Source organism: Silene latifolia, chromosome X (genome assembly GCF_048544455.1).
Source record: "Silene latifolia isolate original U9 population chromosome X, ASM4854445v1, whole genome shotgun sequence".
Lineage (NCBI taxonomy): Eukaryota > Viridiplantae > Streptophyta > Magnoliopsida > Caryophyllales > Caryophyllaceae > Silene > Silene latifolia.
In genome coordinates this window covers 326,050,381-326,122,469 of record NC_133537.1, presented here as the reverse complement: position 1 = coordinate 326,122,469, position 72,089 = coordinate 326,050,381, and the positions used below count along the sequence as shown (strand labels likewise).

Genomic DNA, 72,089 nt, shown 5'->3' with positions numbered 1-72,089 from the left:
TAGGAATAAGTGTTACGTTATATTCCTATATAACGTAACCTGATTTTTTCATAAGAATCATCCAGTTTTAATTCAGTTTTAGTTTATCATCAGTAATTAGGGTTCTCAAGATTGTTTCGTTTTCAATACAATTTACTTTTGCATTCGGTTTCTGAATCTTTGTTCTGCAATTCTTCTCTCCTGTTTTCATACGGTATTTCCGCTATCCCACTATTCAGTTTTATTGATTTCGTTTGTAGCATAGAATTGCTAGGTTAGATCTCCCGAAGCCAAATTATTGTTTTATGTTAATTGTTCATTTAATTAATTTAAGTATGAATTCGAATGTTTTAATTGTTAAGTTTATTGTTGTTATTATCTCCAGTATGAGTAGCTAAACCCCTTGTGCTAGGATGTAGGGAATTTGTAGAAGTAGGCGGCATTAGAATAGTAGACCAGAAATCGCGCCATGGTCGATCGACTGGGTTCCCTGGTCAATCGACTGGCCACGTGAGTTTTACCTTCGTTTTAATTAATTTAATTGCTATATTTGACGAATCGAGTGCACGCGACTAGTTGAATGTTTAGGAATTGACCGACCCAATAAATATCGAAAGATAGGGAAGGGAGATAGCCTACCTAATTAAGACGACTAAACTAATAAGATCGAGAGATGAGTTAATTTAGCCTTTTTAGTCACTTTTCAGGACGAAAGTTAGTATTAGTGATATTAGGGACCTTAGCGAGATCGAAAGATGCTACCTGTTAAGAATGGACCGAGAGGACTTCTTATTTTCCCGTCTCACGTGTTTGTTTTAAGACCTACCCAGTATACTGCCGCCGAAACTATAGTGAACCAACCATCTTAGCACCCTTTTAATATTTGTTTTCATCCGTTTATTTAGTTTACTTTTCTTTTACTGCCTTTAGCTATAGAACAAATTAAATCAAACCCTCACACTTGTTACTTTAAAGACTAAAATCAGACAACTATTGATTGCATTGCCTCCCTGTGGTTCGACCCTAACTGCCACTAGCTATAGTAGTAGTTTGGACTATAAATATTATTTTTGGTGCACACAACGACAGGCATCAAAGTTTGGCGCCGTTGCCGGGGAGGCAATTGTTTAAAATTTTTAGTTGTTTCTATTTTTAGTCTTTCTTCTAGTTTAAGGGACATCTGTTCCTTAAACTATTCTCATATTCTACTTGTAGTTTCTTCTTATGCGCAGGTCACAGGGTGGTGAATTACTACCGTTCAATCATGAGATTGAGAAGACTTTGCGTGAGTTGAGACGATCATCTAGAGTAATGCCGACAGAGGAAGAGCTGAGTACTATGTCTAGTTACTACGAGAACGAGCTTTTTGAGGACGATCCACCTTCGTCACCTATTTCTACTTCTTCAGCTGAGACCGTCACATCTCCAGACATGCTGAAGAAGCAAGTATAGCCAGTCACTCTGAGTCGACAGCTGAGAATCTCTATAAGGGATTCGCATTGCCAGGACGGACAGAAAATTCGAGCCGAAACCGTCCTATATCAACTTGGTTGAGAGAAACCAATTTGGGGGAGCTGCAAATGAAGATGCAGCTAAGCATATGGAAGTCGCTGGCCCTGGCATTCTACAAGAAATATTTCTCTGCCTCGAAGACAAATGCCATTAGAGCTCAGATCACGAGCTTTAAACAGGGTCCGGATGAGAAATTTCATGAAGCATGGGTCCGTTTCAAGAAGCTGGTGCGAACTATTCCGCACCATGGGTTTGAGAAGTGGAGCCTATGCAATCAATTTTATAATGGGCTATATGACGATCAGAGGGCTATCCTGGATGCGGCAGCTAATGGTAGATTCCAGGAGAATGTTGGAGAGACCAAGGGGTGGAAAATTATTGATGATTTGGCCACCCATAAAGCTGAGTATGGAAATTTCAGAGGAAATCAAAGGAGAAGTGCTGAATCCCCTTCTGTAGCTTCATTAGAGGCTCTTACGGCGAGATTTGATAAGTACGAGTTGGGAGGAGCTTCAAAAGGAGGGATCTATCATGTGAATGCTGTTTCAGACGGTCCTTTCGTCTGCAAGAGATGTGGAGGAGAAGGACATGTTTGGATAACCGCAAAGCATTCCCTATGAGTCTTGTGCTGCTTTTCAACATTATAGGCAGACAAACACTTACTTTGAGCCGAATGTCTATCCGAACTTGAGGTGGAGTAGCCAAAATGTCCTAAATCCGACTCCACCTCCTAAGCAGCAGCAGAATTATGTGCCCCCTCATAAAAAGCAGCAGCCATATCAAAAGCCTCCCTATGTTCCACAACAACAACAGCAGTCCCAAGGCTCCGAATTTGCCGAATTGAAAAATTTGTTGCTGAAGGAGTCTCAAGCTAGAGAGGCTGGGATGAAGATGTTGGAGAGCCAAATCGCTCAATTGGCTAGCAAGAGTGCAACTCGAGCTCCAGGACATTTACCATCGCAGACGGATCAAAAGGAGACCCTTAATGCTATTACTTTGAGGAGTGGGTCTACCCTTGATGGGCCCGCTATGGTCAAGGAAGCTACTGGAAAAGATGAGGCGGAACCAAGCAAGAAGAAGGCTGTAATGAACAATGGCAAGAAAAAGATGTCTACCAGGTATGTCAGTCGATCGACTGACATACCCAGTCGATCGACCAGTCCGCGAAGTGAAACAGCTTCTGTTCCTGTAGAAGTCAGTCGATCGACTGACATGCATGGTTGATCGACTGACAACACTGCCGATGGTGAGTCTTTTCGTCCTCCAATGCCAAATAACTTGAGGGACCACTTGTTTCGGGGTACGACTACTCCGAAAATTCGAGGCAAGACCCAAATGCTGATGGGTCAGTTCCGGTTCCGAAATATGACCCGATGACGATTAATGGTTCATTTTTGAGACGGTCTGAAGAGGTTTCGAGCTTCAACAAGGAGAAGGTAGTGGATTTTCAGCCTAAATCCACCGATGCCGGCATGAGAGACTTAGAGGAGAGGGCTAAGTTGCTTCTTTCAGCCCCCTATCCGGAGAGATTGGTGCCGACGAAGGAACAGGTATCGTTTAACAAATTTGAAAATGTTATTCGTAGCTTAAACATACAAGTTCCTTTTCTTGAGTTACTTAATCAAGTGCCTGCTTACAAGCAACTTTTGTCTAAAAAGAAGTCACTTGAAACTGTGCAATCTGTCGCACTAACTGAGGAGTCATGTTCTTATTTGACCCACACTGCACCTCATAAACTAGAAGACCCAGGTAGCTTTTCAGTCCCATGTAGTATTGGCACCTATTCTATTGAGAAGGCCTTGTGTGACCTAGGAGCCAGTATTAGTGTCATGCCCTTGAGTCTTGCTAGAAAGTTGAAATTGACTAGGTTTGCAGTTACCACCATGATAGTACAGATGGCTGACGGATCTGCGGTCCAGCCTATAGGAGTCTTAGAGGACATTCCTGTACAAATAGGAAAGTTCTTTTTCCCTGTTGACTTCGTTGTACTAGATATGCCCGAGGATGCCCACATTCCTATTATATTGGGTAGATCATTTCTGCACACTGCTGGTGCAGTTATAGATGTTGGTTCAGGGACTCTGACCTTCAAAGTGGGGAAGCACTCCATTGTCTTTGCCCAGACAGCTAAGAAGAAAGACCCCATGTGGCCAGTCACTTGTAATACGGTTTCTTAAAAGAAATCTTATTTTATGCTATCTGACATGCCTGTCTCTATGCCTGTTTCTGCTATAACACCTCCGCCCCATATTGGGAGCAAATTGGAGGAAGATTCTTCTGTTTTGGATATTGCAGGAGCTGGTTTGGGGAAGGAAGAGCCGCATGTTGCTCCAGCTGTGAAGGAGCCAATCGTTCAAAGAGGCGGTTTAGGATGTCTTAGCTATGACACTGACGAGGAGCCTGATGAGGAGCCAGTCAAAGCGAGGGAGTCCAATCTGGATTCTGATGAGCCAGACGAGGTCATTGATTGGGGAGATGCTGAAGCTGTTGATCCGTTGAGTTCTGCGGATGTTGGAGTTGAGAAGAGTGCAGCTGAGGAGATGAGCACTGTAGAGGCTACTTCTTGTAGCCAGAAGCCGAGCAAGTGGGACAGATGAGCACTGTAGAGGCTACTTCTTGTAGCCAGAAGCCAAGCAAGTGGGCCATTCCGTGGCCGTTCTTGATCAACTATTAGTTGATCGAATGCTTTACAAACATTTTATCTGCTTTTGTTAAACTTTCCTTTTATTGCTTTTGTGTGCGCGGGACTTCGCATTTTTAATAAGTTTGCTTAGGATTGTATACACTTTAGACTGTTACTTTGGGTTTTGCGCAATTTTGGGCGCGTTATTATGTGTATTTGCAGGTTCATAGACCTTGATAGCTCAATTTATTGAGCTAATTCGAAGAAATCAGAAAGTTACAGCAAGTTTTTCAGGCGATCGACTGGCCAGTATGGTCGATCGACTGAGCTGCGATTTCCAGGAGCCTCTGTTCCTGTTCACTCTGGTCGATCGACTGGGTGATGTGGTCGATCGACCATGCTCGCTGCTGCACCTGTTTTCGATCATTCCCCTGCTGTGTTTGGTCGATTTGCGGAGTACTTATTGGTAGCACTGCTGGCTACTGAAACCTCCTAGCTCACGCTGGTTTGGGGAGGTTTCCATTTGTTGCGCTTAAAGTCTTGTGAGTTTCAAAGTTCTTACTTCATGTCTTGTTTAGTTAATTTATCGCAAATTCCCGTTTTCCTTTTATTTCATTACATGATTTTGCACAATGGAGACATTGTGTGATTTGGTTTGGGGAAGGGTTTTGCGTCGCATTTCATCTGCTTGCATTCATGTTTACATTTTTGCCTTGCATTGTTTATTTCATTTCCTATATATAGGTCGAGTCGGAACGGTAGTATTTCAATGATGACATTGCATTTTCATCTGTTTATGCTTAAGCCGTGCTTAATTGACATGTTATTAGTAGAATCATTATGCATAGTCTACGAGTTTTCGTTAATATCTTGCTGAACTTGAAACTTGACTTTGATTTTTGGCAAACTACTTATATTTTCTGAGGTTTAGAGCCTACAACCGGTGTCATTCGTGACCGGTTTATTTAAGATTGTGAGTAGTACTCCTTATGAGACAAGTTACATAAATTTGCATAAATATGAACTTAATCTGCTTAATACCTGTATGCATTTGGTTTGTGGTTAGTTGACACATGTGGAAGAGGTCATCCCTTTATTCATTTTTGTAACACCCCCGCACACCAGGATGCCTTACCAAGGATCATTCCAGTGTATGACGGTGTCACCATCTCGGTTTCCCGAGGGAGTAGATCAAATTAGACAACAAAAGAACAATCTTATATTATTAAATGATTCGTACCATACAACTCAATACAAAGTCTTTATAACTGAGATACAACTACAACACTTATGACCCGCATCTCTAAACTGGTAGCGTGATGACTCGATCCCTCCAATCCTAGCAACCACAATCAGCAATACCTGCTAAGCCAACTGCTCACCATCCCCGAATGGATCACCGCAGGTTTTACAAAACAACAACGGGGTCAGTACTGACTAATCAAATGTAAGACAGAATAACAAAGTAAACAGCTGATCACCCTATATCCCAGTCTCACGACCTCGCACAGTAACTGACTACACCCCGAAGGGTGTAGCCCTGCCAGATTACCCATCGCAACAGGTAATCCTCGCCGCCAGTGGGTGACCGCAATCCATCCCACCTAGTCCAGCTCATCAACGAGCGACCAATCCCTGTCCCTTAATGTGCACATCCCCTCCCGTGGCGGGTTCCACGGAGGGCGAACTAGGGTGTGAAGCCACTCCCGCAAGTGACTCCACCACAATCACACACACAGCACCACAACCGTCACAACACAACCACATCAACACCGTCTCCACAACACCCATCCTCCGATGAGCAGCAGATAACAACAATTATGAACATATGCAATCTCAATCAATTAACAGTACTGAGTAGGAGAAACCCTACCTCGTCGCTAGGCATGTAAGACCTCCATACACAGCCACACACGACTACAATAAGCATCCTAACCACGATAACCATCTCCTATTACACAGATATACTCAAAGAATCACTCAAATGAACACAAGGCAGAAACTTACCTAACATTACGCATCGACGATGACATAGACGACCACCACCCACGTCATCCTTCCTCAGCGAATCCCATCATTCCTATGGTGGAGGTTTAGGCTAATTACATTAAAGTGTGAAGCTATGGAGTGATAGGGGGGGAGATAGGCTAGGGTTAGAGAAAGAGAAACTGTCGAGGAAATGAGAAAATGAAATGAATCTCGCGAACTTGCGTTTATATTAACGTGTCGACAGCAGCCATACTCGGTCGAGTACAGGAGTACTCGGCCGAGTAGGCTCTACTCGGTCGAGTATAGGTGATACTCGGCCGAGTAGCCTCAGCTAGGACGAATAAGTAATCCTATAAACCTCATGTTATAAGCCTGATCCCTCACCCATTCATCCGTAAGGTCTGTTTGGTCAACAAGATCGGTCAACAACGTTCTTATATATCCCTGGTATTACAGTCTTCCCCCCTTAAAAAGAACTTCGTCCCCGAAGTTCAGCCCGCACGACACTCCCCTCAGGTTTACGTACCGTGACATTAACCACCTACACCAAGGTGCACAAATTCAAACCATCCTGACATTACCATCATACCACCTTACTCAAACCACAATCACCTATCACAGCTACTCCTCCAAACAATACTAATCACCAACTTTCACATATACATACGGAAATTAACGAATTCATGTGCATTCTTTTGCCAAAAGCGACACAACTACTATCAACCATACACAAGTGTGAAGCAATACTCAGAACAACACTCAACCATACAAATATACCAATATACAAATGCAAAACCATACACAAATGCGAACCACCACATTCCGTACGCTTATATCAATTATCATAAATTGAATTGAGACACCCGTGCACAGTATAATCTTCATATTACTTGAATACAACATGGATACAGCTTAAAGGAAACATGAATGTAATTCCGAATGCTAACATGCCTAACATACATGTGATTCCAAATATCATAGATATCATTAAATACATATTTCTCATAAATAAATACTTAGTTCCGCGACATTACTCTTCCCCTCTTAAAGGAACTTCGTCCCCGAAGTTCACCACTAGCCATTTCCCGTGCCCAAAGCCAATACGTACCTCATGACGGTGACATTACTCATAGACTCTTGTAGTACAACTTACTTTATGACATTACACACTTGTGACTTATAAAGACAAAATATTTCAGCAACCAAGTAGTGTATAAAAATTAAAATATGGGATTAATGAGAAATAGCAGTTTTATGCGTAACCCGTTGAGGCAATTATTACTGTAACCAAACATATATACATATAAAACTTGTTACAGTTACCACGCTGTATGAGTATGGTGTTACCTTTCATATAATTTAGTGATTCGGGTATTCCTCCCCTAAACAATTTAAGTTTTTGGTAACCAACCAATGTTATACAACGCAACATTCACAATTTCATAGCTTATTCCAACAATCACGTATCCGTGATACAATCATAATCCATCCGTGGAACATCTTATAGTATAAAATAGCAAAATAAGGCATTAAAAAATCTTTCATACAATTATCACATAACTTATGTAATTCACATAGCTATTTCCCATCAGTTCTCTGTATCAGCAATAATCGGCCGAGTGTAAAAGGCTACTCGGTCGAGTAAGCTATACTCGGTCGAGTATATTTGTATACTCGGCCGAGTGAGCTCTACTCGGTCGAGTAGTAACTATGCTCGGTCGAGTTATGACAGCCAGAGAGAGTTTTGACGACATTACCTAGAGCATTCACAATCAACCTGCATCAAATTCTTCCCAGTAATATTAAACACAACTAATTCCTAACATAAACGACACTCAACACGTCTCCATACGATAAATTAAGTAAGTAACGGCCTTATGGCCGAGTACAGTCATCCAACAATAGATAATAAATCCTGAAAGCAACAACCAAAATAGAAGTACTAAATCCGACACAAACGAAATAAATCTAACATCAAAGAAGTCAAACCAAATAACCCAACAACATAAGATCAATAACGAGGACCCTCCTCCATGTCATCATCACTACCTGCGCCAGAAGTACCTGCACCTGAACTCCCCGCTCCTAGAAAGCCTGCTGCTGCTGAGTAATCCCCTCCTAGCTGACTGCCAGCGTTGGCTCCCCACGGTCTCGCGAGGTAGCCGAACTCAGTCTCCTCCGGAGGTCTCCAGTAACTCGGGTCGACCCCATAGCTGTGGAATACTCTAGTATCCACTCCCAGTACCCTCCACCAGAGAGGCTGTGCTAACTGTGTCCCTATGCCCTGGTTAAGGGTCATCTCATGCAGGTTGCAGAGCACCAAAGTAGAAGAGATCCGCTCGGCCAGGTCATGCGGCTGCATCCTGGGATCATGCACTGTGGGGTAGGGCGAATACTGGTAAGGGTGGTAAGGATAGGAGTCAGGAGCAGAGTAAGAGGGCTCAGGTACAACCGGGTCTGCCCTAGACTGCCTCACTCCACGGCGCTCCCTAGGTGGGGGAGGTGCTTGCTGCTGTCCCTCGGTGCACGGTGATGCCTCGGGTAAGTCCAAGAGAATCGGTGGGTCAATCAGGTAGGACTGGGGCTCAGGTCTAGGAATGGCACAAGTCTCCCACTCAGCCAAATAATCAACAACAGGGAGATGAGCTGGGTCCGGAAGCACCATCCACGTAGTTCCCCTCACCCTCCAGGCATAAGACCCATCATCCATCTTCCTCAACCATCGGTTCTGACGCCAGTACTGAGCGTCCATGGTAGGCACAATCTCTACATACTCATTCCCCTCAGGAGGTGGGGCCTCAAAATTTGTCAGGCGCTGAGCTAGGCGGGTCACTATGGCCCCGCAGGCAATATGTCGAGTCTCGGACTGTGCCATGCGCTCAAGACTAGAGCACACTACACCAGGGGCACTGTAGTAGAACGGTTTCTGACGGTGTAGGTTAAGGTAAGACATAAGAAGCATAACCTCATGAGAATTAAGCTTGCTCACATCATCTCTCGAGTACAACAAACAGGTCATCATCCTTAGAAACATACGAAGGGAAATGTGCTGAACATCATTAATAAGCATGGCACTGGCACTAGGGGCCGGTCTGCCAGTCAAATATGGAAGGTAAAGAGGTGCACCACTGTTCTTGGCCACATCACTAAGGTACCCCTCCCCCTCGGCCTCAAGACCCAAATGATCAGCAAACTCATCTAGGGTAAGCTCATGATCTTCATTCATGAGACGAAAAGAGACAGTCTTTCCCTTCTTATCATAAACAAAAGAGCTCAAAAACTCTAAGGTCAAGTGGGGGTAGGATTTCTTTCTCAAATGGTACAACCCCTCCATACCCAAAATCTGAAAGATGTGAAATATGTCCTCCTTGATCCCTAAAGTCTCAAGGATACCAGGATTAACACAGCGGGTGGGACGAAAAGGGTGACGCATAAGAACCACAAAAGCCTTACGATGATGAAGTCAGAGAATATTACCGATGGATGTGCCTCCACCGGTGGAACTACCGGTTCAGTGCTTGACTGACCAGTCTCAAGCTGGACATTAGCACGAGTTCTTTTGTTGGGTAAGCCTCTGGTTTTCACCATACTGCAAGGAAACAATCTTTAACAGGGGATTGACACAAAATTCTTAGTGCAAAAGACGGACTGTTTTCAATTGTATAACGATTTTTGAACAATCTTTTTAAGACAAATTATCAGAAAATTACCAACTACCCTACAATTTATATGGTTGCAAGCTTTAAATTGTTTCAAATTAAGGAATAATCATCAACAACCAAGAGAGTTTCGTTTTTTTTTTTTTGGTAACCCTAGAATTCAGAAATTGAATTTTAAACCATGAAATTAATCAATCAAGGCATACCCAAGATCTATATACAGCTGAATCCAAGAACCAATAAGTTACAGACTAAATTTCAACTGTTTTAGCAAGAAAATCGAAATATAGCATGCTAGTATACCATAACTTTGGAAACAAATGAGGAAATTGAGTTTAAATCTTACCTTAAATTGATTTGGGGCAAACAAGAATAAGTGGAACACCAAGGTTTTACCCAAAAGCTTGAGAAAGGAAGGATATGGAGTTTTTAGAGAGAAGGAAAGGTGAAGATGGGTGGCGGAAATAAGAAAGAAAGGCACGAAAATAAGGTTTTTGTATAACCCGTATAAGACCTGCTACAGTACCACTCGGTCGAGTATTGGGAATACTCGGCCGAGTGTCGACTACTCGGTCGAGTGTTTAGGAATACTCAGCCGAGTGTGGTCTACTCGGTCGAGTACCCTTCTTACTCGGTCGAATTTTGAAGAACAAAAGCGATTTTTATTTCCACAAAACGTATACTCGGTTGTATAGCTTGATACTCGGCCGAGTATGGTCTACTCGGTCGAGTATAGTTACCTACTCGGCCGAGTTTTCCGAAAGTGAAGAAAAAGTCGTAACTTTTCATTGTTTCTGCAAAATTAGATAATATCGTTCGGAGTTCCGTGCAACCGGCTCGTCACTATTAAAGCTGATTTCTACCACATAAACACATAACAACACGTATATTTGTACATACATCATCAGACAATCATCACTCCTACCTTCATTCCTCACTATGACAAGAAACTATTATCCCATACCCTTATAGCATACGTCAACAATCTACTTACGGTACCTGTAAGGTTTAGCTCTTATGTCACATCATCTCTAATTCTACTAGTCACCAGCCATACACCTTAACCACATTTGCAAAGCAGCAATTCAACACACAACACATTCATCGTGAAACAAATTGGTTAACTTACCACTGGTCGCACATTGCAACAATTCCATCACTCACTCCAACTTTTCCACACATACATCAAAACACATATCACCCTAATAATAGATACACATAACAATCATCACCAAGCAATCAACGACTCTCACTAGCTACCATTTTTCCCGTGTCTGGCTTAAGTCCGATGGGGCCATGATTTTGAAATGAGGGTGCCTACTCACCCAAAATCTAGCATCGGCTGGGGCTCCCAACGTACATACACCAGGTTCATTTTAATTGACACCCTATATTCATTAGATTCATTGGTTCGAGTTCCAAAACCTGGCTCTGATACCACTTTGTAACACCCCCGCACACCAGGATGCCTTACCAAGGACCATTCCAGTATATGACGGTGTCACCATCTCGGTTTCCCGAGGGAGTAGATCAAATTAGACAACAAAAGAACAATCTTATATTATTAAATGATTCGTACCATACAACTCAATACAAAGTCTTTATAACTGAGATAAAACTACAACACTTATGACCCGCATCTCTAAACTGGTAGCGTGATGACTCGATCCCTCCAATCCTAGCAACCACAATCAGCAATACCTGCTAAGCCAACTGCTCACCATCCCCGAATGGATCACCGCAGGTTTTACAAAACAACAACGGGGTCAGTACTGACTAATCAAATGTAAGACAGAATAACAAAGTAAACAGCTGATCACCCTCTATCCCAGTCTCACGACCTCGCACAGTAACTGACTACACCCCGAAGGGTGTAGCCCTGCCAGATTACCCATCGCAATAGGTAATCCTCGCCGCCAGTGGGTGACCGCAGTCCATCCCACCTAGTCCAGCTCATCAACGAGCGACTAACAATCCCTGTCCCTTAATGTGCACATCCTCTCTCGTGGCGGGTTCCACGGAGGGCGAACTAGGGTGTGAAGCCACTCCCGCAAGTGACTCCACCACAATCACACACACACAGCACCACAACCGTCACAACACAACCACACCAACACCGTCTCCACAACACCCATCCTCCGATGATCAGCAGATAACAACAATTATGAACATATGCAATCTCAATCAATTAACAGTACTGAGTAGGAGAAACCCTACCTCGTCGCTAGGCATGTATGACCTCCATACACAGCCACGCACGACTCCAATAAGCATCCTAACCACGATAACCATCTCCTATTACACAGCTATACTCAAAGAATCACTCAAATGAACACAAGGCAGAAACTTACCTAACATTACGCATCGACGATGACATAGACGACAACCACCCACGTCATCCTTCCTCAGCGAATCCCGTCATTCCCATGGTGGAGGTTTAGGCTAATTATATTAAAGTGTGAAGCTATGAAGTGATAGGGGAGGGAGATAGGCTAGGGTTAGAGAAAGAGAAACTGTCGAGGAAATGAGAAAATGAAATGAATCTCGCGAACTTGCGTTTATATTAACGTGTCGACAGCAGCCATACTCGGTCGAGTACAGGAGTACTCGGCCGAGTAGGCTCTACTCGGTCGAGTATGGGTGATACTCGGCCGAGTAGCCTCAGCTAGGTCGAGTAAGTAATCCTATAAACCTCATGTTACAAGCCTGATCCCTCACCCATTCATCCCTAAGGTCTGTTTGGTCAACAAGATCGGTCAACAACGTTCTTAAATATCCTGGGTATTAGAATTTTGCCCATAAGCTCCACACTGCCAAAAAAATAGCCTTTTTGTCTCGTTAACTACATCCTACATTTAGCCTGCCCTTGTCAAGCTAGTAGTTTATGTTCTTGGGATTGTTACTTCATTTTTTTGGTTGAATATGCTCTTTTGAGATGTTGAAGGAAGGAAAGAAAAAAAAAATTGAAAAAAAAAGAGAAGAAAAATGATTCGGAAAAGAGAAAAAAAACGCATGCTGTACTGTAGAGGGCGGTCGATCGACTGCCCATCTTGGTCGATCGATCGAAGCCCGAAAAAAAAACGAAAATCAAATCGCATAATTCAAAGTCTTTATTAAATGGCGATTTCTGCTCCCATGTTGTATTTGTATCTTATAGGGAGTTGATTAATTATGGAGATTGTGAGTTTTGTGCTTGCTATTAGCACCGTTTTTGATTGGAAGTTTGAGCAAGAAGTTAGATGTTGTTATAATTTTGTTCCCTTAGTTACTAGCTTGGCTTTTAACTATGTTTTTATCCAAATTTATCTTAGCCTCTTCTTAACCATTACCTCACATATCCAAATTTACCTCGACATGTGTCATGGTCATTTGTTTGGTTGGAATGCATATGTACGGTTGTAGAGATTTCTTTCATATTAGATTGCAGGCATGTTCTTATAGGTCGTAGTTGGGTGAGAGTCACTACAAAATGAATTCTTTCTATCTTTACATTATTCACCTGTGCTTATGTGTGATATGAGCGACCCGTGAGAGTCCGATTTGATAAGTCTCTACAGTTGACGGTTCAGCAGTTTCTAACGACTTCATAACTCGTTTGCATGATTCATATTGCTAATTGATTGTTAGTTGTTGCATTAAATTGGTTTAGGCTATTCGGTTGCATTTCGCTCTGAGATTGAACTCGTTCCATTAGGTTTTAGGATCGAGTCTTGTTCTTGCTTGGGGACAAGCAAGGGTTTGGTTTGGGGAAGTTTGATGCGTGTCATTTATATGATGTTTTACACCCTATTTTACAAGAATTTCAGAGCTCATTTATGTAGTTTATGCTACTATTCTCCCCATTTCCGTCTACTTTCGTGTTTTTGTACATTATTGCAGAAATGTGAAGAATCCAGCGGAAATCAAGCTAAATCCGTCCTCGAGTACTTTGCATTGCATTTGACGTGAAGTATTTACTCAAGAAATGAACTTGGTGCGCATATCGAGGCCCGAAAGACTAATTCACGAAGTTTTTGAAGCCAATACCAGCTACTCCAGTCGATCGACTGACCTCTATGGCCAATCGACCAGAGCACGAAGATCAGAGGCCACTGTTCAGCACAGACCAGTCGATCGACTGCCTTGCATGGTCGATCGACCATCATACGGGCTGATGCGCAAATTAAAGAAATAGAACGAGAATTCCAAAGCCCATTGTATATTAGGTTTAGAAATAAGTGTTACGTTATATTCCTATATAAAGTAACCTGATTTTTTCATAAGAATCATCCAGTTTTAATTCAGTTTTAGTTTATCATCAGTAATTAGGGTTCTCAAGATTGTTTCGTTTTCAATACAATTTACTTTTGCATTCGGTTTCTGGATCTTTGTTCTGCAATTCTTCTCTCCTGTTTTCATACGTTATTTCCGCTGTCCCACTATTCAGTTTTATTGCTTTCGTTCGTAGCATAGAATTGCTAGGTTAGATCTCCCGAAGCCAAATTATTGTTTTATGTTAATTGTTCATTTAATTAATTTAAGTATGAATTCGAATGTTTTAATTGTTAAGTTTATTGTTGTTATTATCTCCAGTATGAGTAGCTAAACCCCTTGTGCTAGGATGTAGGGAATTTGTAGAAGTAGGCGGCATTAGAATAGTAGACCAGAAATCGCGCCATGGTCGATCGACTGGGTTCCCTGGTCAATCGACTGGCCACGTGAGTTTTACCTTCGTTTTAATTAATTTAATTGCTATATTTGACGAATCGAGTGCACGCGACTAGTTGAATGTTTAGGAATTGACCGACCCAATAAATATCGAAAGATAGGGAAGGGAGATAGCCTACCTAATTAAGACGACTAAACTAATAAGATCGAGAGATGAGTTAATTTAGCCTTTTTAGTCACTTTTCAGGACGAAAGTTAGTATTAGTGATATTAGGGACCTTAGCGAGATCGAAAGATGCTACCTGTTAAGAATGGACCGAGAGGACTTCTTATTTTCCCATCTCACGTGTTTGTTTTAAGACCTACCCAGTATACTGCCGCCGAAACTATAGTGAACCGACCATCTTAGCACCCTTTTAATATTTGTTTTCATCCATTTATTTAGTTTACTTTTCTTTTACTGCCTTTAGCTATAGAACAAATCAAATCAAACCCCCACACTTGTTACTTTAAAGACTAAAATCAGACAACTATTGATTGCATCGCCTCCCTGTGGTTCGACCCTGACTGCCACTAGCTATAGTAGTAGTTTGGACTATAAATATTATTTTTGGTGCACACAACGACAGGCATCACACGGCACTAACCACTCATTACTCTCAAGGAAGAACAACAACATCATCACCAAAATGGACACTACAAAACGATCACGATGTATACCATAGACGATCTACCGGACCATTGGGAGGCAACTATTGTAATACTCCGTATTTTATAATTATATAAATAATATTATATTGCATTTATACGAGTTATGTTATAAGACAGATAATAAAATAATAAGGATAGTAATACACTCCCACATACCACTATATATATACCCCTCATCTTATCCACCCATCACCCATCTTATCCATTTAATATCTCACAAAATCCACACAAATAAAGAGAGGAAAAGGGAGAAGAGAGAAGAGAGAAAGAGGAGATTTGGAGATTTCATCCCTCCGCCTCGAGATCGTAAGTTAATACCACCTTACACTATCTTATATATTAATTAATTTATGCCGTTGACCCGCCTTAACCTTGGCTCACCATGGACCATCTTTGTGTTGGAATATGTGTCCTCCGACAATAATGCGATCACAACTGTCGATCATGATGATCACATGTTTAAATCTCATTTTAAGAATACACGTGGGAAGTAATATTTTAGTGTCAACTGGTCCACACATATCGATAATGATTGGCTGACTAGAGTTTCACATTACTGTCGTGCGACGGTGGTGACTAGTTGATCCCCTTAGGTCATACCTAAAGGGTGACACTCTTAATTGTTTATTTAATTGATCGTATGTCGATACGAGTTAATTAAATTGCTTAAAATTGACGGATGATTTTGGAAGTAATATTTACGTGTCTTATTGTAATTTGATTATAATAAGATACGGTCTAAGTAATCGAATTGTTTTATTACTTAGATGAAATTATTGTTTACGGAAACAATCGAAACAGAATGAATAAATAGTTATAAATACATAATGTTGTAGTTTATAATTCGGAAACACTTTTTCGGTACAAGTAATTATGAATTACTAGGTTATTTTAATAAGTGACATATTTTATTTTTAATTGTTAAAAATACATTTTATATTTATAAGATGTCATGCAATATGTCACATGTGACATATTGACAAAATCACAAATAAAAATGGACTCATCCATTTTATGTGTGTACCGAAATGGAGGGGGTTCTTTAGAGTTTTTATTGTGTTGTATAATAAGTGGAAAATACAATAATAACCTAGACTTAGCCTTGCATGCATAGCTTTATCTTGGGAAGAAAAGGAGAGCATGCATTGGGCTTTCCCCCTCCCCCATGTCCGGTTTTTCCCATAAGAAAGAGCAAAAGGTTTTTGCTTAATTTGTACTCTTACACTACAATATATGCTAGTGTAACATTCATTCAAAAAACATCATCAAAACTTATAGAAATATAAGAGAGAAAATACTCCAATTCTCCCCTTTTCTTGGCAGAATAAACAAGAGAACAACAACAAGTTTTGGGTCAATTTTTAGTGAAGATTATTATTATTCTAGATCAAGTAATATTAATCTATTAAGAGGTTATCTTGAGTATAAGTCTTTGGGAGGGATTCTAAGCTTGAATCCTTGTTCATCCAATATTAGGAAGCTCAAGAACAAGTGAGTAGGAGAACTCACTTGTGCCCAAAATCCGAAACTATCATAGTAAGGATTGATGATTTCTTCTTTACATCTATTTATGTTTGCATGCATAAGATTTGTAATTATTTTATGACTAAATTATTTCTCACATATATGAATATGTAAATTAATGAGATTAATGAATTTCCAGCACTTTGACCACCCGTTGACCACCGTTGACCGCTCTAAAATAGAGTTTGACCGAGTAGATCTAAGGTTATAGCTGTTTTGTGCGACCGTCCTAAGACGGATTTTTTACCCATATTTCGTGGTTGTTATGGGCTGACCTTGGGTGGGTTGTGTCGAAGGGAGTGAGGAGGTCATAATGGTGGTCTTAGGTGGTGGGTTAGGTGGCTATAGGTGGCGGGAATCGTGGGTAAAAGAGGGGGTGTCGGGTTGAGTGTGCCGGGTTGTTGTCATGTTTACTGCTGTTGCTGGTAGTGCCTGTCGGCATGGTGGCCGGGGTTGGACCCACCGTGATCAGGGGATGCCACGGTGGTGGTGGTGGCCATAGTGGTGGCGGCTTTAGGTAATTTGTGTGGGTAGTGTGGGTTTGCGGTTTGTGTGTGGTGTTGAGGTTGGTGGTCGTGTGGCGTGGGTGGGCCTGCCGTGGTTGTGGGCCTGCCGTGGACGACCATGGCTGGTGGTGTTGGTCTGCGGTGGAGCGGAGGTGATGGTTCTAAGAGGGAGTCGGGTGTGAGTAAGAGTCGAGATTTAAATAGTTTTAAGACGGGTTTTATTTAATTAATTAATTCATATTTAATTAGATTAGATTAGTTAGTAAATAATTATATTTAATTAATTATATTTAGGTGATGGTTTTTGTGGAAGATTATTTTATTCGGATTGCTTATGGATATTTGGTAAAAGGTAGGTTTATCCTACTCAGTTTTAATAATTTGTCTATTTGTTAAATGAGTCATATGTCATTCATTTGAATTGAATGAGTCGGTAAATGACATGTTATGCGGTATCTTGCATTTATTGTATTATCTTGTATGTCGGAGTACTTGGTGATTTACTTGTTATTATGGAGACGTGAGGCGGTTGGGAGACCGTCTCACGCTCGGGTCGCCTCTTGGAGCTTCCCACTCCAAGAGGGATGTGCACATTAATGGCTTGAGTTACGGTGGGACTCGTGTGGTTGAGACACGACGTCTGGCAGGGGATCCGGTTGGCTTCCAGACCCGGTACGTCTGGGCGTGTGCCGGTACCTGTTTGTGGTTATTGGTATGTCTGGGCGTGTCCCGGTACCAGTGTGGTTGTCGGTATGTCTGGGCGTGTCCCGGTACCGTGGTGGTGGTTGTTTGATAGCGGTGCATTCATGTTATAGTCAGATTGCATACTCACACACTTTGAGTTGAGTCACACTTTATTTATTTATTGAAGCTGACGTTTGTCTGTCTGTGTAATTGTCACCCATTTTCGGGGTGGCCTGTGTCGATCCATATGATATTTCCGATCATATGGAGAGCAGGTTAAGTACAAGTTTGCTTGTTGATGTGATCGAGACTCGGGCCGCGCTACAGACTTTTGATTCAAGTACATAGTCACTAGGTAGATGACATAGTCATAGACGAGTTGTATTTCGTTTATTTTTTTGTTTATATTTGTAATAACTAAACTTGTTATTTATTTATTAAAGTTTCTCGATTGTAATTCCGATTTCACTGCGTCGGGAAACCTAGACGGTAACATTTCCTAATTACCTTGGCCGAGTAAGAAGGGGGTGTTACAAAGTGGTATCAGAGCGACGATTTTAGGAACCTAAACCAAAGAACCAAAATGAATTTAGGAGTGTCTAATAAAATGAACCCGATATGAGTACAATAGGAGGTCGGTTTTGGGTGAAAAGGATCCCACATTTCAAAACTAGATCTTATTGTTTCGGTTGGTCACTACGTGGGTGGCTATGAGTTGGGAAACGTGAAGTGACATGTCGTGTGATTACATGTGTGTTATGTTAAATTGGCAAGTCCTCGCATGACGTAGTTTGTATGTGTTGATACGAGTTAATAGACTTCTTGCATGATATAATGTTTCATATGGTATGTGATAACATGTATAATTGGATGAAAGTAATGATACGTATGTCATGTTTTGAGAATAGTTGTTACATGTTAGAGTGTGAGTGGCGTTAGCCCTGTCCTTTAGCATTTTAATGCCGTATATATGTATGAATTTCATTAATGGTATAGTTAGAGTGTGATTAGTAATGGTTGTTAGTAAAATAGTTGCTAGTATAATAAAATTAATCCTTAGTCAAAAATTGCAAACCATAGAGAAGCACACAGCCGAGTGCGAGCTAGTACTCGACCGAGTACCAGTCACTCGACCGAGTGAACCCTACCACTCGACCGAGTAGACCAATTTCCAGAAACTTGAAAATTTCTGGAAGTGAGTCACTCGACCGAGTGGAGAAGGCACTCGACCGAGTAGACTCAGCACTCGATCGAGTGCCATTTTCTGGGTTGTGAAATTCGCAAGATTTGTATTATTACCTTGTTTCTTGCATTTCTTCATCATTTCTCATAGCAAAAATACTAAAATCTCTTTAAATCTTTTTAAAACTCCATTGTGGATGATTGTTGCTTGGACTTAGGTTTTCTACTCCATTTTATCCTCTTAATTCTTGCTAATTAAACAATATAAATGGTTTTCCAATCATTCTTAATTTGTTCCAATTTGATTTCGTTTAAATCCACGCGATTCCTCTAAATTTCGCCAATTAAGTGCATGCCTTGCTTGATTCATTATATTAATCACCTTTTTATACCATTTATGATGTCAAGTGCAAAATTTTCATGTTGAATTTTGCCCAATTTTTTTTTATGACCTCGAAAATATATGTTCTTGTGTCAATGATTTTAGTTTGTATTTGTTGCTTGGTTAATGGTTTAACAAGGACCAAAATTTGGTTGTTATTGCTAATTATTATTGTACATTTGAACTGTGTCTTGAAAATTTTATCCCAAAATTTCAAAGCCTTGATGTCGATGTTTGAGTTTCAATTTATATTTCGTGTTTAAAAAAAATTAGTCTAATTGACTAATGAGGTCACTATCCTTATTAGTAACGGCATGAATCACTTTGAATCGAAATTTCATCGTAAAATGTTGTCCAAATATTTTGAAGTTTCATTTTAAAACGAATGATTCTGATCTTTGCACTCGATACTTGACCCAATTGTTTCTTGGTATTTAGTGCTTGTGGGTGTTGCGTTGTGTTGTAATAAACTAGCAATATTGCCTTACAAATGGTTCAAGATTTAGCCTTTATGTTTTTTATACCGATGAATTCGATTTTATACTCCATTTATTTTTTTGTCTAATTATGTCGTGAAAATTCAAATGTTGTTTAATGGTGTTAGGCATTGTCTCAAGATTTGAAAATGTTGTTTTAAAGTTTTCTTGAATTAATATAAGATTTCAATTTTGTTAATGGTGCTATATATGGGCTTAAGTCAAGAATCTCACTTAAAATTTTGCCCAACATTTTTTTTATACCATGGTGTATAAGATTAAGTTTTAAATTTTGTATTTGAAACGTAGTTTCATTGTTTCGTAGTGTTGCAATGTTTGTTGATAATGTGTGGTTTTACTTACATATGGATCAATACTTTGCTTACCTTTTTTGGGTCGTATAGTTTTGTTGGGTAAAGATGTGTAGATAATCGTTGAGTGGTAGTTTTGATGAGGGTAGTAGGTAATGCTAATAATTTGTGATGAGTGGTGTTACATTTTGCGAGTTATGAATGTGAAATATGTGTTTTGTTGGGATTGATGTGAGTTAGTTCATTTAATGCGGATTTGAGCCGTGTAAGTAGATAGGTGTATGATTTTGTGAAACAGAGGGAGCTGTTTGATGGATAAGGATGTTATTAGTCTAAATTGTGGAAATGGTTGTTAATGATTAAATTAGATTCGATAAAATGGTGATGTAGGTATTGTAAATGAGGAAATTGACTTCTGAGAAAGGAATCTTTTATGCTAAGTAGTGATCCAAAGTTTAGAGAAGTATTATTTTGGGATCCAAAGTTATGGGTGTGTTTAGTAGATCAAAATGAGGAGATGAGTTGTGATTTTGTGTATGATTCATGTTTTAAATTAGGAATAAAAGAAAGTGACTTGAACTTGCGTAAGGTGTCTTGAATTGAGTAAAATGATTGTGTGAAGTAATTTGTGGATAGTGAGTGAAGTGTAATCTAGGTTGGATATTCGTTAAGTGTTTGGACTTATGGATAGTGACCGAAGTTTGAATCGCATGTTAGAGGATATTGATATTGAGCATGACTTGGAAACTTTGGTTGGTAGATAATTGAGATATATGATGGTAGATTTATTATTGCCAAGTTTGATTTTCTCGGTCATGAGAGTAAGAGTGTGGTGTGTACTACTTGAGGATTTAATCATATTGTTGAGGTATTTGATCATTCGTGTTATAGAGTGTAACCGTTTAATTTAAGTGTATACGCATGAAATGTGAAAGTGGTTGTGTGGGAATCCGACCTCATGAGTGGTAGTATAGATATTGTGGTAAAGTTGCCTCCCAATCGTCAAGTAAAGCGTTCGTGGTATACATCGTGATCTGGTTGTAGTGTCCATTTGAGGGGTGATATTGTTATTATTCCTTGAGAATAATGAGTGGTTATACCGTATCCATGAAATAGTGTGTTGTGTTGGTAGTATGGCTCGGATATTTCATCCTAATAGTGTAATAATGATGGTTATAAGACCAAGAGTTTTTGTTTAAATTTAGTTATTTGATGGTGTACTAGTCACCATCGGAGTCTATTAGCATTTATGTGATAAAATAGGAAGTTTGGAACCAAGTTAAGAATGAAAACATTGTGCCCCAGGTGACACTTGACCGAGTGCACCATGCACTCGACCGAGTGGTCACCTACTCGGCCGAGTGGCCTCCTACACTCAACCGAGTGGACTGCTTTGACCCTTGTTTTGTTTATATTTGACCAAATATTGAGCATGTACCCTTATTTCGCGGTTTATATTAGTTGACTTGTGTTAGATGACCATGATTGACCTTACATGGATGATATGTGTGAATTGTTTACGTTTGATTATATTGTGTGGCATTTTGCAAGTAAATGGGAATCGTTGATTCGACATGATTGGATTGATGACGGAAATAATATGATAACCTTGTTTGATGTATGTTAATCGACGTGACTTCATTTGGTTATGTAGAAGTAAGAGGAAATATACAAATTATGTGTTGCAAAGTGTTCGTTTGCGTGATTGTGACTGTGGTCTTCCATTTGAGCGGAAGTGTTTATGATGGATGGGAACGGATATGGAATAACATGTGTGATAATGTGATAGATTTGACGCGGTATATGCGTGGTGTGATGTCCGGAAATGGAAATATTGATCATTTTTGAGTCACATTACGAGTAATTTTTGTATTAATTGATTGTTTCACGGAGTCATCGTATTCGTGATTGATGTGCATACATGTTAGTGTAGGAGATTTGATGTGATATAGATACGTATACATTTACCCAACATTAATGACGAGTCATAATTATATGCATGGAGGAATACACGAAGCATGGCACGGGATTCCATAAGAATAAAGAAAGAGAAGTAAAGAAGAAAACACGAAAAAAAGAGCTGAAAACAGTGGTGCCTTGATCGAATAGCACAAGGCTCGATCGAGGAAGTGGTGACTCGATCGAGGAACCAAGTGTTTCCATAGTTTCCGCAATTTTCCTTAAGTCGGTTATGTTTTATTATAAATACCCAAAATCGTACCCTAATTTATTTACGCTTTTATTTCCGTAGTTTCGTATAGCTACCTTAGAAAACTCTCTCAAATACTTAGTTTTAGTTTAATTATTGTTCTTATTTCCAGATCTTAGCTATTTACGGTATTGTTCTTAATCTTTCCTCGTTAATTATTAATTCAATTCATGCTATTATTTCTTTGTTCTTATTTATTGTCTTCAATTATGTCTTTCATTAAGATTATTGTTAGTAGTATGAGTAGCTAAATTCTTAATCTAGGGTGAACGGGGATCTAGGTTGTTCGAAAAGGGGTTTATTATGAATTGATTGTTAAATCGCTTTCTACTGTTGTTTAATTATCGTTTTACATTTAGTTAATTGATTACTGATCAGAATTGATTAATTTAGTCTTGCATAAACTAGGATTTTCACCGACCGGGTTAAGACTAGTATAGGCCACGATAATTGAATAGAGATAATTTAATTATAGCAATCGCATGTTAAATTAGATCTAAAACAAATATTGAATCGACTGATCATATGACTTTCAACAATATAAATTGCTCAATCAATGAATTAAATCTTACCCTTGGATGACGACCTAGTGAACCCGATCCCTAGACTCTTTAATATTATTGTTATTCATCTGTTATTTACTTGCAATTAGTTGTTAGATATCAAACCAACAAACCCCCAAAATTGTTACTTTAAGACAAATTTAGATATAAACAAACTAGATAAATTAACTAGCCTCCCTGTGGATTCGACCCTGACTTACCGCTAGTTATTTTGTTAGTAGTAGTATAGGATTTATTTTGACTAAGGCAAACGACTGAAAATAACCTTATCAATTAATTGGGAGTCGTTTGTAGGATAATAGATTGGAACCGTGGGTTTGACCTGACACTTGATCTTTGGGAGGCTTGTAGATGGGGGATTAGATCATTGAAATTATAACTATATGAGATTTGATTACGGATTTGCAATGAGTGAGAGAGAGTATTGAACCTGGATCATAGTCAATTGTGGAATTTAATAATGATAGTATGAGAGCACATTATGAGGTTTGACAATGGAACTTCGGGACAAAGTTCTCTTTTAGGGGGAGTGAATGTAACAATTCGGAAATTAAGGAAAGAGAAAGTATGGAATGTGAGGAAGTAGTGAGAGTTGAACACCGAACTTTGGGAAGAGAGTACACATGAGATTTGAGGAAATAGTCGGAAAAGGAAGAGTGAGATGAAACTACGAGGACGAAGTTTATTTTAAGGGGGGAAGATTGTAATACTCCGTATTTTATAATTATATAAATAATATTATATTGCATTTATACGAGTTATGTTATAAGATGGATAATAAAATAATAAGAATAATAATACACTCCCACCTACCACTATATATATACCCCTCACCTTATCACCCATCACCCATCTTATCCATTCAATATCTCACAAAATCCACACAAATTAAGAGAGGAAAAGGGAGAAGAGAGAAAGAGGAGATTTGGAGATTTCGTCCCTCCGCCTCGAGATCGTAAGGTAATACTATCTTACACTATCTTATATATTAATTAATTTATACCGTTGACCCGCCTTGACCTTGGCTCACCATGGACCGTCTTTGACCACCCGTTGACCACTGTTGACCGCCATAAAATAGGCTTTGACCGAGTAGATCTAAGGTTATAGCTGTTTTGTGCGACCGTCTTAAGACGGATTTTGACCCACATCTCGTGGTTGTTATGGCCTGAACTTGGGTGGGTTGTGTCGAAGGGAGTGAAGAGGTCATAATGGTGTTCTTGGGTGGTGGTTTAGGTGGCTATAGGTAGCGGGAATCGTGGGTAAAAAGGGGGTGTCGGGTTGAGTGTGTCGGGTTGTTGTTGTTTGTTGTTGTTGTTGTCATGTTTGCTGTTGTTGCTGGTGGTGGCTGCCAGCATGGTGGTCGGGGTTGGACCCACAATGGTTAGAAGATGCCACGGTGGTGGTGGCTTTGGGTGATTTGTGTGGTAGTGCGGGTTTGCGGTTTGTGTGTGGTGTTGAGGTTGGTGGTCGTGTGTTGTGGGTGGGGCTATCGTGGTTGTGGGCTGGTCGTGGACCACCATGGCTGGTGGCGGTGGTCCACGGTGGAGCGTAGGTGGTGGTTCTAGGAGGGAGTCAGGTGTGAGTAAGAGTCTAGATTTAAATAGCTTTAAGACGGGCTTTATTTAATTAATTAATTCGTATTTAATAAGATTAGATTAATTAGTAAATAATTATATTTAATTAATTATATTTAGGTGATGGTCTTTGTGGAAGATTATTTTAATCGGATTGCTTATGGAGATTTGCTAAAAGGTAGGTTTATCCTACTCAATTTTAATAATTTGTCTAATTGTTAAATGAGTTATATGTCATTCATTTGCATTGAATGAGTCGGTAAATGACATGTTATATGGTATCTTGCATTTATTGTATTGTCTTGTATGTCGGAGGACTTGGTGGTTTACTTGTTATTATGGAGATGTGAGGCGGTTGGGAGACCGTCTCACGCTCGGGTCGCCTATTGGAGCTTCCCATTATAAGAGGGATGTGCACATTAATAGCTTGAGTTACGGAGGGACTCGTGTGGTTGAGACACGACGTCTGGCAGGGGATCCGGTTGGCTTCCGGACCCAGTACGTTTGGGCGTGTCCCGGTACCTGTTTGTGGTTGTTGGTATGTCTAGGCGTGTCCCTTTACCAGTGTGGTAGTCGGTATGTCTGGGCGTGTCCTGGTATCGTGGTGGTGGTTGTTTGATAGCGGTTCATTCATGTTATAATCAGATTGCATACTCACACACTTTGAGTTGAGTCACACTTTATTTATTTATTGAAGCTAATGTTTGTCTGTCTGTGTAATTGTCACCTATTTCCGTGGTGGCCAGTGTCGATCCATATGATATTTCCGATCATATGGGGAGCAGGTTAAGTACAGGTTTGCTTGTTGACGTGATCGGGACTCGGGCCGCGCTACGGAATTTGGATTGGAGTACATAGTTGTATTTCATTTATTCATTTGTTTACGTTTGTAATACTAAACTTTTTATTTATTTATTAAAGTTTATCGATTGTAATTCCGATTTCACTGCCTCGGGAAACCGAGACGGTAACATTTCCTAATTACCTTGGACGGGTAAGAAGGGGGTGTTACAACTATACAACATCTATACCACCACTCATAGGGTCGGATTCCCACATAACCACTTTCACACTTCATGCGTATACACTTAAATTAAATGATTATACTCTATAACACGAATGATATACTACCTCAACAATATGATTGAGTCCTCAAGTATTACACGCCACACCCTTACTCTCATGACCTCGAAAATCAAACTTGGTAATACTAAATGTACCATCATATATCTCAATTATTCATCAACCCAAGTTTCAAGTCACGCTCAACAATAATATTCCTTAATATACAACTCAAACTCCATTCACTATCCATAAATTCCAACACTTAATAAAATTCAATCCAACTTAGATTACACTTCACTCACTACTCACAAATTGGCTCATATAATCAATTTTCTCAACTCAATACACCTTACATAAGCTAAAGTCACTTTGTCATACTCCTAATTTTCAAGGTAAATTATAAACAAGGTCACCAATATCACCACTTAACATAAAAGATTCCCTCTTCAAAGTCAATAACCATGCTACGTCCTCATATCTCTAAATTTCATACTCTGTGTTGCCAACACATACTTTTACATCACTCACTTTCATTCACAATTCCCTTACTCACAATACCCACATTACCACCTTATTGAATCTAGTTTAATCACTAACAACCATTTCCACAATTTATACCAATAACATTCTTATTCATCAAACAACTCTCTCTCTCTTTCACAAATTTTTACACCTATCTACTTACACGGCTCAAATTCACCTCAAACGAACAACTTACATCAATCCCAATAAAACACATGTTTCACTTTTATAACTCTTAGGTACAACATCACTCATCACACACTATCAACGCTTGCCCATCTATCCTCATAAGCTCACCGACTCACTTTTGTTTCACATCCTCTCAATCATAACCATATATACCTACGCGTCTTTACTCATCACGACTATATAACCCACAAGGCAAAATAAGCATTAACACATATATAAGCAAAACAACACACTTCTCTATTAACAAAGATTGCAATACTACGAAACAAGAAACCATGTTTTAAATACGAAAATTTAAACTTTTAATCATACACACTATGGTATATTTATAAAAACAAGTTGGCAAAATTTTAAGATAAAATTCTCAAATTAAGGCAATGCGTACCATTATTAACAAAATTGAAGTCTTATTACTCAATTAAATCAAGAAAACTTTAAAACGGAATTTTTAATTTTTTTTTTAAGACCATACCTAACATCATTAAGCCACATTTGAATCTTTACAACATAATTAGACAAAAATAAATGGATTATATAAAACCACATCAAAATCATTCATTTCTAAAATGAAATTTAAAAGATTTTTGGGCAACATCTCAAAATGAAATTTTGGATTCACGATAATATATGCCGTTACCAACAGAGAAAATCAAAACTTAAGCGTGGGAAGATTCTTGAGCCTCATTAGTCAACTAAACTAAGTCTTTAAACACGAAAAATCAAAACTTACGCATGAACAGTAGGGTGTCAAACTTTCCGGAAGAAAATTTTCAAGACACGATTTCAACCATATGACAAGAATTAGCAATAACAATCAACTTTAGTCCTTGTTAAACAATTAACCAAGAAACAAACACAAATTAAATTATTGACTCGAGAATACATATTTTCGAATTCATAAAGTTTTCGGGCAAAATTCAATATAAAATTGTACACTTGACATCATAAATGGTATAAAAAGGTGATTAATATCATGAATCAAACAAAGAATTCAATTAATTGACAAAATTTGGAGGAATCGTGTGGATTAAAACGAAATCAATTTGGAACAAATTAAGAGTGATGGGAAAACCACTTACATTGTTGAATTAGCAAGAATTAAGAGGATAAAATGGAGTGGAAAACTTAAGTCCAAGAAACAATCATCCACAATGGAGTTTTAGAAAAAGATTTAAGGAATTTTTGGTATTTTTGCTACGAGGAATGACGAAGGAATGCAAGAAACAAGGTATTAATACAAATTTTGCGAATTTCACAATCTAGAAAATGGTACTCGATCGAGTGCCGAGTCCACTCGGTCGAGTGATAGTCCTTCTCCACTTGGTCGAGTGACTCACTTCCACAAATCTTGAAGTTTCTGAAAATTGGTCCACTCGGTCGAGTGGTAGGGTTCACTCGGTCGAGTGACTGGTACTCGGTCGAGTACTAGCTCGTACTCGGCTGGTTGCCTCTCTATGGTTTGCAATTTCTGACTAAGGATTACTTCTTATACTAACGACTACTTTACTAACAACTATTAATACTAATCATACTCTAACTATAGCATTACTGAAATTTAAAAATGTACGATATTAAAATACTAAAGGACGGGCTAACGCCACTCACACTCTAACACGTAATAACCCCTTCCAAAATGTGTTACACACACTACTCTTTTCATTCAATTTCTCACACATTAACATGTACCAAATGAGTAACTACATCATGCAAGAATCCTATCAATTGGCTACATCAAATATGCAATTTAAGGCTTTAAACCCATCGTATTCAAACACGTAACGCTCATACAAATAAATGCAATTCACATGAAACAATCCTCTACTCATAGCACATATACCTCATTCAAGTGAACATTTCCATTCCATCGTTTAAACTATCACACATTATCATATGCCAATGAAAGTTAATATCAAGCAAGAAGAGACATCTATAAACTTGTATCAACACATACAAAACCACGTCATGTGATGACTTGCCAACTTAACATTGCACACATCAAATCACACAACATTGCACTTCATGTTTCCTGAGTCATAACCACCCACGTAGTGACCAACCGAAACAATAGGATCTAATTTTGAAATGAGAGATCCTTCTCACCCTAAACCGACCTCCTATTGTACTCATGTCGGGTTCATTTTATTAGACACTCCTAGATTCATTTTGGTTCATTGGTTTAGGTTCCAAAATCGTCGCTCTGATACCACTTTGTAACACCCCCTTCTTATCTGGCCAAGGTAATTGGGAGATGTTACCATCTCGGTTTCCCGAGGCAGTGAAATCGGAATTACAATTAAGAAACTTTATTAAATAAATGACAACTTTAGTTATTACAAACATAAACTAATGGATAAAATACAATTCATGACCACTATACTCTTCTAACCAACTATACTCATCTCGTGACTCATCAAGCTCGTCCCGTATCCCGCGTGCTATCCAAATAACCTGTACTTAACCTGCTCCATATATGATCGGAAATATCATATGGATCGACACATGCCACCCCAGAAATAGGTGACAATTACACGAACACACAAACATCAGTTTCAACAAATAAAGTGTGACAGACTCGAGCGTGTGAATATGCAACATGACTATGATATGGATGACATACTATCAAATGACCACCACCAAGGTACAGGGACACGGCCAGACATACCGATAACCACACTGGTACCGGAATACGCCCAGACATACCAATAACCACAAACAGGTACCGGGACACGTCCAGACGTACCGGGTCCGGAAGCCAACCGGATCTCCTGCCAGACGTCGTGTCTCAACCACACGAGTCCCTCCGTAACTCAAGCCATTAATGTGCACATCTCTCTTGGATGGGAAGCTCCAAGAGGCGACCCGAGTGTGAGACGGTCTTCCAACCGCCTCACGTCTCCATAACAACAAGTAAGCCACCAAGTCCTCCGACATACAAGACAATACAATAAATGCAAGATACTGTATAACATGCCAATTACCGACTCATTTAATGCAAATGAATGACATATGACTCATTTAACAATTAGACAGAGTATTAAAACTGAGTAGGATAAACCTACCTTTTAGCAAATCTCCATAAGCAATCCGAATAAAATAATCTTCCACAAAAACCGTCACCTAAATAAAATACGATTACACATAGTTACTAATATAATCTAATTAAATTATAATATAAGATTTAATATAATTAAATCCGAATCCCGATTCAAACACTCGCCAAAACCGGTCTCGCTCGCAACCGTATACTCCCTCCCTAACTCCGGCAGCCACCACCTCCCGCTACCACCGTGGCCACCACCACCAGCCACGGTGGACCACGGCTAGCAGCACAACAACAACAACAACAATAACACCGACAGCCTGCAACAACATATAACTCGACTACACAACTCGCAACACTACACCCAACCATCACTAGCCGACCCCATTGTCGACGTCGGCCACCACTGTGGTCTCCCCTGGCCACGGTGGACCTAGTTGGCAACCACCACGTTGGCAGCACCACCACTCGACACAACAACAACGACAAACAACAACATATGCAACCACCAACACAACCCGTGCACCTCTCCTTTTCCACCTATTTCCCGCCACCACAGCCGCCCTAACCACCACCCATGACCACCACTATGACCTCCTCACTCCCCTAGACACAACCCATCCAAGGTCAGCCCATAACAACCACGAAAGTTGGGTCAAAAATCTATCTTTAAACGGTCGCACAAAACAGCTATAACCTATTATATACTCGGTCAAACCCATTTTTGAGCGGTCAACGGTGGTCCTATGGTGGTCACGATGGGTCACACAGTTGGTCCAAATCACGAATGAGTCAACTGTATAAACTAAATAATATAAAAGCTAGTTTAAGACGGTTTTACCTTACGATCTCGAGGCAGAGGGCAAAATCTTCACTTTCTCCCTTTTCTCTCTAATTTGATGGTGGATTGTGTTGTGATATTGTGAGATTGTGGATAGGGTGAGTGAATAAGATAAGGTGAGGTAGTATGGGTGGGTAGGGTATATGTATTACGTATTGTTATTATTATTATTATTATTATTATTATTATTATTATTATTATTATTATTATTATTATTATTATTATTATTATTATTATTATTATTATTATTATTATTATTATTATTATTATTATTATTATTATTATTATTATTTTATTATTCCGTCTCATTCATAACTCGCATAAATACAATAAAATATTATTACTATATAATTATTAAATACGGAGTATTACATAGGCCCCCTAGGTAAGTGGAAATGTCTACATGATTTGCATTTCTTTTATGCAGCCAAACAACATTTTGTAATTCACATGAATTCTAAAATGATGTGATTTGTCACTTCCTATGCAATACAAGTTCCTACATGCAACCAAACGACCAATGACGAAGCTAGGGCATGGTCAAATGGGCCATGACATGGGTGATGAATTCAGGGATAAGTAATTAGTAGTAGTAATATGAAGTCATTGTCGGTAATCTCAGAGTGGTAAACACTTCATCCAATTCTGACTTCGTCATATGAAGTCATTTGTTCGACTCCAGGAACCATTGCTTTTTGGATTTGTTTTTTGCTTCTTTACTTTTTGTTCACAATTTTCTTATATAGCCTAGATTATAGTAGATTACTAGGTAGTATTCCGCGCTTCGCGCGGCCTGTTTGAAACTTTTATTATTATAATTGAAGAAAAATAATATAATTCATATATGACATTTAATATTTTTGTTTATAAATAAAATAAATTGATCTTCTCAAATCTTACTTTTTTTAGATGTAACTTCAATGCATAAATAAATATATACTATTTTAATTATACGGAGTAACTATTACGAGTAAGTGATAATTATTTATGCATGATCAACCGTTTATAAATAATTTTGTAACTAATCAAATATCATATTAATTGAAATAAAATGTATTTGAATAATGTAACAATCAGCATTAAGTTCTTAAATTAGATTTATGCACCAAATTAGTTAATATATGTTCAAAATGATGTGAATATAATTTTAGGCATTTTTCAATTTTTTATGTATACCGTGTGATATTTATGGATCAAACATATCAAATCCAAACTAAACTTATTTGAATGTTTTAATTGTCTTGCATGTGCTATAGGTCAAACATATCTATTAAAAATTTGCATATTTTTTTAAACAACTACGGAATATATATATTGATGTTTAAGATTTTACCTATAAATAAAATAGGTTAAACATTCTCAATTTTTTTTTTTGAGTTTTAAGTTCAAAATATTTTAAAAATGGAGTAACATATAAAATATTTAACTAAAATTAACTTCTAGTTAGGCATAAATCCATAATCAATGTCATTTTATACTTGACATATACATATTTAATTGAAACTATTAAAGAAAAATGTAATATTTTTTCTACTTTTTCATGTCGCTTATAACACTATTGTACTTAATAATCATTAATCACTGTGTACATACATACTCGTTATCACATTATTTAGACCCTTTCAAAATCTCATGTGTATTTAATTTGTCGCAATATAATTTTTTCATTTCCACACTATAAAAACTTATCTTTTAATAGTTAGCTTTAAGTTTTGTTTGTAATAAATACAATGACATTCCAAATATATTTTTCTTAATGATTTAATGGTCTAGGCTTTATAATTTTCTCAAAATATTTTTTACGTAAAAGTAAAGTATTGTGAGACACTCACTTTAATCATCTATTCATATCAAAATATTTCAATAAATATAATGAAAATTATACTCTATTGAAAGCAATTTTCACAATAAACGCAATGATGTACATTTTATAATTTTTGTCAAAATATTTTTTTAATAAATTTAGAATCAAACCACCATAATTATTTGATGTAATTTTATAATAACATTTATTAAACTATAATTAATACTTTGCTGAGATTTATGCTGCATTTATTATGTTTGTATTTAATGACCAGCTGTAATAAATGATGGTAATTAAGGTTGAAATGCCACGTGGCGCATCCACAACGTTTCAACCCAGATTATATATATATATATATATATATATATATATATATATATATATATATATATATATATATATATATATATATAGCAAAGTTCTCCTAAGTCCCTTATATATTTTGAGTCCATAAGTCCCTCCCACAACCCTTGGATCATGAATGGTGGAAGGTATAGATTGAAAGCAAGAAACACATTTAACACTAATTAATTTACTTTTCTCTCTAGTTTTAGTAATACTTTCACTAATTTATTATCATACACAATTAACACCACTTTTTGTCTTATACTTCAAAGTTTGTGAAAATTATGTTAACATTTTTCCTGGTTCGGTTTTTTCATTTTTTTTTTCGAGACAAGTTTTCGACATTTTAGGATTTTACGAGTGTAATTCTAACAGCAAAAAGTGTAATTTTAAGGAATATTTTCGAGAATTTAGCGTTTTATAAGTTTAACTTCAATCTTTTCCGAGTGATTTTAACGAATAATATTTTGAATTTTTGTAATTTTATCACAAGTTATTGTAATTTAGCATTTTACGAGTGTTATTTTAATGACAAAAAGTGTTATTTTAGTCCAGGTAAGTGTAATTTCAGTCCAATGAGATTGTTATTTTTAGTCAAGGAGAATGTAATTTTAGTCCAGAAAAGTGTAATTTTAGTCCAGAAAAGTATAATTTCAGTCCACCGCGAATGTAATTTTAGTCCATTGAGAATGTAACATTAGTCCAATGAGAATATGAGAATATGACCAAGTCCATTGAGAGTGTAACATTAGTCCAATAGAGGTAAGTGTAATTCTAACAGAAAAAAGTGTAATTCTAACAACAAAAAGTGTAATTCTAACAACAAAAAGTGTAATTTTAGCCGAAAAAAGTGTTATTCTAGCAAAAAAAAGTAAAATTTTAAAAGAAAAAAGTGTAATTCTAACAACAAAAAGTGTAATTTTAGCCGAAAAAAGTGTTATTCTAGCAAAAAAAAAAAGTATAATTTTAACAGAAAAAAGTGTAATTTTAATGGAGAAAAGTGTAATTTTAACAGAAAAATGTGTAATTCTAACAACAAAAAGTGTAATTTTAGCAGAAAAAGTGTAATTTTAGTCGAAAAAAGTGTTATTGTAGCAGAAAAAAGTGTTATTCTAGCCGAAAAAAGTGTTATTCTAGCAAAAAAAAGTGTAGTTTTAATAAAAAAAAGTGTAATTTTAATGGAAAAAGTGTAATACCTTAAAAATAAGACTATATTTTAAATATATCTAAGATTAAAAAAAAAACGACATCTACCCCATTACACTTTTTCATTTGTTTTTTTTTTTAAAAAAAAATCAACTCTCCAACATCATAAAAACACCAACACAACTTTTACTCAAAGAAAAGTGATATTAAGTGAGATCTAAAATTTAAAAAAACGAGTTCACCCATAAAACCGCCAACGACATCCAACAACATCACTGACAACAACACAACACAAAAAAAAAAAAAAAAAAAAAAAAAAAAAACAAAAAAAAAAAAAAAAAAAAATGAAAAGAGAGATGAAAACCAAGTTCACCCACAATACCTATTTAAACACCAAAAACAACCAACAACAAAAACGAAAAAAACAAAAAAAAAACAAAAACTAGATCTGGAAAATATTATTGAAAAGAAGAAGAAGAATAAAGTACCAAAAACAACCAACAACACCAACTCAAATTTTATTTTATTTTTTTTTTTAAAAAAAAAACACAAAACTGGAAAAGAAGAAAAAGAAGAATAAAAAAAAAAAAAAAAAGCCCAGATCTGGAAAACGTGAAAGGGGAAGGGGAAGGGGAAGGGGAAGCATGCGGTGGGTGGTGTGGTGGTGGTGTCGGGTGGAGAGGAGAGGAGAGGTGGTCGTGTGGGGATGCGGGTGCGGCTGGTGGGTGGCGGGGTGGTGGGCTGGTGGGTGACGGGTTGGGGTGGGTGGTGGTGAGTGGGAGAGGATGATTTTTTTGGGGTCGTGGGGTGGTCGTGTGAGGGTGAGGGTGGCTGTGGTGGTGGCGGTGGGGCTGGGTGGTGCCCGGTGGGGAGGGTTGGTGAGGAAGAGGGGGGAATTTTTTTTTTATTTTTTAGGTTTTGAATTTGTTTGGTTTTTTAGAGGAGAGGTTTTTGAGAGATAAAAAATGAGTGAAATTATGAGATATGAGAGAGAAGTGATGTTTGGAAAAGTATATATATTAAATTAGTAGTTAATTAGGAAGAGTTAGTGATTAATTAGTATAGGTAGTGAGAGAGTGGGTTTAATGAGCTTTAGTCCCTCCTTTTTGCTTTCAATCTCAACCCTCCATCTCCCTCATCCAATGGCTCTAAAAGGAACTTATGGACTCAAATGTAAGAGGTGGACTCTCTTGATCTTTACACTATATATATATATATATATATATATATATATATATATATATATAGAGAGAGAGAGAGAGAGAGAGAGAGAGAGAGAGAGAGAGAGAGAGAGAGAGGTTCTCATAAGGCCCTTACATCTTATGAGTCCCTAAGTCCTTATAAGGACCTTAGGATGGAAGGGATGGAGGGATGAGATTACATCTCATTCAAGGGTCACAAATGAACCTCCCTAATCTCCCTCCCTAATTCTGTATAACTCCTCCTAATTTTGTATAACTTTTCCACCATTCTAATCTCCCAACTCACTTCCTCATTCACTCATCCTCTCTCATTTCTCACATTCACTCTTTCTCTCTCATTTTCTTCTCACCCTCTCTAAGCAAAAAAAAAAAACCAAGCTGATACAAAAAACCCAAACTAAAACAAAACAAAAAAAAACCAAAAAAACTCCTCACCCCCCCCCTCCCCCCCACAATCTCTCGGTCAGCCGCCCCCACCACCCCCACACAACCACCCACAACCGACAACTTCCCCCCACGACCCCCACACCACCCCCGCACAACCCCGCACCACCCCACACGACCCCGCACCACCCCCTAGCACCCGACAACAACAACAAGACGCCGACACCCTTTCCAACCCCCACTCGCCACCACCCCGCGACCACCCAACAACCACCGCCACACCTCTCCTCCTTCTACCCCCACCACCTTACTCCACCCGCAACCCACCACAGCCGCCCCTTTCCTCTTTTTTTTTTTGTTTTGTTTTCTGTAGATCTGTCGCCCTCCTCCTCCGCCGTCCTCACGTTGCCTACTGCTCCCACCCGCCACCCACTACCGCCAACTTCCAGCCCCACCACCGCCGTCCTCACGTAATGACATCCACCTCCGTCTCAGATCTGCCAACCCGACCACACCTGCGTTTTTGTTTTGTTTTTGTTCTTTGTTCTTTGTTTTTTGTTTTTGTTTTTGTTTTGTTTTTGCACCACACCTGCGTACGAAATTTGTTTTTGTTCTTTGTTTTTTGTTTTGTTTTTGTTTTTGTTCTTTGTTTTTTGTTTTGTTCTTTGGTTTTTTGTTTTTGTTTTTGTTTTTATTTATTTATTTATTTATTTATTTGGTTGTTATTGTTATTTGATTTTTTGGACTAAAGTTATACATCTTGTCTATTAAAGTTATACACTGCGTGCATTAAAGTTATACACACGATATTTAAATTTTTAGATCTGACGTTTTTTATTTCAATTATTGTTATTGTATTGTTTTTCCTTAATTTTTTTATCTTTGTTGTTTTTAATTATTGTATTGTTATTGTATTGTATTTCCTTGGTTTTTTGGTTTTTGTTATTTGGTTTATTTTTTTGTTATTTGGTTATTTGGTTTTGTTATTGTTTTTCTTAGATATTCGTGTTTTTTGTTAGATTAACGGGTTTTTGTTATCATGGATTACAATTATTTTCGATTCTTTTTTCGTTTCTTTTTGTTGATTTTTATAAAAGTTACACTATTTACGACTTAAATTATACCCTGAAAATATTAAAGTTATACTATTTACGACTAAAGTTATACCCTTAAAACATTAAAGTTATACTATTTACGACTAAAGTTATACCTTTTTTCATTAAAGTTACACTATTGACATCTATAGTTATACATTGTATAAATTGAAGTTATACAACCATTCAAGTTTGTTTTGTTTGGTTTGGTTTTTTTGTTAGTTTTTTTGTTAGTTTTTTTTTTTGTTATTTGGTTTTTTTGTTTACTTATTGGTTAATTTTGTATTATTGTTATTGAAGTTTTTTTTATTGTACTTTTTGACTTATTGGTTTTTTTTTTCACAATTTATAATGTGTAACTTCACTGGCAATATGTGTAACTTTAATATCATCTTCTTATGAGATTGTTTCAAATCTGAATTTATAGTCCTAAAATTATACAATTTTGAACTAAAGTTATACAAATTTGGACTAAAGTTATACAAAAAATGACTAAAGTTATACTCTTATGGAATAAAGTTATACAATTTTGGACTAAAATTACATAAATGTGCACTAAAGTTATACAATTTTGGACTAAAATTACACAAATTGGGACTAAAGTTATACAAAAAATGACTGAAGTTATACAAATAAGGACTAAAGTTATACAAAGAAGGACTAAAGTTATACAAAAACTGACTAAAGTTATACAAATATGGACTAAAGTTGTACAAAATATGGACTAAAGTTATAAAAAAATTGACTAAAATTATACTAAAATTATACAAAAACTGACTAAAGTTATACAAATAAGGACTAAAGTTGTACAAAAATGGGCTAAAGTTACACAAAAATTGACTAAAATTATACAAATATTGACTAAAGTTGTACAAAATATGGACTAAAGTTATAAAAAAATTGACTAAAATTATACAAAAACTGACTAAAGTTATACAAATAAGGACTAAAGTTATACAAAAATGGACTAAAGTTAGACAAATATTATCTTGGATGAATCGATTAGGTGTAAAAGCACCTTGAAAAGGGTGTATAATCTTATGCAAGACACTTCGAAGACGGTTAGCCAAGATTTTTGCAATAATTTTATAAATTGTTGAACAAAGACTAATCGGGCGAAAATGGTTTGCTGTTTGAGGATTTTCAATTTTAGGAATCAATGCTATGAAAGTATGATTTATTTCTTTTAGTAATTTCTCGGAATGGAAAAATGCTAAAACTGCATTAGTGACAGAATTTCCTACAATATCCCAGTATTTTTGAAAAAACTCTGCAGGAAATCCATCGGGACCTAGACTCTTGACTCAAGCAATTATTTTCTTTTTCATTTTTTATTTATTATGATAAATTAAAGTTAGTTGTTGTTATTAAATGTAATATTTTCATGATACAAAATAACAAAAGCATTATACTATTATCCTGTTATATACTCTGTAGCTTAAAACATTATTCTCTTTAAACTGTATCTAAATAAAATGAAAACTTAATTTTAAATTACGCACAAATAAAAAAAATGCTACTATTAAATAAAAAGAAGACATTGAATTTATTTTCTTCATATAAAGAAACTCCTACACCAGTTTACTCTTCTTTTTTCAAAACGTTTCGGCAATCGAAACCCCTTAAACATGTCTTATTGGAGTGTAGGGAATTAGTGTAGATAATTAGATATTATAGGCGATGAAAATGAACATTTTTTATAAGGGATTTTCTATAATATACCCCCTATGTATATTGAAATTCTATGATATACCCCTCCTTTTTCTGATTCATCACATATACCCCTGAACTATATTACTTATTCCACACCATAACCTATGTCTTATCTTCCGTTAACTAACTTAACTTTTCCGCTACTTGCTCCCATTTTCCGTTAATTGCAAACAACTTTAGCACCTTCATCTTCTTTATCCACAATCTCCATCTTTTTCATCAGCAATCTCCATCTTCTTTCATCCACAATCTTAATGACTCTATGTAACTGTTCTCATCATCCACTATACGCATCATTTCCACCAACCATTTTCATGTCTCACTAACAATTCATATCCTCTTATTTAATAAAAACAATTCATTCACACAATTTTTTTAATCTGATTAATTTTGAAGTAATCTTCAAACCTCCAACTACTTTGAAAGTTTCCTTTCTCTTCAAGTGTCTCAAAACCCAGAATGTTAATAATGTTTGACATATGCTCTAATTTAAGTATTTGGATTTCACAAATTAATTGATTCGTGAAGTTACCCGGGTTATAAATAAGTTGTAGGATTTGATTGATTCGTGAAGTTAGCCGGGTTACACAATTTGATTGATACGTGAAGTTAGTCGGGTTATAAAACTATGCGGTTGTTGGGGTAGATTTACGTAATTCTTTGTGTTGTCGAATCATAGAGATATGATGGCCTTAATGGGTTAAACTTGTACAATTAACATTGTTATTAGAGAAACTAGTTTTCAACCCGTGCAATTTGCACGGGTATGAATTTATAATCATTGAAATCGCTATGAATATATAAAGAATACTAAGTAATGAACATGTATATTTTAAGTGGTATTTCTTGTATATATTCATAGTAGAATAAAACACGGGCAAAATTTGCAAGGGGTTGAAACTTGAGCATGTTTTAAATTTGTGATATAGACCCACAAATTCGGTGTTGTAACATAGAACATAGTATATAATATATAATAAATGTAATGTATGAGAAATAATAAAAAGCAAACAAAATAAATATTGCTATAAATTGGAAATAGTTATCAAATTTGAAAAGCGGTTACAATCAAATTGAAGAAACATAACTATAAAATTAACGAAAATAGTCTAATATCATTCCAAATATTGGAAAATTTCATGGTAGACTACATTTGTTGTTGTATTTGATGTAACCTTATTACTATCACAAATCAAGAGTTTCAAACCTTCTTTTCTTGTAACTCTGGAAAGCGCTACGTAAAGCTGTCCATGATTAAAAACTGGTCGTGGAAGGTAGATGCTGACATGAGATAATGATTGTCCTTGACTCTTGTTTATAGTCATGGCAAAACAGACCGCGATGGGGAATTGCCTTCTGCTAAAACGTACCGGGAATTTACTGGAGTCCGACGGAGTTAGTGTTAGTCGAGCAATATGCACGTGATCACCTTTATGACTACCTGTCAAAACCGTACATCTAATCACGCCTGACGCTAAATCAGTCACAATTAATCGTGTTCCATTACACAAACCGCGTGATTGATCAATGTTCCTGAGAAGCATCACCATAGCACCAACCTTCAACTTCAGCTCATGGTTTGGGAGTCCTGAACATTTAATACTATTGAGGTATTCAGTAGAATGAAGGTCAGGGTCACCTATGCCTCTATCATCGTTAGAAACTTCATCAGAGCTTAGATATATCACCTCCTCCTCATCGATTTTCGACAACACGTAGTCATTTAACGCTTCAACTATCTCGTGAGTAGGGGCGAGAATTGCCCTTTCTTGGAGGTAATCTGGGTTCCACAACTGGTTTTGTAGATCTGGATATGTGACATTTACTATTGATGCAATCAGATCTGCCACATGTTGAATGAGTAAGTCGTCTGGGAATTGAAGATCGACTTCCCCGTCATTTTCACCGCCCGCTAAACCATCTCCAATTTCCAAGAGCCACTCCGAGAATTTCCTTATATCGTCAACATTGTCGCTTGTCCTTCCACCTTGCAAACGCATGTTCTGTGTCAGTCTAAGGAAGAATACCTTGCAAGAACGCCACAAATATGATGAACAAAGAAAGAATACCTTGCAAGAACGCCACAAATATGATGAACAAAGAAAGAATACCTTGCAAGAACAAAGAAAGAATACCTTGCAAGAACATTGTCGCTTGTCCTTCCAACAGTTGTAACTAATAATGTTGGTGGACATATATATTGCTATGGTAGTTAAGGAAGAATACCTTGCAAGAACGCCACAAATATGATGAACAAAGAGATGCACGCACAACGTCTGCTCTACTTCCTTTGGAGACAACAGGTAGAGTTTGGCGAAAATCTCCCCCAAATACTACCACCTTACCACCAAACGGTAATTCAGCATTTCTCGCGTTCACAACGCGCATTACATCTTTCAAACTTTTGTCAACAGCCTCAAAGCTATGTTTGTGAGTCATAGGTGCTTCATCCCATATTATGAGTTTGGCCCTTATCAAAAGTTCCGTTAAATCACTACCAGGCTTAATTCAAGAGCAAGTAGAGTCCTCATTCACATTGAGCGGAATGCTTAATCTTGAATGAGCTGTTACACCACCAGGTATCAAGGTTGCTGCAATTCCGCTTGATGCAACTGCTACAACAATTTCTCCTTTACTTCGTATTCCAGAACACAAAGAACGCCAAATGAATGTCTTTCCAGTACCGCCATATCCATAAACAAAGAACACTCCTCCTCTATTTTTTAAAACAGCATCCATTATTTCATTGTAGACCGACCTTTGTTCATCAGTCATTGAAGAAAGCTGACGCTCATTTTCTTCCCTCAGTGACTGTTTGTCGTACGACAGTGCATCCATTACTAACGTGTTTCGATGGTGTGACGTTGTTGAAGAATCTGGAAGAGGCATTCCTTGTAATCTAGTCAGGCTACTCCCATTTAATTGAAGAGAATTTTCAATATCCATCAGTGCATAATTTTTCAACTCTTCATCAGTCAGTTGTAAGGCTGATAAGGGAAAAAAGGTGAATATATTATTGATCAACAAATAGATGTTGCAGAAGAATAAATATAGTGATACATAGAGTGGAAAAGTAAAGAAATCACCTGTTATTTAAAAATTATTATAATCAAGGAAGCCATAAATGTAGAGTGATATAAAAGACAAACCTGAATTTTTAAGAAGTTTGCGTTGCCTATAAAGTATATCGTCGGAAAGAAGCTGCCAGGTTTCTTCCCAAACTGTGGTCGGCATAGACAATGTACCAGACTGTAATAAAGTCGAAAAAAGGTTCCGAAGGTAGAATCCAGACCCCCAATCTGCAGCTTGTTTTATCGCATCAATATACTCTCTGTCATCACCAATTAAGCCCAATTTGTAACACGCTTCTCTAAATGTCGGACAGACATATTCGTCGACGGTCCTAATATCCTCAAAACACTTGGGGCCTTTAACATGATTCAACATGATTCTCATAAAATACAGCTCTCCGCACTTCGGTGGGACATGAACCAACCTACCAATCGTAAACCCTTTTTTTCTAAGGCTCCAATGGCGCTCCTTCTTCTTCCAAACAAATTTAGTTGGGAATTGAGAATATAACAATTCTTTTGCAATCTGCATATCCCGTTGTTCAGAATTATTGCAGGCCATCCAATTCAAGAACTGCGATACTCCCATCGATGATTTATCTACAAAATCAATGAAATCATCATCATCATCAAAAACAACAGGCTGCTCATCCGGAAGGTGGTACTGCAACCTTTCAACAGCTGGAGTCCTATAATGAATTTCAAAACCAAATAACCTCCATACAGCTTCACACGCGGATAAATATCGACAATCGTAATACCTCTTTATCTCATCAAATCGACCAGGATCGTCCTCATTGCGATGCATATAAGAGGACTGCATCGTAACTCGATCAGAGCCCTTGTTAATATACTTGAAGAGATACTTAATCGATCGAGATTGATTACACCATTCGACGTGGATATGAGCCCAATATTTCAATAACAACTGAGCGTTATATGGAATGACAAATTCGTTACCGATAGGTACATCGTCCTTTTTCACCGTAACTCCTTTCTTGCTTCTCTTGTATATAGGATAACCCTCACCGTCAACCGTTGTTCTTTCAGTACACGGCTTTGGGTAATGTTTTGAGCAGTTTTCCCCGACCATACACGGTGATGATAACTTTTCTTTACCACATGGGCCATGGAGCATGTACTCACAAACAGCAGCATGTAAGATAGGCTCCTTAATCGGATCAGGAATCTCGCCAGAAATTATTTTGTCGACATCTGCTGCTTCAGGGAACTTGTACTCTCGATGTAGGAACAATAGTATATGTGCATGGGGCAGGCCACATTTTTGAAATTCAATAGTATATACCACTGGAAAATAAATATTTGAAATGCATGAGATTATATACGGTACTGTTAAATAATAAATTATGTTTTTAATGAAACGGTTAACTTTAATGAGTACCTGCTCTAGCTTTTCCAAAAATGTGTCGATCTTTTAAATCTCTTATCAACTCATCGAGCTTAATTTTGAAGACATGACATAAAATATCTGGACGATCCTCCGATCTCAAGCCTCTTTTAGTAACGAATCGAACTATTTCCGGCCACTTGGGATTACACGTGAATGTAATGAATAAATCAGGATAACCGAACCACTTGCAAATAGTCATGGTATCGAGATAATTCACTTTCTTCCACTTGTCACCACCTGGGAAACTCGAAGGGATAATATACCGAGCACCGACAGAAGATGGCTCGATGTCTCCTCTCCCAACAACATTTGAAAGGTTCTTGTAATTATCTAACCGAAGTCGTTCTTGGTTAAAACGAATGTAATTGAGCCTATGCGATTCAACCATCATATAACCATCAACTAAAAACTGGTGAAATGCCTTTCCAGATAGTAACAACGTTGGAAATTCAATATCAGGTGATCTGTCTTGTAGACGATAGGCAAACCACTCCCGACACGTTGTTTCTTCACGCGGTTGCTCGGTTGTGCTGACCCCAATAGAAGCTTCACCGTGTTGGATACCCAATCGATACCCATCATCCCCGGATGGGAATAACAAAGGATATTGGAGTGGAGTGTATAGAGGGTGTAACTCAGATATCCGTTGCAAACCACCACATGACTTCTTAACAATAATATCCTTTTTCTCCATATTTGAACCGATATCCCCTTCAATCAAAGCCGCAATCTCCGAAACCGTTGGACGATTATATGTTTTTCCATCTTTTTCTCTTCTGGAAATAAGTCTGATGCTCACTTCACTGTCTTTATCTATAGACAATTTATCCCTAACCATTCTAAACAGCTTAGCAAGAGGATTGTATTGGTCAATCATATTTTTTAACAACCGAATAAGATCATCGTTAAACCTAGAGGGATCGTTGGGACTGCATTTTTAAAAGCACCACAAATTAATTGAAGATTTTTGTAATAAGAATAGATAATTATAATGTAAAATGGAATCAAATTGAATGAATTTCGACAATACATAAAAAAGAAATTAATATAAATACCTGATGGCGGTTTTACGATTATAAACTTCTTCTTCGGTGTCATATATATATACAATTGACAGAACTTAGGACTTGACTCTGCAGGCGGGACTAAAGTACCTATTCGATGAACGTTTTGACCTCCCATCCGAAAAGTGTAAGGACCTCTACCTTGATTGATGGAATGATCAATTTTACCACCCATGGAAGTAAAGGAAAACATGGAATTATAACCTCTGATGTTTTCTCTAAAATGCTTGCTTAACCGATGATGTCCATTCAAAAGAGACTTAAGGATTTCAGGTGGCTCATGTAAGTATGGGAGAACAACTTTGCCGTCCGAACAACATAGTGAAAATTTTGGACGTCTTGTACCACGACTTTTTTGTTTTCTCTCCTCAAACCACATTTGCGCCCTACATTTTTCACATTCATAATCTGGATCTCCAATGTCCCAATATCCTTCCCAATCTTGTAAAAAAAATTAAACGTTAATATGTGGCACATAATAATTATTATATAGAAATTCAGTTAATGACTGACGTCGGATTAATAAGTTTGAAAATATACTTACTATCATTAATTAAGTCAACGGATGAGGTTTGTTGAGTTCGTGAACATTCTCCAAGTGAAAAGGATGAATTTATTACATACTGACATGAGGTTTCTTCATTTGGAGTTATAGAAGGAAGAACTTCATTTAAAGATTCACCATACTCGGCACATAGATCTCTTACCAATCGCTCAACCACATCTGTTGGACTACATATTTCTCCTAAATCATGTTATTAAAAACAATTATGAAGGAATATGATATTGCACATGACAAACTATGATATATAACATATAGAGATAGATATATACCTGTAGCGGTGGAGCTAAGCGGTGTAGTTGGGGGACTGAATTGAGAAAAGACATGACTAACATTACCAGTACGTTTTTTAGTTGAAAACGTTTTCCTTTTATCTCTTGCCGTCTTCGCCCGTAACTGAGCAGGCGTTACAATGGGAGCATCGGGAGGTGATGAGATAGGGCTAAAAATTACATTACTTGATCGTAATGTGATTGAGTTTTGTTCACGTACATGTCTTCTCGTATTTTGACTTGCGGTTCGAGAAACTGCAAGTTTTTCAAAAAAACATTTATTAGAAAAGTAATTTGCAGAGGTTTGATTTAAAATGTTTTTCGTTAATTAAAATTAAAACGTAAGAAATTGTAAAAATAAAAAAAATAGCGATGTACCATTTGTAATGTCAGAGAGCGGCGTACGGGTATTTGACATTGGTTGTTGACTTGAATCATAAATATCTTGTCTTGTCGGTTGACTCGAATCAACTATAATGTGCAAACATAAATTAAATGAGAAATTATACAAATGAGAAAGTACAAAGCAAAAATGTTAATATGAAAATATGAGGCGTTTATGAAATAAAAAAAACCGAGTCAACTCTCTTACAAATACTATATGATATGGATTATAATGGTTCGGACTATAACAAATGGGCTGTATAATTGCTTGCTTTTACACAGCCCAGAATATGCTGACCCCATATTAAACCCTAAACATCTACTATATAAGGCCTCAGGCATGTTAATATCGTCACAAATTCCGCCTCCTCGTCTCTCTTATTTCACCTACCCTCATCTCTTTCTTTCACCTACCTTCATCCCCTCCTCATCTCTCTTCTTTCACCTACCCCTCATCTCTCTTCTTTCACCTACCCTCATCTCCCTAAATCATAAATCCGCCATTGAAGATCCTATTCCGCCATTCATCTCTTCATTCTTTCAGTCATCATCATCTTTCCACCTACTACATCCTCTCAATAAACATCTCATCACCTCATTCCGTCCGCCTCTATCCCGGACCATAGGTTTTGCAAAAAAAAAGATCCGTAAAAAATGAATACAGATTAAGTAAGTCGTAAAATATTAAAGAGGAAAGTCGTCCTCAAATGATTAAAGACGGAGATCATCCTGGAATGTTAAAGATCAACGAAGACTATTTCATGGTGAAGAATGCAAGTCCGGTGAAAAATGGAGGCCAAGATTGTTGATGAAAGGTACACATAATTAATTTCCCCCTCTTTTTAGTGACATGCATATAAATTTATAGAAATAGCATGAAACGATTGTTAAAAAAATATAAGCTACTGTGATATGGAAGCTTAAATTCCGAGATTATAGCTTCAAAGTAGGGTCCTATTTTTTACCACAAAAATAGGGTCCTATTTTCAGAGAGTATATAAAATTAATTTGTGATTATTATGTAATATAGCGTTTTTAGGTTAAAAATATGTAGATCTATGCTTTCAAAGATGAGATTTATTATTTTGTTGATTTAAAAAAATGTTATTCCACTATGTTAAATTAAGGTGTTTTTTATATTAAATACTAAGTTTTTTTAGGTGATAAATAAGTAGATCTATGATAAACAAAGTAATGTTTATTTTTTAATAAATATTTTTTTTATGCAGATTTGAATAGTCGGAAAAATCTAATTTGGTTTATTGATGTTAATTGTTAAAATAAAAAATTCGACGAATGTGTGATTATTTTTGTTGATTTTTCTGTTCGCAATGAACCGATCTAGGATGTCAGTATTGGTTATAATTTTGGTTATCACATATGGATTTTTTAATTACTGGATTTAACTATATTGTTAATTTAATTTGTTGTGTCATATTATTGATTTTATTTGAAGATATTCATTGAGTTAGGCTGATTTTCATCTTATAAAAACCCTAAAAAAGTGAGTGAAATTACTTTTTGATTCAATTGGTTTTTTGGTTAAGTTAATGCACAATTTCGTTTCAATTAATTATTTTTTTTTAATTTAATCTCTAGCACAATCTAGAGGATTATAACCCGACCCGAGGAAGGTACCGTGTACAAATCCAATTGCATGTGACCTAACCCAATTATATGTCATTTGACCCAACACAATTATATTTCACCTAGCCCAATCCAATCAAGTCTGACCGTGCCCATTTTAAATTGGGTTGTACCTTAACACAATTCGGGTATGACTTGAGTTTATCCAATTCCAGCCCAACCCAAACATGGGTTGGCCTGGGGCAACCCAACACAACCAGGTGTACACGACCCGACCCGACACTGACCAAACATGACTTGACACGACCCAACAAATACCAACATGGGTTCACCCGACCCCACCCATATGAACATGGTTTGACCCGACCCAACCCATACCAACATGGTTTGACCCGACCAAACCAATACCAACCTGGTTAACCCGACCCGACCCATACCAACATGGTTGACCCGACCCGACCCATACCGACATGGTTGACCAGACCCGACCCATACCGACATGGTTGACCCGACCCGACCCATACCAACATGGTTGACCCGACCCGACCCATACCAACATGGTTGACCCGACCTGACCCATACCAACATGGTTGACCCTACCCGACCCATACCAACATGGTTGACCCGACCCGACCCATACCAACATGGTTGACCCGACCCGACCCATACCAACATGGTTGACCCGACACGACCCATACCAACATGGTTGACCCGACACGACCCATACCAACATGGTTGACCCGACACGACCCATACCAACATGGTTTTTTATTTCAGTTTGCAATTTATGCGTTTTCTTTGCATGAATTCATCAATCAATAATGACATATGTACTAAAAACAATTAATAATTTAATGAAGTCAAATGATTCATGAAATCCTAATTCACATGCGTTTACCTTAATTGAGCAACATGTGTTTTGCCTAACTATAACCACATACCTCTTAACCCAGATCGGTTTCCACCTGACCTTAGCGACATGAGTTTGTCTTATACTAATATCGTTTTACTCTAAATTTCAGGTTTGAACATAAAGTGTTCCGGGTGTAATTCCGGAGCAGGATTATGACCACTTAAGCTTGTAGAATGACGTCGTTTTGCTTGTCTCTTCCTTTCGCTCTCTCCTGTAAAAATGAACAAACTGAGGGCTCGGCTTGGTACCGAGCGTACTCACTCCGACGCTCAAGTCAGTAAACTTAAAGAGATAAGTTATGTGTTAACTTGGCAAAGTATATTGTAGAGAGATAAGGGAGTTTTATACCAGATTAAGATGATATTCAGATAGTTTTTGGGATCCTTTTCTCAATGAGAGAAGTGCAGTATTTATAGACTTTCACCTTTTGTCACGTAGTGGCCAAGTGGCTAGCAGGTGGAAAGACTATCTTACCCTCGGCCGAGGGACCCATGCCGGGCCGGCAGGCCTGGTTGACTTCATGCGTCTCGGCCGGCTAGTTACCGAGACCGAGGCCCAAGTGACAGGCCGACATCCCGTGTCGGTTAGGCTGCTAATACGTTGACTTGCTGTCATTTATCTTTGACCTTGCTCAATGTGTTGACTCGGTCAGCGGGTGCAGAATATGCCCCATCAATTTGCCCCCAGCGTAGTCTATGCCGTGATATGGACCTTCGATGAGTGTTGAGCGTATTCTGCGCATGTTGAACTTCTTCCTCGGCTTTGTTCTGTTCAGGCCGTACCATATCCCCCCTCCACATGGTTGTGTAATGGACATCCAATGTGGAAAAGAAAATGGCGCTGGCCGAGAGCAGGGTTGAGGATGCCGTGTGCTCTTGATTGCCTCCGGCCGGTGCTGCCAAGCTTAGTTGATCAGCTGGCCGTTGGCAAGTAGATACCAAGGAGCGTGTCGAAGAAGATTTGTCACTGTGTGTCGATTGATATTCCGTGGCTGCATGCTCGACACGTGGCCTGGTGCTGATTGGTGGACGCTTCATGGGCTTTGCTCTGATTGGTCCACCGAATGGGCTTTGCCCTATAAATTGAGCAGTTAGCCCCTCATTTTGGCCATCAAACTTCATTTTCTCAAAAAATTTCCTCTCTCTTGTTTTTTTCGAAGAAACTTCTCTCTAGTTTTCGAAGCGTTACTCGGCATAACACTTTCTTCCAAGGTAAACAAACAAATTTTTCCAACTTTTATTTGTTAAGTATTTATTGTCACCATGTCTTCTGCTGATGCTCAACCCAGTACCTCTGCGCCGGGGGGCGAACCGTCCTGATGAACAGGAGCCACTGGTTGTCATCCCGATAGGGTTCGGGGGGCGCTTGTCGCCTTCTCCTGAAGTTGATGAGAAATTTTTGGAGGTTTTTGATGATGATGATGATGAAAGGACCCATTCCGACTCAGAGAGGCCGCATTATTCGTGGCACGGCGAAGCCTGTTCGATCAATCCTGATCGTGTTTGGACGAACAAGTTCGCTAGTTGTTCCGGGCCTGATCTTTTTTAAGACCATTACTCCTTCGGCAGGGGGTATAAAATTGTTGTCCCTGAGGGTGATCAGGCAGTCTGTTGCCCTCCCGAAGGCTGTATCGGCGTGTACATCAGACATCTGGAGTATGGGCTCCGATTTCCTCTTAATGAACATGTCGCGGCCATAATCAAAGCCATGAACGTCGCCGTGGCACAACTGCATCCGTTGGCCATCAGGACGATTATTGGCTTCGTGTGGCTTTGTCTCTTTAAGGGGGAGGTCCCAACGGTTAACCTGTTCCGCCGGCTTCATCATCTTCGGCAGACTACCCTAGGTGGCACGGGGTGGTACAGCATGCAGACGGAGCCGGGTTACGTGACCGTCTCTAAGCTGACGTCTTGCAAAGAATGGAAGGGGCGGTGGGTATACGTCGAGGTTCCGGAGGACTATCCACTGCCCCGGTCCTTCCAGAGCCGCGTCAATTTGCGGTGTGAGAGTCAGGGGGAGCATGACAGATATGTCTCCCGTAGTAAGATTAAGATGGACGCCAAGAAGGTGTATCTTAAGGAGGATGAAATGCGGGCAATGAGGCTGTTTGAGGCTGAGAAGGTAGGCACGCCGAAGGGATGGATGCCCCCGACGCAGATCGTCCTTCAAGACGAGACGCTTTGCCACGTCGGCCTCATACCGGCCCTCGGCCAGGGTGAGTGGGGTCGGTGTGAGGCCCACCCTTGCTTTTATGCTTCTGTATTTGAGCCTTGGTTTATTTCTTTTGCTTAACTGTTGATTTTCTTTCTTGCAGACCGATTTGGCCGGGATCTCTCCGTCTCTATTCTAAACAAGTTGGGACTTGACCAGGACGGGAGAGTTGTTGAGCTGCATCCTAAGGCCGCGCCACGTGATCGCAGAGCGGCCCCGCACGAGCTTATGGAGCAGGCGATGAAGGCAATGGATGTGACGGCGACTCAAGCGGAGATTGGCGGTAACGTGCCGCGCCGGAGACCAAAAACAACGTCTACGGCGGCTACGACGCCAACTCCCACTCAATCTCCAATCCCCGCAGTCCAAAAGGATCAGATGGTCGTCAATGTCGACGAGGACGTCACCGTTCTTGAGTGTCCTCCTCCTTCAAATAAGAGGAAGGAAGCAACGCCTGCTGCTGCTGTTACCGAGGCAGTGAAAGAAAAGGGGTCAGCCGACCCTCTGTCCAAGAAGGCCAGAACTGGTACGGATCTAACCCATGGCTCGGATTTAGCAGGTTCTTTAGGCGTTCCTGATGACAGGCTCTCTGACATGTCAATGAATGTTGACATGGATGCTTTGTCTGGGTTTTTTGTAGATCGGCCTGTCACCATTTGTCGTTCTCACCGAACGCAATTGGAGAAGCAGCCTGTGCAGACGGGCGATCAAAATGTCACCGTCGACTCCTCATCCCAGAAGGTTTCCCCCGCCCAGCTTAGGGCGGAAGGCATAAGGTTGTCCAAGAGGCTGGTGAAGTGGGCTGAACTAGCCGGCGCTCATATTATGGAGCAAGAAAAGGTCATGGCTCAAGCTGCCCCTGCGCTTGAACGGCTTAGGCTCGAGCTTGCTGCTTCTAAGAAGGAGGCCGAGAGGACGAAGAAGGACTTCCAGGCCGCCATGAAGGACTTCCTCGCTGAGCGAAAGCTTAGGGAGGACGCTGAGAAGGGGGTCCTGGCCGAGACAGCTAAGGTTGAGTCTGCCTTGGCTGATGCTGCTAAGCTGCGGGAGGAGAAAGACAAATTTGAGGGCGGCTATAAGGCCGTGGTTGAGCAGAAGGAGAGATGGAAGTCCCTGCATTCGGCCGAGACGAAGGAGCACAAGGGCACAAAGGCTATCCTTGCTCAGAGGGAGAAGGATATTGAAATGCTGAAAACCGTCATCATCCCTGACATGTGTGCCCGGTACCGGGACCAAGCTGAAGATGCTACCAGGGATGCGATTAAAGAGCTCCTTCCTGAAGGCTCCTTCCCGTGGTAAGATTTTGACAAGCTTTTGGATGAGAAGGCTGGTGCTGCGGAGGCCAAGGCCGCGGATGAGGCGAAGGCGACGAAGGCCGCTCAGGAGGCTGCGGAGAAGGCGGCCCGGGATGCTAGGGTAAAGGAGGCCAGAGAGGAGGCTGAGAGGACAAAGACAAGTGAAGCTGCCAAGCTTTCCTCTGGGCCGCCCACCGTTGGTGATGCTGCTACTGCTGCCGGTGGCGAGCAGCAACAAGCATAGGGAGACGGGCGGTCGTCACCAGATTCACCCGGTCCTTCGGACAGCTTCAGCTGTTCGGGGGCCAACTATTGAGCCTTTCCTCCCTGCCATCCTTTTGGCGCTTCAAGTCTTATGTTTGTAACCTTTTGTTGTACCTTCTTTTTTTGTTAAACTTTGGTAGGTTGTGTTTAGGCTATCCCTATGGGAACGGCCGTCGACTTTGTTTTGCCTTGTAAACGTTTTTCAATAAAGTTTGTTTATTTGCCTTCGGCTTGGCCGAGGCTTTGATCTCATTCTCCATTGAGTTGTCTTCTTACGTTTTTAACATATTGAGCGCTTTTTCGTTTTTACCTTCGGCCTGGCCGAGGCAGTTAGATTGCGTATCTCAACTGTACTTAAACATTTTTAAACATGTTGGCATGTCGGTCGCTTCCTCCTCCACTCCCGGTCTTAGCCGAGGTGGTCAGATTTGCGCTTCCCAACTGCTGTTGTGAACATGTTAGCGTATCGGTCGTTTCCCCGTCACTCCCGGCTTTGGCCGAGGCATTTGAGGTTACGGCTCGACAGCGTTCGTATCTATAGACATATTGATCGCTTCCTCTGCCACTTCCGGATTGGCCGGGGCAACTAGATTTGCGTTCTCAACTGTACTTATACGTTCTTAAGCATGTTGGTCGCTTTCGCGAGTATCAACTGCATTTGTAGTGACTGCCCGGCTGTCGTCTACTAAGCATGTTATTCGCTTTTGCGAGTATCAACTGCCATTGTAGTGACTGCCCGGCTTTGGCCGTGGCGTTGGTACGACTACGGAGGGGACTCTTCATTTTGATGGAAAACTTGGACCACTCGTCATTAGATATAATCACGCGTTGGGGTGCCCACAACGGTCTTGGACACCTCCGCCGCTATATGAAGTATTTTCTAAGGTTGTCTGTGTTCCAGTGGCTCATTAGAGGCACACCCTCCATGTCTGTCAGCCGGTATGTCCCCGGCCTCATTTCTTCCACTACCTTGTAGGGTCCTTCCCAGTTGGCCGTCATTTTACCATGGATGTTTCCTTTGTTTGTTGCGGCCGACTTTCTTAGGACTAGATCTCCTACTCTTAAGTCTCCTTTGTGGAACCTACGGTTGTATGCTCTTCTCATTCGGTTTTGATATACTGCCAAGTTGAGCCGTGCCGTATCTCGACTTTCTTCGACCAGGTCTAAGAAGGCTCTCGTGCCTTCCTCATTTTCGACGGTTCAAAGGTTTGCGTTCTAAATGTCGCACCGCGCTTCAATTAGCGGGATGGCCTCGGACCCATAGACTAGGTGGAATGGATGCCACCACGTTGTTTGTTTTTTGTGGTTCGAAGTGACCACGGGACGCCGGTAGTTCATCACCCATCTTCCCTTTAGATCTTCAACCTTCTTTTTCAACCCGTTCGGTATTGTTTTATTAGCCGCCTCCGCCGCCCGTTGCTCGAGGGTGGCGGACGGAGGAGTATGCGAATTTGATACTGAGCTCTTCCAGCCAGTTCATCACCATGTCACTCCAAAACTCTCGGCCGTGGTCAAATACCATGACTTGGGGTAACCCAAAACGAGTTATGATGTTCTCCCAAATCACCTTTCTTACGGCCGCCGTGGTCTTGGCGGTACCGCGGACCCCGACCCATTTGGTGAAGTAGTTAACGGCGACGATCAGGTACTTCCTTCCTCCGGAGGCCGTCGGAAATGGTCCTAGTAAATCCATCCCCCATTGTGCAAATGGTAGGGGACTAAGTACTGGGTTGCGGGTCTCGGGAAGGTGCATGTATTACACGGAGCATGCATCGACAATTCTTGCACTTCTTGGTTTTGGCCCTGGAATCTTTCAGCATGGTAGGCCAGAAGTAGCCGGCTCGGAGAGCTTTGTGGGCTAGCGTTCTCGCCCCCATGTGATGTCCGCAGATGCCTTCGTGAATCTAAGTCAGTATAAGCTCCGCGTCGGCTGGGCCGACACATTTCAAGAGTGGTCTTATCACGGACCTTCTGTATAATTCTCCTTCGAACACCAAGTACCTTGCGGCGATCCTTCTTATCTTCTGAGAGAGACTGCGGTCCTCCGGTAACTCTTTTGTTAGTTTGTATTTCATTATCGGAGTCATCCACGTCGTCTCGGCTTCGATGTCGCCCACCATGCCGACGGTCTCGGTGATGCTTTTAGCATTTCGATATCCACCAAAGACACGGTTCGACGACATTCTTGATGCTTGAACTGGCAAGTTTTGAGAGAGCGTCGACTCGGTTGTTCTCAGACCTGGGGATGCACTGTATTTTGAAAGATTTCAATTTTGAGGTGTCGGCTTTTACCCTTTCCATGTACCTTACCATCCCATCGTCTCGAGCCTCATACTCCTCTCGGATTTGATTAGTCACTAATAGTGAGTCTGTTTTCAACACAACATGCTCCGCCCCGGCAGCTCTAGCTAACTCGACTCCAGTTATCACCGCCTCATATTCGGATTCGTTGTTTGAGGCCGAGAAGGTAAACTTCAAGGCGTACTCAAACTCGTCTCCGTTAGGGTGGTGATAAGGATGCGGCTCTGAGCTGTTTCGCCGTGGAGGACCCGTCGGTATACACTTCCCACACACCGGGATGTGATTCTTCTTGATATGTGCACTCAGCCAGGAAGTCTGCAAGCGCTTGCCCCTTTATCGAAGGCCTCGGTTTGTACTGAATGCCAAAGCCGGAGAGCTCCACTGCCCATTTGATAAGTCTGCCGGATTATTCGAATTTTTCTAACGCTTTCTCCAATGGCTGGTCGGTTAAGACCGTCACGGGATACGCGCCGAAGTAGGGTTTCAGCTTCCTTGCGACAACGACGACGGCGAGGGCTGCTTTTTCGATTAGCGGGTAATTTCTTTCAGCGGCTAGCAGTGTATGGCTGATAAAGTAAATTGGGTGTTGCTGCTTATTTTCTTCCCGACGATTACGAAGACCGACCGTGGCCGAGGTAACTGCTAAGTATAGATATAGCGTCTCCCCCAGCGTCGGCCTGGACAGGGTCGGAAGTGTTAGAAGGTGGGCTTTCAGCTGCTTGAAAGCCGTGCTCTGTTCTTCCCCCCAAGCTAAAGTCTTTATTCCCTTTCAGCACTTTAAAGAAAGGAGTGCTCTTGTCGGCCGGCCGAGAGATGAAGCGGGCGAGGGCCGCCATCCTTCCGGTCAGCATCATAATCTCTTTTCGATTTCTCGGCTCCGGCAGGTCTAGTATTGCTTGGACTTTCTCTGGATTGGCATAAATTCCCCTGGCGCTGACAAGCACACCGAGGAACTTGCCGGCCCGGACACCGAAGTTGCATTTCATTGGGTTAAGCTTCATCTTATATTTCCTTAGTGAACAAAATGTCTCGCTCAAATCGGCCAAGTGCTCGCTGTCAGACTTGCTTTTTACAATAGCATCATCGACGTAAGCCTCGATGTTTCGCCCTTTTTTATCTTGAAACACTTTGTCCACCAGCCTAGTGTAAGTTGCGCCAGCGTTCTTCAAACCGAACGGCATCATTTTATTCATGTATGTGCCCTTACCGGTGATCAATGCGCACTTAGGCATGTCTTCTTCGGCCATAAACACCTGATGATACCCTGAGAAGGCGTCTAGCAGGCTTAACATGGTGTAGCCAGCCGTTGCGTCAATTAAACTATCTATTCGAGGCAAGGGATAACAATCTTTAGGGCACGCTTTATTAAGATTGGTAAAATCAACACACATCCTCCACGCCCCTGACGATTTCCTCACCATTACAACATTGGCTAGCCACTCAGGGTAAGTACAAGGCATGATAAAGCCCGCCGCTAATAGTTTGTCTACTTCAGCTTTGATGGCCTCATCCTTCTCGGCCGAGGAGTTCCTCATCTTCTCGCTTGACAGGGCGAGCGGTGGAGAGTACGTTCAGCTTGTGAACGATCACCTCCCGGCTCACGCCTGGCATCTCGGCGGCTGAGTATGCGAAGACATCTTTGTTCTTCCTCAGCAGGGGTAGGAGCTCAGCTCTGAATTTTAGCTCCAGGCCGACACCGACAGTCACGGTGCGCCCTGGGTTAATTTCCACTTCCTCGGTCTCGGCTCCTTCGACCATGCCGACGTTAGTGTTCATCGGGTCGCCCTCCTGCTGCAAGGATGGGCTCTTCCCTTTCTCCGACTTCTTTGCCACTTTGAGGGATTGCATGTTGCACCCCCTGGCAGATACTTGGATGTTGACTATTTCATCTCTCTCGTCCTTTGAGACGAGCTTTTGTGCTTCCCCCCGGTCCGAGACATACATCAATGTCAGGGCCCGGATGGACATCACTGCATCGGCCTCGCTCAAAGTGACTCGGCCTATGAGAACATTGTAGGCAGACGAACCATCAATAACCACGAACTCAGATAAAACATTCTTAGCCGCGTCCGCTTGGCGAACATCACCGTAACTCGATTGACTCTAGGGGTACCAGGTAGGCCCGGAGAAGTCAGATAGCGGGTTAGCGCAGGGCTCGGTCTCCAATCTTCGGATCGAGATTAAGAAAGCACTCCCTGAACATGATGTTTGTGTAGGCGCTGTGTCAATCAGGCACCTTTTGACCAAGTGGTTGGCTATATCCGGGTGGACTACAAGCGGTCGTCCATTTGCGGGCGACGACTCCCTCGTAGTCCTTCTTCCCAATGGTTATATCGGGGATGGTGGAAGCGGGGATCGCTGTTTTGGGCACAAAGTTGATGGCCTGGTATAACTCATTTCAGGTGCCGTTTGTGCTCATTAGCTGACCCACCGTTCTCGTTTCCCACGATGACATCCTGGATCACTCCCATCCGTTGGAATACTCGATTTTCTATTCGCCCCATCGGCGCTTGCTCCTGGCCTCCGGCTACATATTTGCTTGAGGCTCCCCTTTCGGATCAGCTCTTCGATGGCGTTCCTCAGATGTCGGTAGTTGTCAGTTTTGTGGCCGGTGTGGCCGTGGTATTCGCAAAACTGGCTTGCGTCACCGTCCCCCCTGGCCTTGGGGGGCCTTGCCCATTTCTGCCCTTCAGTCTTGCTTAGGGTGAAGACCTCGGCGGGAGATTTAACCAGGGGGGTGAGACTACTGTACCGCTTCTGGGTGTACGGCCCCGAACTCCCCCCGGCGCCCGCCGAGTTCTGTTTCCTATTAAATCTCTCAGGCCGTGACCTATTCACGTCACGGTGACCTTCATCAACGTTGTCCCGGCGGCTCTTCCTCTCTGGGTGCCCAGCTTCACTGTGGCCTACCCAGGTTTTGTGATAGTCCTCCACCTTTACGGCTCGGTCGGCCATCTTTCTGGCGGAGTCCAGGTTGAGGTCTTCACACTTGATCAGCTCGTTTTTGAACTCGCCTTTCGGGAGGCCTTTCATCAGTGCGAAGGCCGCCAGTTCGGTGTTCAGCTCACGGATCTGCTGAACTTTTACGTCGAATCTCTTCACGTAGCTTCGGAGAGACTCGTCCTCCCCCTGTCGGATAGTGAGGAGATCTGATGTTTCCACGGCCCTTCTCTTGTTGCAAGCATACTGGGCTATGAAATTATCCCTCAGGTCGGCAAAACAGTATACCAAGCCATTAGGTAGCCCCTTGTACCAACTCTGGGCCATCCCATGCAGGGTCGTTGGGAAGACTCGGCACCACACCTCATCAGGCTGCTCCCATACCAACATGTACGACTCGAAAGCCTCGGCATGGTCGGTTGGGTCGCTATCCCCTTTGTATGATAGGAGCGGCAGCTTCAGTTTAGTCGGCACAGGGACTTCGAGGACATAGGCACTGAGGGGCTGTCTGACCACGTGTCGAATGACACGCGGCGATCGGCTCCTCGCAACCTTAGTCCGGCTTCTCTCCCTCTGGCGGGAAGGGCTTCTTGTTGTCCGACTTTGGTGAGTCGGACTTCTTTCATTCCTTCGGGGGTGGCCTCGTTGTTGCCGCGGCGACGCTGTCCTCCCGCGAGTGGGGGAAGGACTTAGGTCTGCCACTGCCACCACGGGCTCTACCGGCGTCCTAGCATGGCCTGCTCCTTGTATCGCTCCGGACAAGTTGTTCGGAGTCACTTTATGGGCCCTGGTAACCTCTGGATGCGTTGCCGTCACTGTCGTCGTGACAGGGGTGATCGGCGTACTACCCATCAGGTCCAGGAATAGCTTTAATTTGGCTGCATCGACCACATGTCCCATGACAGTGACTTGGCCGGTAGGCAGCGGTGTTTCTGGCTCTTTCGGCATCCCGTACGCCGGTTCAGTGACTCGGCCGGTGGGGGACTGCCCGATCTCAGAATTACGGAACGTGTCATCCTGGAAGAATGCAGTTCCTTCAATCACAGTTTCTTGTTGCTTTGACATCTTCTTAGCTTGCTGAATGGGTTTTTCTTTTGGTTTTTTTTTGTAAGGGAGGTGACTAGCTTTTAGTATCTATCCCCACAGACGGCGCCAATTGTTCCGGGTGTAATTCCGGAGCAGGATTATGACCACTTAAACTTGTAGAATGACGTCGTTGCTTGTCTCTTCCTTTCGCTCTCTCCTGTAAAGATGAACAAACTGAGGGCTCGGCTTGGCACCGAGCGTACTCACTCCGACGCTCAAGTCAGTAACTTAAAGAGATAAGTTGTGTGTTAACTTGGCAAAGTATATTGTAGAGAGATAAGAGAGTTTATACCAGATTAAGATGATTTTCGGATCCTTTTCTCAATGAGAGAAGTGGAGTATTTATAGACTTTCGCCTTTTGTCACGTAGTGGCCAAGTGGTCAAGTGGCTAGCAGGTGGAAAGACTATCTTACCCTCGGCCGAGGGACCCATGCCGGGCCGGCAGGCCTGGTTGACTCCATACCGAGGGGACTGGATGTGAGTACGCGGATATGCCTCTCGGCCGGCTAGTTGCCGAGACCGAGACCCAAGTGACAGGCCGACAGGCTTTGTCGGTTAGGCTGTCAATACGTTGACTTGCTGTCTTTTAGCTTTGACTTTGCTCAATATGTTGACTCGGTCAGCGGGTGCAGAATATGCCCCATCAATATGTAATACATAATTATGCAGAATACCCAAATAAAATTTCAAGATTTTATATTACAACAAAAATGAACTACATTTTACATTACAATAATTACCAAATTACAAATAAACTACATAGTAAAATAGCCAAACAATAATTTGCAAAATCATAAAAAAAAGCTATACAGCTTACAAAATTTCAAGATTTTATAATCTGCAAAACTATATAAATAGCCAAAATGATAACAAAATCTAAATACTTAATGATTACAAGTATTGATAAAGTTAAATATCACATATAACTAGCCAATGTACATAAAATATCATAATAAAAAATAACGATAATCAAATACTTTAAAGAAGTAATTATTTTCAAAATAGCATTACAAAATTTTCGTTTTAATAATTACCAAAACTATGAAAAATAACAAATATCGATAATCAAATACTTTAAAGAAATAATTAATTTCAAAAAACCATTACAAAATATCCGTTTTAATAATTACCAAAACTTTGGAACTATTATAATAATTTCAAAATGCTACATCTCAAAAATTTAAATTTAAATCATAGTTCAAAAAATTCTCTCAGATCTGGTCAGACCGCCAATCATCACCGAGAATTTACTTGGAGCAAAAATTTCCGGCAACTATCTAACAGCCGCCATTCCAGTTACGGAAGGTGGCAATGTTAGGCTACCAAGATAAATCCGCGTCAACAAGTTTATTAGAGCGGCCTAATTTTCATCATAATTTATGATTTACGATAATAACTCAAATTTGCACTCTTGGGCCAACATCAGTCCAATCCACATTCCCATGGCCTTTTAGATATCCAGCATGAACAGAACATTCCAGAAGAATAATTACTTCAGTTACAAACATAGTGGAGGAGTGGAAAAGAGAAGTTAGCAGCAGTTTTTCCCACTAATTAGGGCAACTACAAGTCTGTGCCTTCTATAAAATAAACAGAACCAAACATCACACTATATCATTTACACCATCAAAAAATATTCATAAACATGGCAAATCAAGAAGCAATTCCAATTTCAAGCATCAAGGAGACTACTCCAAGGACAGAATTTATCAAGGTCCGGGTAATTCGGATGTGGCTACGAAAATCGGACAAGAATCCATCTGTGGTACAAGGCGTAGAACTTATACTTGCTGACCAAAATGTATGCTCACCTTATTTACATTTTTACATCATATTACTCCACCATTTATGTTTAATTTATGTAGCAAACTAATAAAACATTATTGTTAACAGGGAGATACCATACAAGCAACAATCAAGAAGAATTTGGTGAAGATTTTCTTAGAAGTGCTCAATGAAGGTGACACGTATAAGATAAGGAAATTTAATACTTCGTCCAATAGACTCGGCTACGACATGGCAACATATCATCAATGCAAGATCTGGTTTGAGTACAGTACAAAGGTCATACCAGCACCAATTCCAGACATTCCTCATACTGTTCATACCTTCTACACATTCAAAGACTTTGCTATGGGCGCAATGCCGGATAAACTCTATGTTGGTATGCATATTTCACCTAATCTCTACCAAAATTTCTGACAAAATTCATTTTAAGTAACATATGTCTTACTATGCAGATGTTATTGGACAACTTGAACATGTTTACCCAATCAAATTAAACGGTGATGGAACAAAGAGAATGACAATCGTTCTAGGAAACTATGAGTAATACACTATGTTTTTATTACGTAGTTTTTGTAAACAAATATCTTCTTTTTTAACAAAACATGCATCTTATAAACACATTTTTTTTTCAGGAACGAGCAACTGTGTTGTACAGTTTTTGGTGATTATGTTGATCAAATGACAAAAATTGAGAATGAATTCAAAAACAAAAACAAACCAACTTTGGTTTTGCTCTACATCAAAAGATCTGTCTATAATGGTAAGATTATATAGTCCATATTTTATGCAACAATTCTTACACTTTATACAATGCAAAAATACATTTTACGCAAGCATTTCAGTTTAATCTAATGCCATATGATCAATAATATAATTTAGGGGAAGTGAGCATCAGCACAACATGGGGAGCAAGTCAAATTTTAATCAACCCCGATATGTTTGAAGTTCGTCATTTCAACCAACGGTAATTAAAGTTTTTCTGTTTGCATGTCAAACTTCAGTTACGATTCCAGCAACTTAAATTTTAAAACATTTCTTTTCAAAGTTGTTCTGTTTGCATTTCAAATTATTGATAAAGTTTCATCAAATTATTGCGTTATGATTCCAGCAACTCAAACTTAAATATCATCAAATTCAAAAAAACACATCAGAAAAAGTACAAATATAAGTAAAAACAAGCAAAACAGGCCAAATTATTGATAAAGTTTCATTGTATCATTACCAGTTTCTCAGCTGCTGAAGGGGTCCAAAATCTGTTTGGTGTTCCAGAGAATGCAACTCACCATCCAGCCATTCTCGCAAGTGCAAACATTAAGTCATTAGACGAAATTCAGACCTTGACTCAAGGAGGTTCATATGTGACAATGGCTACATTTGTAGAATTGGCAACATCTGGTGTGAGTTGGTTCTACAATTCATGCACGGAATGTAGAGCAAAAGTTCAAATGAAGGATGACGGTTTATGGTATTGTGATAAACAACGACCAAACAAACCACCATGCTCTTTAAAGGGGGTTGGCACGAAATCAGCTATTCCTAGGTACAAAAATACTATCCTAACATGTGGTATTTATTTATTTACACGATACTATGTAATGCAATTCGGGAGGCTACAAATTACAAGTACAATAAATAAATGACATAAAATTACACCAAACAAAAACAACACAACTAAAACATCACAATTTTGTTTCAATACAGGTTCCAAGTTAAATTCATTGTGACGTATGAAGGCAGCAACTTATGTGAATTTATCATTTGGGATGATGCTATGACGGAATTGCTTGGAAAAACAGCCCAACAAATACTTGATGAAGATGATGTATTCCTCAAATTATTTTTACTATTAATTTCAGAACATCAATTATCACATTTTCCCATTTTCGTCTAACAATTTTCGTTCTCCATTTCAGATTTTCACCCTTGTGCCACCACCAGATTTCAGGCCTCTTATTGAGAAGGAATTTATTGTCAAAATCAGGGTTACAAAAGAGTTCAACATTGACCAGAAATCGCTTTCCTATGGTGTCATATGCTTATCTGATGATCCTACAACAATATCTACGTGGAAAAACATCCATGCTGCATCAAAGGTTCTTGAATTTACATACTCTAAATTTTACAATACAATCTGTATATTTTACATAAACAAAATTCATGTCTTAATGCACCAGGAAAAATCAATGTCAATTTCATCTTCCAGCAAGGATACCAACACTGACTCCATGATGGTTGATCTTTTAAATTCCTTTCCCTTTATTACGTGAAATCCTACTGCTTATTCTTTTTACTTACAATATTTTAATGTGTTAGGAAAAGTTGAGGGAGATGACTGAAGACGAACCTGCCAGGGAAGTTGAGGAGTTAACGCCACAGAAAGGTATTGTGGTAATGGTTGAAACGCCGGACAAATCATCTGCAACAAAACAGCAAGATATCAAAATGGGAAAGGCTCCAATGGATATTTAAAAAACTTTATTATTAGTGTTTTTTCGGTTTTGGACTATGTTTTATAACCTGACTGTTTCTTTATGTTTTTGCACCGTTATTTGGACTATGTTATGTATTTCAGTTTTAGAACTTAATTTGATGTCATTTAGTACAAGTGTAATAGTTATACTAGGAAATATCGCTGCAGTAGACTACGCAGCAACCAAAGCATAAAGATTGGACCACCAGCAAATTCCAATGAGCAGCTGCAGCAAATTTCAACGAGGAAATGAAGGCTAATGCAAAGATGAACTAGGACAGCAAGCAAACAATAGAACCAAAAGTGTATTACTTTCCAGAATGATGCTTGCAACAACTTATGTAATTGTCCAGGAGTATAACTTATATAAAATCTTTGTTTTGTTCACAGATTATGTTGCACTATTATTAGTAAATTCAAAATAATGACAACTATGTTGTCAGTCAGATTATCACGTAGATTATAAAGCCAATGCAGCTAACAAACGACTTGATGTGACCAAGTAAAGCACATATGAAATTTACGATACAAAATTCAGAAACACGAAAAAATATATGCAAGTACATGCTCATTTTGAAACACTACTTTACAAAACCCGTACACATAAAATCATATACGATGAAAGACACAGCATTTAAAATTGTATCATATAGGACCGAAAAAACGTCTGCCATTAAAATATAAATTTTCTGCTGATTATATTAATATAGTTATTATTGTCACGTAATATATGATCATAAACAACTCCATCATCATTTCCGTTAATTTAATGTTTCTTTAAGCTCAAGTCAAGTCTACTTTCTGCACTTAAACACTGTTCAATAAGATTTCCAAAAAAAAGCATTACAACTAAAAAAACTACAACTAAACAACATACCACCAAACAAAACTCAACTAAATTCATTTTCTAGCATTCTTTCGTCCTAAATTGCAGATCATCCAATCTAATTTTGAAAATAATTTTGAAATTTTCTAAAAAATTTGATTAATGTGTTTATTTTTAACTTCACACAACGAACATATACAATTAAATTATGTTGCACTATTTTTAGTGCATAATAAAAAATATACAAGTCAAGTTACGTACACAACGTAAAGTCAACTTACATACAATAAAAAGAAGTAACTATTAACATAATAACATGTCAAATCTATTACAAATGAATTTAAAATACATAATACCACCAAAAAACGTGTTAAGGTGTTAGTGGGGCAAAAAACAGTTACAAAGTAACTGCCATACCATGTAGTTTCTGTCATTATGTAAATCATAAATTAATACACACCAGCTTTTACAATTAAATAACAAAACATATGCCAATTCACTAATCTATAAATTTCACATGAACTCTTGCCTTAAATTAGTTGTTACATTAATGAATCATTCATAGGATCACACGGGTTGAAAGAAGTTAGATTGAGACTATAATCATGGAAAAGGGCAGTTCATCAACGTCAGGGAAGAAAAGAAAAGAATACGGAAGGCAGCAAGAAAACAGTAAGTCATCTTATGTGTTCTTGAGTTTATAACAACTGTCATTTAATTTAATATAAACTTAACTAGGAATATAGTAAACTTAACTTATAAAACCATAGCTGTCAATTCTACTCCAGCCTTCAATTGCAGGACTACAAATGTTTCTTTATGATGGGGCATATACTGCACCCGCTGACCGAGTCAACACATTGAGCAAGGTCAAAGATAAATGACAGCAAGTCAACGTATTAGCAGCCTAACCGACACGGGATGTCGGCCTGTCACTTGGGCCTCGGTCTCGGTAACTAGCCGGCTGAGAGGCATATCCGCGTACTCACACCCAGTCCCCTCGGCATGAAGTCAACCGGGCCTGCCGACCCGGCATGGGTCCCTCGGCCGAGGGTAAGATAGTCTTTCCACCTGCTAGCCACTTGGCCACTACGTGACAAAAGGTGAACGTCTATAAATACTCCACTTCTCTCATTGAGAAAAGGATCCCAAAAACTATCTGAATATCATCTTAATCTGGTATAAAACTTCCTTATCTCTCTACAATATACTTTGCCAAGTTAACACACAACTTATCTCTTTAAGTTTACTGACTTGAGCGTCGGAGTGAGTACGCTCGGTACCAAGCCGAGCCCTCAGTTTGTTCATTTTTACAGGAGAGAGCGAAAGGAAGAGACAAGCAAAACGACGTCATTCTACAAGCTTAAGTGGTCATAATCCTGCTCCGGAATTACACCCGGAACAATTGGCGCCGTCTGTGGGGAAACAGATACTAAAAGCTAGTCACCTCCCTTAAAAAAAAACAAAACAAAACCATTCAAAGAGCTAAAGAAGATGTCAAAACAACAAGAAACTATGAGTGAAGGAACTGCATTCTTCCAGGATGACCCGTTCCCTAATTCTGAGATCGGGCAGTCCGTCACCGGCCGAGTCACTGAGCCGGTGAAGTACGGGATGCCAAGAGAGCCAGAAACACCGCTGCCGACCGGCCAAGTCACTGTCATGGGACATGTGGTCGATGCGGCCAAATTGAAGCTATTCCTGGACCTGATGGGTGGTACGCCGGTTACCCCCGTCACGACGACGGGCGCGCGCCTCCACAGTGACCAGGGCCCATAAAGTGACTCCGAACAACTTGACCGGAGTAATACAAGGAGCTGGGCATGCTAGGACGCCGCGGAGCCCGTGGTGCCGATGGCGGAGACCAAAGTCCTTCCCCCACTCGCGGGAGGACAGCGTCGCCGCGGCAACAACGAGGCCCGCCCCGAAGAAATGAAAGAAGTCCGACTCTCCAAAGTCGGACAACAAGAAGCCCTTCTCGCCAGATGGAGAGAAGCCGGACTAAGGTTGCGAGGAGCCGATCGCCGCGTGTCATTCGACACGTGGTCGACACCCCTCGGTGCCTATGTCCTCGAAGTCTCGTGCCGACTAAACCGAAGTCGCCGCCCCTATCATACAAAGAGGATAGCGACCCAACCGACCATGCCAAGGCTTTCGAGTCGTACATGTCGGTATGGGAGCAGCCTGATGAGGTATGGTGCCGAGTCTTCCCAACGACCCTGCATGGGATGGCCAAGAGTTGGTACAAGGGGCTACCTAATGGCTCGGTATACTGTTATGCCGACCTGAGGGATAATTTCATAGCCCAGTATGCTTGCAACAAGAGAAGGGCCGTGGAAACATCAGATCTCCTCACTATCCGACAGGGGGAGGACGAGTCTCTCCGAAGCTACGTGAAGAGATTCGAAGCAAACGTTCAGTAGATCCGTGACCTGAACACCGAACTGGCGGCCTTCGCACTGATGAAAGGCCTCCCGAAAGGCGAGTTCAAAAACGAGCTGATCAAATGCGAGGACCTCAACCTAGACACCGCCAGAAAGATGGCCGACCGAGCCGTAAAGGTGGAGGACTATCACAAGACCTGGGTAGGCCACAGTGAAGCTGGGCACCCAGAGAGGAGGAGCCGCCGGGACAACGTTGATGAAGGTCGCCGTGACGTGAATAGGTCACGGCCCGAGAGATTTAATAGGAAATAGAACTCGGCGGGCGCCGGGGGGAGTTCGGGACCATACACCCAAAAGCGGTACAGTAGTCTCACCCCCTGGTCAAATCACCAGCCGAGGTCTTTACCCTAAGCAAGACTGAAGGGCAGAAATGGGCAAGGCCCCCCAAGGCGAGGAGGGACGGCGACACAAGCCAGTTTTGCGAGTACCACGGCCAGACCGGCCATAAGACCAACAACTGTCGGCATCTGAGGAACGTCATCGAAGAGCTGATCCGAAAGGGGGCCCTCAGCATGTATGTAGCTGGAGGCCCAGAAACAAGCTCCGACGGGGCGAATAGAAAATCAGTATTCCAGCGGATGGGAGTGATCCAGGTTGTCATCGGGGGGAACGAGAACGGTGGGTCAGCTAATGGGCACAAACGACACCTGAATGAGCTATACCAAGCCATCAACTTTGTGCCCAAAACAGCGATCCCCGCTTCCACAATCCCCGATATAACCATCGGAAATAAGGACTACAAAGGAGTCGTCGCCCCGCACAGCGACCCGCTCGTAGTCCACCTAGACATAGCCAACCACTTGGTCAAAAGGTGCCTGATTGACACAGGCGCCTACACGAACATCATGTTCAGGGAGTGCTTTCTTAATCTCGGTCTGAAGATTGGAGACCTGAACCCCTGCGCTAACCCGCTATACAGCTTCTCTGGGGCCGGCCTGTTACCCCTGGGGTCAATCAGACTGCCGGTGATGTTCGGCCAAGCAGATGCGGCCAAAAATGTTTTGTCTGAGTTCGTGGTTATTGATGGTTCGTCTGCCTACAATGTTCTCATAGGCCGAGTCACTTTGAACGAGGCCGATGCGGTGATGTCCATCCGGGCCCTGACACTGATGTACGTCTCAGACCGGGGGAAGCACAAAAGCTCGTCTCAAAGGACGAAAGAGACGAAATAGTCAATGTCCAAGTATCTGCAAGGGGTGCAACATGCAATCCTTCAAAGTGGCGAAGAAATCAGAGAAAGGGAAGAGCCCATCCTTACAGCAGGAGGGTGATCCGATGAACACCAACGTCGGCATGGTTGAAGGAGCCGAGACCGAGGAAGTGGAAATTGACCCAGGGCGCACCGTAACTGTCGGTGTCGGCCTGGAGCCAAAATTCAGAGCCGACCTCCTAGACCTACTGAGGAAGAACAAAGATGTCTTCGCATACTCAGCCGCCGAGATGCCAGGCGTGAGCCGGGAGGTGATCGTTCACAACCTGAACGTACTCTCCACCGCTCGCCCTGTCAAGCAGAAGATGAGGAACTCCTCGGCCGAGAAGGATGGGGCCATCAAAGCTGAAGTAGACAAATTATTAGCGGCGGGCTTTATCACGCCTTGTACTTACCCTGAGTGGCAAGCAAATGTTGTAATGGTGAGGAAATCGTCAGGGGCGTGGAGGATGTGTGTTGATTTTACCAATCTTAATAAAGCGTGCCCTAAAGATTGTTATCCCTTGCCTCGAATAGATAGTTTAATTGACGCCACGGCAAGCTACACTATGCTAAGCCTGCTAGACGCCTTCTCAGGGTATCATCAGGTATTCATGGCCGAGGAAGACATGCCTAAGTGCGCATTCATCACCGGTAACGGCACATACATGTATAAAATGATGCCGTTCGGTTTGAAGAACGCTGGCGCAACTTACACTAGGCTAGTGGACAAAGTGTTCCAAGATCAAAAAGGGCGAAACATCGAGGCTTACGTCGACGATGCTATTGTAAAAAGCAAGTCTGTCAGCGAGCACTTAGCCGATTTGAGCGAAACATTTTGTTCACTAAGGAAATATAAGATGAAGCTTAACCCAATGAAAGGCAACTTCGGTGTCCGGGCCGGCAAGTTCCTCGGCGTGCTTGTCAGCGCCAGGGGAATTGATGCCAATCCAGAGAAAGTCCAAGCAATACTAGACCTACCGGATGCGAGAAATCGAAAAGAGGTTATGATGCTGACCGGAAGGATGGCGGCTCTCGCCCGTTTCATCTCTCGGTCGGCCGACAAGAGCACTCCGTTCTTTAAAGTGCTGAAAGGGAATAAAAACTTTAGCTGGGGGGAGGAACAGAGCACGACTTTCAAGCAACTGAAAGCCCACCTTCTGACACTACCGACCCTGTCTAGGCCGACGCTGGGGGAGACGCTATATCTATACTTAGCAGTTACCTCGGCCACGGTCGGTCTTGTAATCGTCGTGAAGAAAATAAGCGAATACCCAATCTACTTTATCAGCCATACACTGCTGGCCGCCGAAAGAAATTGCCCACTGATCGAAAAAGCATCCTTCGCCGTCGTCGTTGCCGCAAGGAAGCTAAAACCCTACTTCGACGCACATCCCGTGACGGTCTTAACCGACCAGCCATTGGAGAAAGCATTGGAAAAATTCGAAAAATCCGGCAGACTTATCAAATGGGCGGTGGAGCTCTCCGGCTTTGGCATTCAGTACAAGCCGAGGCCTTCGATAAAGGGGCAAGCGCTTGCAGACTTCCTGGCTGAGTGCACATATCAAGAAGAATCACATCCCGGTGTGTGGGAAGTGTATACCGACGGGTCCTCCACGGCGAACGGCTCGGAGCGGCATCCTTATCACCAGCCCTAACGGAGACGAGTTTGAGTACGCCTTGAAGTTTACCTTCTCGGCCTCAAATAACGAATGCGAATATGAGGCGGTGATAATCGGAGTCGAGTTAGCTAGAGCTGCCGGGGCGGAGCACATTGTGTTGAAAACAGACTCACTCTTAGTGACTAATCAAATCAGAGGAGAGTATGAGACTCGAGACGATGGGATGGTAAGGTACCTGGAAAGGGTAATAGCTGACACCTCAAAATTAAAATCTTTCCAAATACAGTGCATCCCCAGGTCTGAGAACAACCAAGCCGACGCTCTCTCAAAACTTGCCAGTTCAAGCATCAAAAATGTCAGTCGAACCGTGCTGGTGGATATCAGGAATGCTAAAAGCATCACTGAGACCGTCGGCATGGTGGGCGACATCGAAGCCGAGACGACGTGGATGACTCCGATAATGAAATACAAGCTGACAAAAGAGTTACCGGAGGACCGCAGTCTCTCTCAGAAGATAAGAAGGATCGCCGCAAGGTACTTGGTGTTCGAAGGAGAATTATACAGAAGGTCCGTGATAAGGCCACTGTTTAAATGTGTCGGCCCAGCCGACGCGGAGCTTATACTGACAGAGATTCACGAAGGCATGTGCGGACACCACATGGGGGAGAGAACGCTAGCCCACAAAGCTCTCCGAGCCGGCTACTTCTGGCCTACCATGCTGAAAGATTCCAGGGCAAAAACCAAGAAGTGCAATAATTGTTAGATGCATGCTCCGGTGATATATGCACCTTCCCGAGACCTGCAACCAGTACTTAGTCCCCTACCATTTGCACAGTGGGGGATGTATTTATTAGGACCATTTCCGACGGCCTCCGGAGGAAGGAAGTACCTGATTGTCGCCGTGGACTAATTCACCAAATGGGTCGAGGCTGTCGCGGTACCTGCCAAGACCACGGCGGCCGTTAGAAAGGTGATTTGGGAGAACATCATAACTTGTTTTGGGTTACCCCAAGTCATTGTATTTGACCACGGCCGAGAGTTTTGGAGCGACATGGTGATGAATTGGTTGGAAAAGCTCGGTATCAAATTTGCATACTCCTCCGTCTGCCACCCTCAGAGCAACGGGCAGGCGGAGGCAGCTAATAAAACAATACTGAACGGGTTGAAAAGAAGGTTGAAGATCTAAAGGGAAGATGGGCTGATGAACTACCCGGCGTCATGTGGTCCCTTCGAACCACGGAGAAAGAAGCAACAGGGTACAGTCCATTCCACCTAGTCTATGGGTCTGAGGCCGTCCTGCCAATTGAAGCAGCGGTGCCGACATTCAGAACGCAAACTTTTGACCCAGTCGAAAATGAGGAAGGCCTGAGAGCCTCCCTAGACCTGGTCGAAGAAAGTCGAGACACGGCACGGCTCAACTTGGCAGTGTATCAAAACCGAATGAGAAGAGCATACAACCGTAGGGTCCACAAAAGGGACTTAAGAGTAGGATATTTAGTCCTGAGAAAGTCGGCCGCAACCAACAAAGGAAACATCCATGGTAAAATGACGGCCAACTGGGAAGGACCCTACAGGGTAGTTGAGGAAATGAGGCCGGGGACATACCGGCTGACAGACATGGAGGGTGTGCCTCTAATGAGCCACTGGAACACAGACAACCTTAGGAAATATTTTGTATAGCGGCGGAGGTGTCCGAGATCGTTGTGGGCACCCCAACAAGTGATTATATCTTATGAAGAGTAATCTAAGTTTTCCATCGAAATACTTGTCCCCTCCGTAGTCGTACCAAAGTAGACGCCACGGCCAAAGCCGGGCAGTCACTAGTAGACGCCACGGCCAAAGCCGGGCAGTCACTACAAATGCAGTTGATACTCGCGAAAGCGACCAACATGCTTAGTAGACGCCAGCCGGGCAGTCACTACAAATGCAGTTGATACTCGCGAAAGCGACCAACATGCTTAAGAACGTATAAGTACAGTTGAGAACGCAAATCTGACTGCCCCGGCCAATCCGGGAGTGGCAGAGGAAGCGATCAATATGTCTATAGATACGAACGTTGTCGAGCCGTAACCTCGATTGCCTCGGCCAAAGCCGGGAGTGACGGGGAAACGACCGATACGCTAACATGTTCACAACAGCAGTTGGGAAGCGCAAATCTGACCGCCTCGGCTAAGACCGGGAGTGGAGGAGGAAGCGACCGACATGCCAACATGTTTAAAAACGTTTAAGTACAGTTGAGATACGCAATCTAACTGCCTCGGCCAAGCCGAAGGTAAAACGAAAAAAAGCGCTCAATATGTTTAAAAACGTAAGAAGACAACTGAATGAAGGATGAGATCAAAAGCCTCGTCCAAGCCGAAGGCAAATAAACAAACTTTATTAAAAATGCTTACAAGTGAGGCAAAACAAAGTCGACGGCCGTCCCCATAGTGATAGCCTAAACACAACCTACCAAAGTTTAACAAAAAAAGAAGGAACAACAAAAGGTTACAAACATTAAGACTTGAAGCGCCAAAAGGATGGCAGGGAGGAAAGGCTCAATAGTTGGCCCCCGAACAGCTGAAGCTGTCCGAAGGGCCGGGTGAATCTGGTGACGACCGCCCGTCTCCCTATGCTTGTTGCTGCTCGCCACCGGCAGCAGTAGCAGCATCACCAACGGTGGGCGGCCCAGAAGACGGCTTGGCAGCTTCACTTGCCTTTGCCCTCTCAGCCTCCTCTATGGCCTCCTTCACCTTAGCCTCCCGGGCCGCCTTCTCCGCAGCCTCCTGAGCGGCCTTCGCCGCCTTCGCCTCATCCGCGGCCTTGGCCTCCGCAGCAGCAGCCTTCTCATCCAGAAGCCTGTCAAAATCTTGCCACGGTAAGGTGCCTTCAGGAAGGAGCTCTTTAATCGCATCCCTGGTAGCATCTTCAGTCAGGGATGATGACGGTTTTCAACATCTCAATATCCTTCTCCCTCTGAGCAAGGATAGCCTTTGTGCCCTTGTGCTCCTTCGCCTCGGCCGAATGCAGGGACTTCCATCTTTCCCTCTGCTCAACCATAGCCTGATAGCCGCCCTCAAATTTGTTTCTCTCCTCCCGCGCTTAGCGGATCGCCAACGCAGCCTCAACCTTGGCTCTCTCGGCCAGGACCGCCTTCTCGGCCTCCTCCTTAAGCTTTCGCTCAGCGAGGAAGTCTTTCATGGTGGCCAGGAAGTCCCTCTTCGTCCTCTCGGCCTCCTTCTTAGCGGCAAGCAAGCTCGAGCCTAAGCCGTTCAAGCGTAGGGGCAGTTTGAGCCATGAGCTTTTCTTGCTCGACGAGATGAGTGCCGGCTAGTTCAGCCCACTTCACCAGCCTCTTGGCCAACCTTATGCCTTCCGCCCTGAGCTGAACGGGGGAAACCTTCTCGGATGAGGAGTCGGCGGTGACATTTTTATTGCCCGTCTGCACAGGCTATTTCTCCAATTGCCGTTCAGTGAGAACGACAGCCGGTGACGGCTGATCTATAAAAAACCCAGACAAAGCATACATGTCAACATTCATTGACATATCAGAAAGCCTGTCATCAGGAACGCCTAAAGAACCTGCTAAATCCGAGCCATGGGTTAGATCCGTACCGTCTTAGCCTTCTTGGACGAGGGCGGCCGACCCCTTTTCTTTCCCCTCGCCTCGGTAATGTGCGGCAGACGGGCGTTGCTTCCTTCCTCTTATTTGAAGTAGGAGGAACCTCCAGAACGGTGACGTCCTCGTCAACATTGACGACCACCTGATCCTTTTGGACTGCGGGGATTGGAGATTGAGTGGGAGTTGATGTCGTAGCCGCCGTAGACGTTGTTTTTGGTCTCCGGCGCGGCACGTTACCGCCAATCTCCGCTTGAGTAGCCGCCACATCCATTGCCTTCATCGCCTGCTCCATGAGTTCGTGAGGGGCCGGTCTGCGATCACGTGGCGCGGCCTTAGGGTGCAGCTCAACAACTCTCCCGTCCTGGTCAAGTCCCAACTTGTTTAGAATAGAGACGGAGAGATCGCGGCCAAATCGATCTGCAAGAAACAAAATCAACAGTTAAGCAAAAGAAATAAACCAAGGCTCAGATAGAGAAGCATAAAAGCAAAGGTGGGCCTCACACCGACCCCACTCACCCTGGCCGAGGGCCGGTATGAGGCCGACGTGACAAAGCGGTTTGTCTTGAAGGAGATCTGCGTCGGAGGCATCCATCCCTTCGGCGTGCCATCCCTCTCAGCCTCGAACAGGCTCATTGCCCGCACTTCGTCGTCCTTAAGATAGACCTTCTTGGCGTCCATCTTAATCTTATTCCGGGAGACATATCTATCATGCTCCCCCTGACTCTCACACCGCAAATTGACGCGGCGCTGGAAGGACCGGGGTAGTAGATAGTCCTCCGGAACCTCAACATATACCCATCGCCCCTTCCAGTCCTTGCAAGATGTCAGCTTGGAGACGGTGACGTAACCCGGCTCGGTCTGTATGCTGTACCACCCCGAGCCGCCTATGGTAGTCTGCCGAAGATGGT

The 72,089-nt window shown here is 41.1% G+C and overlaps 2 protein-coding genes, 1 non-coding gene and 1 pseudogene across 3 annotated transcripts; 1 reads left to right on the top strand and 3 right to left on the bottom strand.

The window, feature by feature from the left end:
* Positions 1 to 1,637: 1,637 nt before the first annotated feature.
* LOC141625561 (small nucleolar RNA R71) lies at positions 1,638 to 1,744 on the bottom strand. Its single transcript, XR_012535334.1, has one exon. It is a non-coding gene; the product is annotated as a small nucleolar RNA R71 (small nucleolar RNA).
* A 37,250-nt stretch (positions 1,745 to 38,994) lies between these two features.
* LOC141620769 (ATP-dependent DNA helicase pfh1-like) lies at positions 38,995 to 40,768 on the bottom strand (annotated as a pseudogene).
* A 455-nt stretch (positions 40,769 to 41,223) lies between these two features.
* On the bottom strand, positions 41,224 to 43,238 carry LOC141620768 (uncharacterized). The gene is made up of 3 exons (XM_074437555.1): positions 42,353 to 43,238; positions 41,380 to 42,258; positions 41,224 to 41,282 (listed from the first exon to the last, which is right to left on the bottom strand). Exons 1-3 carry the CDS (start codon positions 43,236 to 43,238, stop codon positions 41,224 to 41,226), a joined length of 1,824 nt encoding a protein of 607 aa, XP_074293656.1.
* A 15,648-nt stretch (positions 43,239 to 58,886) lies between these two features.
* Positions 58,887 to 61,498, top strand: LOC141620767 (uncharacterized). The gene is made up of 8 exons (XM_074437554.1): positions 58,887 to 59,042; positions 59,135 to 59,405; positions 59,482 to 59,569; positions 60,255 to 60,494; positions 60,731 to 60,851; positions 60,943 to 61,122; positions 61,204 to 61,260; positions 61,343 to 61,498. The coding sequence occupies exons 1-8, from the start codon at positions 58,887 to 58,889 to the stop codon at positions 61,496 to 61,498; spliced, it is 1,269 nt and encodes a 422-aa protein (XP_074293655.1).
* Positions 61,499 to 72,089: the final 10,591 nt, after the last annotated feature.

What these genes read in the sequence shown, in the direction of transcription:
- LOC141620768 (XM_074437555.1), bottom strand. Translation starts at nt 43,238, where the DNA reads ATGATTGACCAATACAATCCTCTTGCTAAGCTGTTTAGAATGGTTAGG. An exon ending in TTTTGGAAAAGCTAGAGCAG is followed by an intron (nt 42,259 to 42,352) that starts GTACTCATTAAA and finishes TTTATTTTCCAG; the next exon opens with TGGTATATACTATTGAATTT. An exon ending in AAAAAAAGGGTTTACGATTG is followed by an intron (nt 41,283 to 41,379) that starts GTAGGTTGGTTC and finishes TGAGGATATTAG; the next exon opens with GACCGTCGACGAATATGTCT.
- LOC141620767 (XM_074437554.1), top strand. Translation starts at nt 58,887, where the DNA reads ATGGCAAATCAAGAAGCAATTCCAATTTCAAGCATCAAGGAGACTACT. An exon ending in ATCGTTCTAGGAAACTATGA is followed by an intron (nt 59,570 to 60,254) that starts GTAATACACTAT and finishes TATCATTACCAG; the next exon opens with TTTCTCAGCTGCTGAAGGGG. An exon ending in CCAACACTGACTCCATGATG is followed by an intron (nt 61,261 to 61,342) that starts GTTGATCTTTTA and finishes TTAATGTGTTAG; the next exon opens with GAAAAGTTGAGGGAGATGAC.